Here is a 60,948-nt window from a genome sequence, read left to right on the forward strand (position 1 = left end):
TCAGAACGGGTGAGCCCGTATTTTACTCTCCGGTACAGGTGTGGGTGCTCCGTGCGCCCCTCTTACATAAGAGAAGTTCCCCGCCGGCCGGTGCGAGTTGCGCCGCTGCGGGGGGGTGAGAGGGCGACCGGGCAAGTTCGCGTCGGGGACGGCGGTCGGAACACAAACTTTGACGCCCGGACCGAGCGTCGGGGAGAAAAGAGAGAAAAAAAACCCCGCAGGACTCACCGGTTCCCGGCTTGTTATTCAGGCGGCAGGAACGCTGCGGCTCTCCGCTCCCCCTCCTCCTTTACGCAGTGTCCACACGCGAGGAGAGGAGAGGAGAGGAGAGGAGAGAGGGATGGAGAGAGAGAGAGAGAGAGAGAGAATAAAGACCGGAGAAAGAAAGAAGGAAAGAAGCAGCAGCCTCGCCTCGGGATGCTTCTGTCGCCTAGCAACAACAATCGATCCCGAGATTATCCGTTTTTATTGGATAAGGACGAACTTGGCCGCTCTCACCCCTCCCGATTAAAAGGAGGCGCACGTTCGCGCGGATACGGATCTGGATTCTGGAGCGCAGGAGGGAGGAGGAGGAGGAGGAGGAGGAGGAGGAGGAGGAGATCAAAGTTCCTCGGTTGTTGTGATGGTGGGGACTGTCACACATTCCCAGGTATCTGGACACCTGAGCACGCAGCAGCCCCGCAGGTGCCATGTGGTTCCTGCTCTCAAAGCTCCAGAAAGGTGAGAAGGTGGCAGAGAACAGGCTCAGCGGTGGTGAATTCTGTCTTTTTGGGTCCAACAAGTTCATTTCCCACCTGCCAAAATGCTGATCTGTTGCGTTGTGTCAGCCAGTGCATATATGTTTGATGCCTGTGAAGGTTCTCAGTCATCCAGGTCTCAAAAAAGGTTATTCCAATGGCAACTGGACTCGGAGCGGGCCCTCTGGAATGGAAGGGTGAAACATTGTCAAGGAACCAAAAAACACAGTACAGGCCAAAAGTTTGGACACACCTTCTCATTCAACGTTATTTTTTATTTACGTTGGTAGATTCTCACTGAAGGCATCACAACTATGAATGAACACATGTGGAGTTCTGTACTTAACAAAAAGTGGAGACCTGACCTCCACAGTCACCGGACCTGAACCCAATCCAGATGGTTTGGGGTGAGCTGGACCAACAAGTGCTAAACACCTCTGGGAACTCCTTCAAGACTGTTGGAGAAGCATTTCAGGTGACGACCTCTTGAAGCTCATCGAGAGAATGCCAAGAGTGTGTAAAGCAGTAATCAGAGCAAAGAAACTAGAATATAAAACATGTTTTCACTTATTTCACCTGTTTTTTTTAAGTACAGAACTCCACATGTAGAGTTGAATGGGAAGGTGTGTCCACACTTTTGGCCTGTACTGTATGTGTTTGAATTTACTTATTGACGTAGGATCGTTGAACAAGTAAAATTCAGAGTGAGGAGGACAGCAATGACAAGGAGGATGGGTGGAACAGAAGAGGGGACAACATATATGGAATGGGACATGGGACACAACTGACGATCATTAACTCAGGAATGTGGAAGTAGTGTGCGTGTGTCCTCTGAAACCACTTTAAAAATTCTGTACCAGCGTCACACAACGTCGGCCTCAGGGAATCAATAAAACAATCCCAAAGTGAAGTGTGGAATGACGCGGAGAGCCAGAGCAGAGCCCCACCCCGCCACCAAATGCTGTGATGTCACCCCTCCGTGTCATTAAAATGCATGTATTAAAGTCGTCTGTTCCTGTTGAGTGGCCTGGGATTAAAACGGGCAGCATGCACACGGCCGGGCACGAGAACGCCCTCGTTCTTTAATCCTCGTTCAAGCAGCATACATAAATACATAAGCAAACATGCAACATTTAACTCATTTACCATATCAGCGGTTTATTGCTGTAATAGCCGCTGCAGCTAAAAAGCACAAATATGAAATGTTCGGTGGACACGTAATGCACTAAATGATCATGTCCAAAATATCAAATGGCACAACAACATTAATAAATAAGTAACAATTAAGTTCTCTCCCTATTTGCAGCCCATATATAAGGTGTCATATTTCGGCCTGAATTAAAATTTTATTCACTGATGGGTGTGGCCTGGTTTGTTGGCCCTTTTCAATTGAAACGATTCAAATTCTACTTTGGAAGATTTCAGAATTCGAGAGCGCTTCCAATTCTAGATGACAGGTAAAGTAATGTCCTTGTCAACCTAGAAAATGGTTAATTGACCCACAATATAGGGTGGGCCATTTATATGGATCCACCTTAATAAAATGGGAATGGTTGGTGATATTAACGTCCTGTTTGTGGCACATTAGTATATGTGAGGGGGCAAACTTTTCAAAATGGGTGGTGACCATAGTGGCCATTTTGAAGTCGGTCATCTTGGATCCAACTTTTGTTTTTTCAATAGGAAGAGGGTCATGTGACACATCAAATGTATTGGTAATTTCACAAGAAAAACAATGGTGTGCTTGGTTTTATTCTGTAACTTTATTTACAAGTTTCTGACCACTTATAAAATGTGTTCAATGTCACCAACCATTCCCATTTTATTAAGGTGTATCCATATAAATGGCCCACCGTGTACACATGGAAGCAACCGGTGATGTCAGCTGAATGTTGGATTGCCCCAAATCCGAGCAATTAAAATTCTTTTTTGAATTGGATGGTGTCGGTCCACATCATTTGGCGGCTGGCAGCGGTTAGTATTTACTCTTCACCTGCGCCCCCCCTCGCTCGACCCTGGCCAGAGGACGGCCCAGCAGAGGGCCAGCAGCGTCCAGACGAGTTTCCAGACGATTGTTATTCCGGGAATTGTTATTCTGTAAACCCACTTAGCCGCGTCGAGGTTGCAGCGAGGCTGGGGACGGTCCCGTCCGTTTGTGGGTCCATCACTAGGGCTGCTGCGGCATCACCAGTTCATGTAGCATGAATGGCTTTGGAAGGAACTGTGAAGTGTGAAGTGATTGTCACATGTGATACACAGCAGCACAGCACACAGTGCACACAGTGAAATTTGTCCTCTGCATTTAACCCATCACCCTGAGTGAGCAGTGGGCAGCCATGACAAGTGCCCAGGGAGCAGTGTGTGGGGACGGTGCTTTGCTCAGTGGCACCTCAGTGGCACCTTGGTGGTTCGGGATTCGAACCGGCAACCTTCTGATTACGGGGCCGCTTCCCCCAACCGCTAGGCCAACTGTTCCGTACCGCGGAATGTCAATTTCATTTTTCACTGCGACAAACGCAGAAATAGGCAGAAACACGAGCGTGTTGAGCATTTACATGGCTGCATTTTCCTGGAAAAATGACTGCAGATGGGAGCTGGAAATGGGTGCTCCGACTCAAACAAGCGTCATTTACTGTGTCCAGCGCTGGGCGGAGAGCGTGACAAGCGCCCGGTGGGCCACGTGGAGCTTGGTGCCACTTCCTCCTGCGTCTGAGCAGAGCCTCCGGGTTAATAACCACGAATTCGATCAATAGAGCGAAATAAAAGGCGCCAGCATTTGCCAAATTGATACATACATTTTTGTATATATAACTGTATGTATATTTCAGTACATATATAGATTGATTGTTAATGTTTCTACAGCCTAATTTATTCAAATTTATTTATTGTAACACCACTGATGCGTTTCAAGATTTGCACCTGTGTATTGGTGTGATGTGATGTGACAATATATTGTCATTTGATCTGATTTGATCAGTTTCATACCCATACATGACTTTAACCATTTGCTTGGGTGTCAAAATGAAGGAGTTAATTAAAACTTAGATAAACAGAACAGATTTTGAAATAAAATTAAAATACATTTTTAATGTATTTTTCTTAAAATCACAGTTCATTTGTTGCAAATCTTGTCGAAAGGATTATTGCATAGACTGGCGACTCGCTTAACCCTTCGTGGCTTTGGAAGGACTCATTATTGTGAGAATGAGTGAATGCATGCCGCTCTGCATAAGAGCAGGGCCTGAATGAATGACTATATATTGTTATTTTATTATTGAGGAGTCCCTGTCAATCATCTGTTATTAGCTCCTCCGAGAGCCCCACAGCATAAAAGCCTCTTTGTCCAGTTGTTTGCATGAATGCGGGACAGACCAGCCTTGTTTGGCCAGAGATCCTTCAAGCGGCAGCTTTGTGCTGGATGGAGCTCCGTAGGGTCCAGCTACCCCAGCGGAAGGAGCCCGACGGGGGAAAGATCTCCACCAACAGTCCCTTGGCCTGGAGCTCAGGGCCAGCTGAAAAGGCTGCAGTCAGACCCCTACAGGGAAACCCTGCTGGAGACAGGAGCCCCCTATAGGCTGTGTGTGTGTGTGTGTGTGTGTGAGTACAAACTTCACACTTCCCCTTTGTGGAGGGAGTCCATCTGCTTCTCCCGTTGTCTCTCTCTCTCCGTTCCAGACCGGAGACTCCGTTCCAGACTTTAATGTTCTGCTGAGTGGCCGTGCCTGGGTATTAGTACGATTATTAATGCCTCATTTATCAGATTTTTATTGAGAACCGTGGCCCAAATGATTCTTGACACACAGACACACTTTGACACAGTGAAGCACTGCTGCTGAAAAACTTTACCAACGTGACAATCTTTTTAAAGACAATTGTAAAAATCAGCCTTGATATTGGAAAAAGACAGACATGCCCAAATATGAGAGTACAATTAGACAACAAAGACAGACGTCTACACAAACAGGGACAAAGCCAGTCACAGTTTCTTCCACATTTCCGTCACCCCCAAGAGACTTTCCCTCCTCCAGAAAGACTTGGTCTCATGTATTGGCCGGACTCAAAGAACTCAAGAATGTGGAGAAAACTGGAAACGGCACAAATTTGTGGACCAGCAAACTCTCCACGCCACATTTCTCCACTCCTGCAACCCCAGACCTCAGTCCATCTGAAGGCTCCCACTGATACGCAGGCAGAGCCGCAACGCTGCAGACGAGTTCGACGCCCTGAAGTCTACTGCTGTTGCCATAGATATTCGTTCAGCAGCTTCCGCTCACAGAAGCAACTGTTTGTCTGCAGGAGGGTCGTTTTGCGCTTTTGTCCCCGATGCATTTCTTGTCATTCGTTTCGTATGTATTTCTTCTTCATTTATATATTTATTTGTTAATAAAATACTTGGTAAAATTATCCGTTTCGTCTTAGTAGGTTTACGTTTTTTGTTCTTTTCTTTTGTTATGGGCTGGAGCCCCTAGTTTGGCTCGTAACAGTGTGATTGAAGGAGAAGAGGAAGGGATCTCGCTGAACAAGGCAACTTCGGGCTTTGCTAACAATATAAAGTAACGTCTTAAAATAAAGTCCTTTTGAATCTTCATTCTGCAGGAGCGGCTTTTGTTCAACAACTTCATCCTTACATCCACACTCCCGCCTCACATACTCTCCACGTACTCATGCACAGAGACAATACGTTGGACTACATTACCGCTTTCAGGTAAAGAAGCAGACGCTCGCCTTTGTTTGAAAAGCTGCTATCTTACTTCTCTGATTCTTAATTCTTAAATGTATGAAAATGGATTTATTCTGATTGTCCCTTAGTTGTAGCGCCGTGTTTTGTGCTGTGGTTGTGGGTGGGTTTGTCACCTCGTCACCTCATCCAATCAGGCCAATATGATGAAGCCCTGAGGTGCCCTGGAGGAGTTTGGAGTGTGCAGAATCCACTCGCGTCTGTACTCTTCCTCCTTCAAATTCAAATTCAAATTTTTATTTGTCACATACATAGTCATACACGGTATGATATGCAGTGAAATGCTTTTTTGCAACTGTACAGACCACAGTATTGCAAATATTTCAAGTGTACAATGAAACAATATGCAAATATTGCAAACATAACCAAATATTACACTTTTATGTCTTTAACATAAAATATGTGTAACAGGCACGGTGAAGGTGTGCAAATGAGTGAAAGACAATGCATAAGATAAAAAAATAAAGTAAAAAGAGCTGCTGTTGTGCAAAGAGAAAAAAGCGCAAAGATTGTTTATGCAAAGTGATTTTGTGTAAAGTGATTTGTGCAAAGAGTTCAGAGTGATTGAAGGTGAAAGTTCTGGAGTTCTATGTAGTGTTGTTGTTGAGAGCTTGGACAGCCTGCGGGAAGAAGCTCCTCCTCATTCTCTCTGTGTTGGACTTCAGGGAGCAGAAGCGCTTCCCTGATCGCAGCAGAGAGAAGAGTCCATTGTTGGGGTGGGTGAGGTCCTTCACGATCTTCCTGGCCCTGGTCCAGCACCGTTTGTTGTAGATAGATTGAAGGTCAGGGAGCTTGGTATGGACGATTCGTTCGGCTGATCGAACCGCCCTTGTGGTTTTGTTGTGTGCGGCACTATTTGGGGGCACTGCCTTTACACCTTCAGCTGTTTGTGTCACGCCTCCCCCAACCCCCCGACGGGAAGGTGACATTATCGTTAACTTGGCGTCACGTTGTCCTGCGTCTGTGCCGCTCGTCGTATCGCAGGCGCGGTTTCGTGTCCCCGCAGAGGACAGTGGGGTGCAAGGTGCTGAATAAGCTGCCGTCGGTCTGTGGCCGCCGCCGCAGGGCGGGACTGTGTAATTAGCCCGGTAACACAGGCACGAGCAGCAGGCTGCCGCGTAGGGAACCGCTCATCGGTGAACATCGGTGAACACACACACGCGCCGCCTGCGCACGGCCACGACCTCGCCTCAGAGGCCGTGCCGGAAAAGGTGTGAGCGTTGCCGCTTTTAACGCGCCGCTGAAATGCCATCGCTGTGACAGGCCGAGTCCCCGTTTATCAGAAAATGCGCAAAGCTTAATATGACAAGACGGCATTCAAACGTGCATTCACAACATTTGTCATTTATAACTGTTCCTTGTTGTCATTGTCAGCCAAGCAAGCATTGAAATTTGAGATGCTCCATAACACATACAACATGACTAAATGAATACATTTAGCCGCACTAAATTAATACATTTAACAGCCATAAACATAAAAAACACAGGCTGTAATTAAGATATGGCATTTGACTGAAATACAGTATATATTGCTGATGTGCTGAATTGCAAACAGCAACAGAAGATCCCATCACTGTCCCATCGTGTTTAGGATTTTCCTGTTGCCTGGGTGTTGATGTATTAATCTTCTATAAAACCATTCCTTGGCTCTTTAAAATTTTTTTTACATGTATAAAACTCTAGAAAAAAAAAAATCCGAAATAAAATACTAAGATAAAACACATTTGTGAGCATCATTTCCGCCCAGCCCACTTGCCCGAGGTCAAAGGTGAACTGCCGCAGCAACTAAATTATGCTAAACTCCTGCTGCAATATCTACAATTTTAACATATATAAAAATGTAAAATCCTTAAAAACTGAAATAAAATACTAAAAGAATACTAAAATACATATAAATAAAATGAAATAATAAAAAAATATATGTATATTTTTTGTCACACTTCATTTAGGGCTCACACACATCTGCGTGACATATGGAAGCTGCATTTGATGAGCTTTATTTGTTAAAGATTGTGGTTAGGTTCCTTCCTTCCTTGCTGTGTTATTCAGGCCTCATGGTGACTGTTGAACTGTGAAGTAGGTGGCCCAAGCGCTGCAGAGACAGTAGGCCACGAGAGAAGAGCGATGCTGAACACACGGCGGAATAATCTTCAGTCCTCTGCTCGGCGTGGAGGACTCACCCATCTGAAACAGGCCGGCAGACTGATTCAGGTTAATGGGCTTCTTTCAACTCAAACCTGTCCACTTCCTGAAGGACTGACCCGGTCCTCCCAGTGCTGCTGGTCCCTATTAACAGTCTGTTCTCAATAGACCCACCACGGAGCATCCAGCTCTTGCTCGTCCAAAGGTCACAGCAGGTCAATATAGACGTGACCTTTCCATCCTGATCTGTCCAAGTGTCTCTGGTTGGATGAGGACTATGAAGATGGTACAGATTGCATCACCACCACCACCATCATCATCATCATCCCTACAGCCGATACGTGATGATCTTGGTCAACAGTGTGAGGAGAAGGAACTTCTTTCTTTTGTCACATGATCATACGGAGGCTGAAAGTTCCAAAAGTGCAAAAGAAAACAACTTTTTTGCTTTGTCACACACATACTTGCCATGTGTCACTGACATGCCCGCTCTCTTGTGTGAAGAAGTTCTCTTGCTCCCAGCCCTACTAACTGGCACAGACACAATTCATTTGCGCTTGACCACATATTAAGACACATTAATAAACTAGTTTTGAGACGTTTGTGGCGTCCCTGTTACCTATTCCGTGGGTCGGCCCTGTGTGACGCACTTGAAGCTGATGAAGATGACGATGAAAAAGCCTGCTGTGATGCAATGGCCGGCGTTGGCCTGAGTGGAGTGAGGAGGGTGCAACTTTACAGGGCGGGATTTATGGAAAAAAATCCCGCTCAATTACCAACACCCGCAACGAGACAGGATGAGACAGGATGAGCGGCCAGACCAAAAAGAGGAAAAAAGTTTCAAACCAGGCGTTTTTATTTTGACACTGGGCGCAATTCCTCATGCTGGCGAGGCTGAAAAATTTCCCCCACGGTGGACAGAAGCGTGCACAGGTGGGGTCATTAGCTGCTCCAACCGATGTGTGGAGGAGCCCACGCTGGGCCTGCTTTGCCCAGGGAGGGTGCAGCCAGCAGGGCCCGCCTCACTAGATTTGGTCCTTAGCCTCCCACGGACAGGGCAGCTGCCTGGCCCGCACCGCGCCCGACCGGTGACGTCAACAGCGCTCCAACTCGGTCACAACAATTATTATACATTTTTTTATATTCATTGTCAGAAACAGGCAAATCACTGCCTCCACATTAAAGTTTGCACATTCTCTCAAACTTTTCTTAGTTTTTTGTAATGAGGCTCAGGTGCTATAGTAAAGGAAAAGCACTGAAAATTAAAAAGGAATGAATTCCATTCCAGATGTTAAACAACAATCACAGGAAAATAATCTAGAAGCACGTGACTCCGAAAATGGCACAATAGGTGGTAAAATGTGACCTTTTCTTTTCTTTTTCTGGGAAGATAAGCGCGCGTCAGCCGAGCTGCTGTTTGTACGGCCCCGCGGGTCGATGTGAGGAAACTCATTCCCCAGGTCATGCTCCGTGCCAGCAGGCCTTTGATAGTGTCACTCGCCGCTCGGACCCACAGAAAGGCCTGGTGACGGCCGCAGATCGCTGCAGGAGATACACCGTGGAACGGCCTGTGCCGGTCCCACTGGTAATGGGGAAAATGTCACCCGGGAGAAGCTGAGAAAAGATGCCGGCTTTACCTGCTCCAGCCCAAACAAAAGGTGCATTGACCGCATTGCACCAGAACTAAAAAAAAAATTGTACTGAGCCTCCACCTCACTCAGCCTCTATAGAGAGTCATGCTGTCATTTTTATCATTGTCCATTAGAATAATTGTACGGCAGGTTTGACAGTGAAGCTTCATGAACAACTAAATAAGGCGTCTCTAAAGGAATGTTCCAAAAAGTTTTAAGGCCATATTTCTTAATAGATGGATAAAAAATTCCACTATTGCAAGTCTGTCACTTTAAAAGTTTCATTGGTTTTTAGAAAGCACTGATTACTAGATAGTTAGAATGCAATGTTCTAAGTATAGTAGTTACTAATAGTTACTGAAAACAGTTACACTGGTTAAACAAAGAATTCATCTGGCCTTCTGCACAGTAGTGGTGTATTTGGTGCATCAGCAAATCCTGGCTCAAATACATCATTACTTATTATTATTATTATTAATCAAAGTATGTATTTTTGTAGTGTTATTGGTTAATTTTAAATCGAAATTAGAAATGCGTTATGTCCAACAATGACTGAAATAATAATAATAATAACATAAAAAAAAGACTTTGGAGCTGTTAAGTTTTGTCAGTTTTGTAGAACTCTTCATAGGGGAACACATCTGATGGCGCACCGTATTTCATTATCTTATTGCTTAATATTTAATTTTCTGATCTGATAAAAATCCGATCTAACATTTATGAGGTGATCCATCTCTGAGGACTTCCATTTCAGAGTGAACTTCCACCAAAGTCTCCAAACTGCACAGTAGAGATATTGCAGCTCATAATCGGCCTGTGACAAGATGGTTATTGCATGCGGTGCTAAATTTAGAGCTGGTGTCTGAATGTACACCTGTCAGAATATAACTTATAATACTTATAGGAATATATTTACGTATCTGAAGTGCGGAGTTCCTGGCGACTTTACTCTGCAGTTTGACGCTCTTGATGCGCCCAGAACAGCAACAAAATGTTGAGAACACACACACATGCAGGGAAAAATCTGACCTGCATGTGTGTAAAGGTCATATAGGACCATGTAAGGTCGTGCCCAACACCGGATGTTACACCGGGACAGATATGAGCGTAAGAGAGCAGCAGTTTTCTCTGTGTGAAGCATATGGCAGAATTAATGAGATGGGTCTGGTTGGACAGTTTGTGCTGAGGGGCATTGCTATGCAGGATGGCAGAGTCTGAGTGATGAGGTGTGTGTGTGATTCTGTTGTTTCCTTGTAATCTGACACAAAAAGTCCCTGCATGAATGAGCTAGAGTCCTGACTTTGTGTCCGCCCACTTGAGCTGAAACCAGACCATCTCTTCTATGAGGGACGCAGAGGAACAGGGGACGCTGGCCTCAAACAGTGGGTTAGAGGTCAAATATTTTGTTACTGATCACACATTTTCTAATCTCGCTGTTTTAACCAGCCTCTGAGTTTATTTGTTTTTCCCAGTTTTTCAGATTTCACTCCAAAAAACAGACACCAGGCTGCTGGCCAGTACTGTGCTGGGTTTGTTTTATCAGTGGAGTACGTCTTTACTGACCTACACACACACAAACACACATTGGCACTGCTCTCTGGAGAATGGTGGGTGGGTGAGTGAATCCTTGTCAGATGCATTGTGGGTAATGGCATTTAAGGGTCTTTTATAGTCAGTGTTTGGATATTTTGGTCCATTTGTGTTTGTGTTTCCAAACCAAACTCCATGTCTGTCTACATTTCCATCCCTCTTTTCGCCCTCTGTTAACCCACTCACGATGTAGAGTTAAGTTCATTTCACACACAAACACACATAGCTGATAATAACAGAAGACTTGTCAGATTCAGGTGTGTGTGATGGGTGTGTCCAGATGAGTGGGTGCAAACAGGACAGTGTGTGTGTGTGTGTGCTGTTAAACAGGGCCAATGGAATAATATGGGGACACTGGGAGTGTTTCCTATAATGGAATGGTGTATCTGTTATATGGGGACTGAGGAACACTATGGAGTCAGTGTGTCAATCTTTATTCATTCTTTTTTTTGCACTTTTTACAATGTACATGGTCACATAGCACCTAACAAAAACAGTGCTTTCTGGTGAGCAAGCCAGAGGCAACAGTGGCAAGAAAAAACTCCGTCTAACAGGAAGAAAAACATAAGAGGAACTCAGCAAGGGGAACCTATAGCGGGACTGAGGAAAATTATTTGGACAGTAGGTGTGGGTGTGCGTGTTGGTCTTATACAGGGACGGACAAACATTATGGGGACACTGTGTTATACAGGGACTGATGAACGCTATGGAGACAGTGTGTGTGTGTTATACAGGATCTGAGGAACATTATTTGGACAGTGTGTGTGGGTGTTGTACAGGGACTGAGAAACATTATGGGGACAGTGTGAGCTATATAGGGTCTAAGGAACATTCTCTGGACAGCGCGTGCGGGTGTATTTATTGTAAGGGGGGAAGCTGTGCTTAACTCAGCCATGAAAGAGACAATCAGGAGTTGTGAGTCATGGTCTGGCTGCGCTCATCTTCAAACTGCTTACCTCAGTTGTCACAGGAGCGTCTCACTCCAGAGATTTCAGACAAATACAGCAGGAGTGCATCAGTTCTTGAAATTCACTGGTGACAGCTGCATGCAGCAGAAATATGGAACACGCAGGAAACCTACATAAACAGGCATAAACACAACGTCAATTTCCATTATTTGAATGCTCTTACAACATTCAACTCTTTTATCTGGACTTCTATCTGGACCTAAAGTACAATGGTGCTTTATAAACCAAAAAAAAAAAAGAGTGAGTGCTGCAGGGAGGAAATTCACACATATCTTGAACTGTACAATATGAATTATACAGCCCTAATGTAATTTCACGCACAATTTGGTGCTGTTCTTATTTTACGGTATGTTCTTTGCCACTGCCCACTGCTTTTGTTCCCATGTGGTAGAGTTATCATGCTGACACTAGGTTTCCTCTCAGCTCATCTAATGAACCGGTGGCACGGCTTGCCAATGTTGCTTTCCAGAAAGTTCCTCAAAGTGAGCTAATTTCACACAACATAAAGCAGCACATACCATTGCATAAAACAATATGAAGGTCTGGATAACTTCAGCTCTAGATATGGCACAAAAGTGACAGAAGAGACACATTCACTTTCATAAAATGCTTGAAAGAAAGCACCGATAATGTGCATGTCGGTGTTGGTAGAGGGCATGCTCATGTTTGTGATGTCCACTGACATATCCTGTGTGCAAGGGGTAATTACAATCCTTCTTCAGGGTGTCTCCAAAAGAAGGTCTGGGTGGGTATTTAGTTCAGATAATTTGTCAAAAAATGTATATATTAATGGTTTATTGCACCACAAAAAACTAATCTTTGTAGAATAACTGCATCTGCTTTACTCTTTCAGTTCAGTTCATGTGTTCAGCAGAAACCTGGGAGATAAAGAGTCGAGAGGCCACCTCCAGAAGCCAACCAGACAGACTTCAGTCAGGAGGCGTTCAGGATGATGCTCTGGCAGTAGAGCCAGTGCAGTAGAGCAGACAGCAGCTCTCAGCAGTCAAAGCAGCATGCTGGGCAGAACAGATGCAGCACACATTTATGTATATTATTTGAAATAAACTACTTATTACAGGATAAATCAAAATCAATGTGCATGACTTTATATAATAATATGTATTTATCACCACGATCTTGCATAAAATTTAATGATCTCGAATTTATTCATGTTGCTTATTCATCTTCATAATTTCAGTTGTAGCAATAAACATTGACTTGCTGTCTCATCCGCTCCCCTACATAAGTCCCGTGTGACCTGGAGTCACCAGAGCTGTTCTTCAACACGAACCCCGAGATTTCCCTGTGTCCCGTGTGTCTCCCCCAAGACTGTGAACTTCCACAGTGGACAAGGCGTTGGACTTGGTGGACATTGAACCGCGAGCAGCGGTGGCGGACAGACTGACAACACGAGCAGCTTGAACAGAGAAGAACCCCCCCCTTTGTTTCAGCACATGGCGTGGTGGCTTGGTCCTTCATTTTCCTTTTTTCCTTCACCGTCGGCTTCCATCATTCCTCTCCCACCAACCTCGGGCTTCACGGGGTTGAGTTTTTTATGTATCATCCACATCAGTTCCGTGAACAATTTAATTAATTGAATTTTAATTAATGAACAAAATAAAAATACAATATTGCTACAACTATTGGATCATTCAGAACAGAAACATACAGTGTTCCTGATCTTCTCATCTCATCATGAATCAGTTATAATCACCATTATTTCTTTTACAATGCAGCCTGAGCCCTTCAAACATCACCTACAAGTTGGATAATTGGTACAATTTGTCAAATGGGAAAAAGATATTTACATGTGAAAGGCTTGAGGCTTGCTCTACCCCTCGGGCAAACTATTCCTTACAAGGCTGGGAAAGGTTGGGTGTCTCAGCTGGTCTAGATAGATTACAAGATGGAGCAAGTAGGTGTGCATTTAGCAGTCGACTGCAAGAACATCCCATTTGGATTGCGCCTATTAAATATATGTATACATGGAACGATAAATTATGTAAATTACCAGTCTTCTAGAAATTTCTAACGTGGAACAACTGAAACCTTCTATGTGGCTGTTATTTGATGTCAGTTGTTGCCAGGTTTAGCATTTTTCCTTTTTTTTAAATCCTTGCTTTTCACTGCCTCAGTGACTGCAGCAGGGGAGCAGAACAGCGAGTTTAAGGTTCATATAAAAACACGCACATTCATCTTTGACTTCCTCCCATCCTCTAGCTTTTAAATAAACACACACACACACACACACACACACTTGCAGCTTGCTCTCACACACAGCGAGACTCCGGCTGAGACTTATGGTGCGTGGGCGGTGACAGTGATTAAATGATGAGTTTGAGATAATGATTTTGATTGATTTTAAATAAACGCTCCGTTGCTTTATCAGCCCGGCGAGACGGTTTTCATTTCCTGCCAGAGGTTGGTGATACCACATCTCCCCCGACGCTTAAATTAAGCCTTTCTTTCCTTCCTGTATCTCCATCTAAAAGCAACACAGCCACCAAGCTGCGGGAGGGACTCCCACACAAGGGTCTTTCTAGGCTGTGGGAACTAAAGAGCAGAATAAAACCTGAAGGAACATGGACTGTTCAGTAACTTTTCTTGCTTATTCTCAGGTGTCGCCATTTCAGGTGTAAAAACACTGTATTCAAACCACTCCAATTTGATGTTACCTGGCAGAAAGAGGCATGGCACAATAGAGGTTAAAAATGAACAGTTTCTAATTTATTAACACCGGTAAATAATTATTGAAGTTACATGTGAAATATTTAATGTAAAAAGGTACCAAGGTTACAGAGAAAATGAAAATGAGAAGAAAGAGTAAAGGGGCGAGAGAGAGAAAGAGGCAGAGCCATGGGAAATAATGAGGTGATAGAGCAGGCTCAAAAACCAGAAGATCCAGTTTTGATGGAAAGACAGCTGGGAAAGAAAAGAAAAGAAAAAGAGTCCCTTCCCCACATGTGAGCAGACCTTTATACCCCTGGCCTACAGGAAGTTGTCACTGGCCTACAGGAAGTTGTCACAGACCAATCAGAACCTGTTGTTTCTGATGTCATTCTGCATTCTTTTAGGATCGTTCTGACTCAAAATGCCTGATTTGCAGCAATAAAATGTCACTTGCTGTGAATAAAACCAGGACAGACGTGGGCACATTTAGCATTTTTGCTGATAAATGCAAGGCATCCCGTCTGTGTGAGTGTGTCCAGTGTGCATGGCACCATGTGACTGTGCAGAATTAGTGAGACCATTTAATAAGATTTTTTCTTTTTCATGAATTCATAAGATTTTTGTACATTATGAAAGATACTAACTAACGAAAGCTTATCGGTCAAATTCGTGTAAGTGCTGCGGTCATTTCACAACATTGCAGGGTTGCATTAATTGTTGTTGCTTCTCTGTGGGTGGAAGAGGAGCTTTTCCACACCCTCCTCTGTCCTGCAAAACACTACATACAGACGTAGATGCATCTGGCAGCCCGTTCGGCAGCGTTCGGTAATTCAACGCCGTCTTATCGAGGGTCAACGCAAAGACTGAATTCTGGGGCGGCATTATTACCGTCTCGGGGCCTTTTGTAGGGGGGGGGGGGTCAGCTGAACGGAGCGAAGGTGGGTACGTGGGCGTGGGTTCTTGCAGGAGAGAGAAGAGCAGCGGATGCTGTCCTTAATCATTTTCTAATTACACGCCCTCGGCTGCGCCGCTGTCCCCAACATGTCACCAAACAAGGGAGAGACGGGCGGCGCCTTGGTTCCCCAGGAGGAAAAAGAGAGCGAGAGAACCACACACACACACCAGGCAGCTCTTATGAAAAAAAAAACATCTGAAATACAAAAAGAAATGGAACTGGTTGCTAATAAAAAGTGCTGTTTTCCAAATGCAACACAGTTGACACCGATTAGACGTAACATTTTCTTTTGCATGAACTCAACTAGACCTGCTCTGGCATTTGGTAACAGATCTTCGAAGTTGTGAGGTGGTGTTTCTGTGGATTGGAGGCATTTTTTGTGTTCCTCAAATATCGCGGAGCCATTTTTTTTTATCTGTATGACCCAATGCACTGTCTTCACCAGTTGGCCTTCTTCCCATAGAGCATCCTGGTGCATCCAACATGATTTCATACTACCCGGACACCATCTTCCATTGCTTCAGAGTCCAGTTGTGATGTTCTCCCATGTGACAGTGGCCAAAATATGTTCCCACCCGCTGCCAGGTGCCGCTGCAGCAGGATAATAATGGTACATTATCTGTATGAGGTTATGATGATTCATGAGCTGCGCGATTTCACATCCCATCTGTTCAGCAGTTCCTTATCGAGGGTATACATTACAGGGCGCGAAATGAGCCACGTTCGCGATCATATCTGGACCGCCGCGTATTCATCGTGCCTTTAAGCCGTGCAGAATGACAGCTCCACTGATGCCACCAGGATTCACACATCGCCTGGGGGCGAGCAGCGTTGCATTCTGGGAAATTCAATTCGGGCATGCCTGATGTGTTTGTTAATTCTGCACGTTTGCATTATGTGTGTGTGCATTATGCGGGCCTGCATGGTACAAGCTTCTGATTGGCCGCCGCAGTTCGACATTAACATGTTAATAACATCCCTCTGGCCGGATTTGCACCCTTCTACATGAAGTTTGTGTGCGTGTGTGTGTGTGTGTGTGTGAGGTGGTGCGTTACTAATCAATAACCTATGAAAGCTGAAATCCGTCCTCGTCGTGCGGAGGGATGAATCTTCCGAGTGGAATCTCTTCACTTCCAGAGAGCTTCCCTATTCAAAATGATGTGGAGGCAGCTTGCGCTACAAAAGACTGTGATAAGCAGACGTGTGTGTGTGTGTGTGTGTGTGTGTGTGGAAGACCTTGTCTAACTGCTCTTAAAAGGCCGGGTGGGCGAGTGGTAGCGAGCAGCCCGGAACATGAATAAGGTATAACTCGATATGTGTCACCTCTAGGCTGCAGAAGAAGAAGAAAAGAATCTCTCGCCCCATCTCCACCGCGCTCTGTCGGCCTCCTTACCCACAATGCCTCTCTCCCTCCCATTTACTCTCTCCAGCTAGCAGACTTCACAAGGCGACTCTTTTTTTTTTTTTTTGCCCGGCTCCGCTATTTTTGGAGGGCGGGATGAAGCGGTGTGGGTGGATGGATAGATGCTGCGTGACTCACTGAAGGAGAAGAACGGCGATATTTACTGAAACACAGGGAGGAGGAAGAGGAGCCGCAGACCCCGGTGACTTGATTTCCCGCTCGGAGCCGGCGCAGACGGGGAGGTGCTCCTCGACGACAGAGCCCTTGCCACACTGCGAACAAGCACCGAATTTTCCAGATGTTCCAGACCCACTTGAGCACCTGTAAGATGTGCTTGGCCCACTGAGGTGCCACATCTGACGGCCTGGAACCAGATACCACGGCGTAGAGGTGTGAACCTTCACTGGTCTACGATTATCGACGCACATCATCAGTTTTCTTCTACGTGACATCAAGGCCTTGTCCTCATGGACGTCTGAACCAGCCGTTTTTGTTGCATTTGTTGAGCGTTTTTCGAAGCATTTCATTTACATTTACAGCATTTACCAGACGCCCTTATCCAGAGCGACTTACAGTCAGTAGTTACAGGGACAGTCCCCCCCCTGGAGACACTCAGGGTTAAGTGTCTTGCTCAGGGACACGATGGTAGTAAGCGGGATTTGAACCTGGGTCTTCTGGTTCATAGGCGAGTGTGCTACCCACTAGGCTACCACCACCCTAGTAGATAAATGCTGCATGCAACGTTTTCTTCTTGCGTAAATTTCTGCTAAAATCCTGACAAACCTTAAACAGCGACGAGCGGACGCCAGTGAAACGCCAATCAAACGCAGTGAAAATGAGGTAGTTCGTTTCGACCTTCCGCGGGGAGCGGCACTGTACTCAGATCAGGCTGCCAAAGTCCCTACCGGCACTAGCTAGAAAACCACCAAGCAACGATATGATATCGTCACCATCTGCATCGTGATGCATCGATAAGGAGATTCTTTTCAGACGACGACCCTGTCTGAAGATATAGATGCCAGTGCGTGTCTCAAAACATATTACCAACATGCATTTTTCTATGCATTTGTAAAAGAAAGCCGGCAGCGGCCTAATTTTAAATAAAACGCACCTCAAGGGACCTGGTTGAGGGTCCCAGGTGTCCCACGGTAACGGCACCACACCGGGGAATGTGGTATTAAACATCGAAACCAGGATGTGATAGGGAAGGGGGACCGCAGCGTCGGTTCTAATGATGCAGAACAGGGTTCTCGGTAGAGTATGTGCGTGCGTGCATGCGCGTGTGTATTTATGTAGATGCACGAGAGGAAGGCGCCGTAAATGAGTCGGGTGCAATTTTCACACCATCATTAGGGCGCGGGCTGGACGCATTTCCGCGGCTCTCCTGGCCCTAATGCTGCTTCTATTTCTGCGCCGGCGCCGAACGGGGCCCAAAATTACACCGCAGCCCCGTCATTTCTCAACAGCGCGTCATGCGCCCCCCCCGATATTACGAAGCGAGCGTAATGTCATTTTAAAAATGCCACATAATCAGCACGCCCCGCTATTTCTGTTCCCCATTCGTCCGTGCCTGGGGGGGCCAAACGGCAGCACGTTCCCAGCCGCAGCGCTCCCCGCCGGTGTGTTTCTCCTGGCGCTTTTATTTAAAAGGCTTGTTTAATACAAGAAAGGGCGCACATGCGATATTGTAGGTTTTTTCCGTGGTTACGGGCACGGGCTCAACTAGAACTACAGAGGTATCTACTGTGGCATCTGGTACCAGGCCGGAAGCGTCAAGTCCTGCAAGCTGTGAGGAGCTGTTGTGAGGAGCACCGAGATCTAGCAGGGCACACGGAGCTCTTTACTGTGTTCCTCAGACTACCTTGGCGGACTGGCAGGGTGCATCATCCTGAAAGTGGGAACTCCAATTTCCCACCATGGAGGGCTGCACTTTCGGGTTCTCTAGGTTGGTGCTACGTATCAAAGCAACATCCACGTGCATGCAGGAGCCAAGGTTGTCCAGCAGATCGTCCCCCAAACGTGTCTTCTTTCCATAACATGATTGCCTTAGTGAAGAAGTAATGCTGACCTGAGATCAGTAAACCGCCGTTTGACCATTTCAGCTTATTACCTCTTGTGTGCTCAATGTTGTTTCCTCAAATTCATACATGAATAATACTTTGGTTTTGTTTTTCTTGCACCCTCTTCATCCTGCACGCAGACCCTCCTTTCCACTATCGGCCTCTTCTCTCTCTCTCTCTCTCTTTAATTTCCTGGTGCTGGTCTTGCGCCCCAGTCTGCGGCTAATAAAAGCGGCTTTGCTAAATCAGCGCTCTGGTTTATCACGCCCCGCATGTGGCGGCGTTCTGGCTGGCGGGGCAGAGAGAATTGGAAACGAAGCTTTTTTACGGCTTGCTTTCTCCCCCTCTCTGGGGGTTCGCTGTTGAATTAGGGGGCTTCCCGGTAAGCGCCCAGTTCCTTGCGGCCTCCTGACGTCCATCTGCACCCCACTACACACGTACATCCCGGGAATCATTTCATCCTGTTCCGATTCCAAATCCGTTCTCAAGCCAAGTTGGCCAAAACATGACTTGTGCCATGAAATGCGTTACAATGGGCAGTTTTGTAGATGTACAGTCATGTGTGTGTGGCTGTGTGCACAATATCTCTTTATTTCATTTATCCAGGATGTGTACATTTACAAAATTTCCCACAAAGTACTTGTGAGTAAAATGTAAATTGATGTTAGTAATGTCTGTAATAACGCAACTATTGCAACTCACTATGCACTTAGATAAGTCAATAATGAAAGTACATTAATCATATATTTTTTATGAAAATATATGAAAAAATGAGAAGATGAGACCTGGACACCCGCTAAAGTTTATTTCACCAAGTATCGCACTTTGCCAATTTTGCCTTCAGATGAGAAATGGGCATATCAGAAGTTTGGAGAGATGCATGGTCATAAGTGTCACATCAGACAGGCCAGGCTTGTGGATGGCGAGCTTAGCGCTCTGATTAGCAACCTGATTATCAGGAGGGGTCCAGGGCTCCGTCCCAGTGTCTGCGGCTGCATTAACAATTTACACGCGGCCCAATCATTAATCTGGGGCGCTGCTTATGCAGTCAAATATTTAGTAGGCCTGATGAAGAAATTCATATTTTAAATGTGACTGTTTCTCATTCCTTGACTGCACTTTAAATATTCATATTCTTACATGTGTGAGAGGATATGGCTTAATGTACGTCACAAGAGACTTCTTCAGCCTTAATTAGCCTTAATTAATTGTGTTTTTTCGACGACTTTTTAAAAATTCCCTCTCATCATGACTTATTATTACTGTTATCTGGAATCTGTGTATTGACTTCTTCCTCAGGAATTTGACTACTTTCAATAGATTCCTGAAAAAAAAAGAAGATTTTGGATGCAACCGTTCAGGTTCTGCTCAAATACTTGCAATGCTGCTAGAGGGGAAAAGTAAAAAGACGTCATTTTTATTTTATTGTTTATTCGCTGTCTCTCTCTCTTTTCTTTTGTCTGTGTACAGCACTTTGGTCACTTTGTTTTTTTCAAGTAAATAAATTTTAACTTTCAACAGTTAGAATGCTAGGGGTAATTATTAGTATTTTCTCATAGTGGGTTACCTCAGGGTTCCATTCTAGGACCATAATTTTATTTTTCTTAAAATTGATTAAGGTAGAAGGTGTCACTAAGGTTTCCTAAGCTGGAAACAGAGATGCCATGGCGGGATCTCATCTCATAATTACACTGATACCTAGCAGAGGGAATTAATATAATACATGCAGGGAGAAGGAATATAAAATATTGATTTCTTATGGGTTCAATTGAAATTGAGGAAGTCGATCTTGAGAAAGACCAGTTTGGGGAAATAGAAGGGGTGGATGCTTTAGCTGAAAAAGGACATTGTGGTTGTAGAAGGGCTTCAAGCTTCAAGGAAAATCCTACAAGAAGGGACAATTTACAGTTTATCTGAACTGAGTTTATTCAGGCATGCACGATTCGGAAAGGTTTCAGATGCTGATCATCCAAATTCTTTAGTTCAGACTCAAGGACCTGTGGCTGCATTCGGAGCTAGTGACAGAACAGTTCACTTTGGATGTGAGAGAGAGCTTTTTTCCCAGCGTGTACTATTGGAGAGTCTCCCTGATAAGCCTGATAAGTTTAGCCAAATTTTAGTTCAACTCCCTCAATGGGAGCTGAATGGCCTTCTCACTTCTGTTCTTATTAAACCTGCTGCAATTTTCATTATTAGAGACACATCTGTGTCTATTGAAGAAATGTGGCCGCAAGGGCTGCAGTGCTGAATTGTAAACACATCTAGATGATGGGAAGCATCATTTTCATTTAAAAGGTCCTGGTCCTTTGGCGTGAAAGCATGAAGAGAAATGGGCGTGTTACAAATAAGAGGAACTCACAGAGAACAAAGGACGAGTTCGGACAGTGAGAGGCATTTGGACAATTTGCGTTTGTGTGCTTCTTGAGGGTCTGGGAAGATTTGGGTAAAACGGGGGTCCCAGGAGCATGGGAAAAGACCCCCAGTCTATGGGGCTTTACACAAGAGGCACCTCAACAGCTCCGTACCGGAGCCCACCACGACGCTCCCACCCTCTCTCCCTCGCTTTGGCTCCTAGCCGCCCCTCCAGTGGTTTTTGGGAAAGTGCAACGTTCCCAAAGCCCTCTAACCATCTCTGGTCAACAATGGTCACAATCAGTCAGGACTTTCAATGGCCAGATTAAGGTCTCATCAAAGGCAGAGAGCTTGTGCATTCACCCAACCTACTCCAGAATCTCAGCGGCTGATAGAAAAGTTCAAGCCCGTTTGTAAATGGTCGGCCTGGGAGTGCAGTGACAGGGGCAAGGGGGTGAAGGTTTTCCCAGCAGGGTTGTCTCTGCCGTGTTGGATCATTATGAACGTCCTCATCTGAACGTGTCTGAATGATGCTTCTCTGATCGACGGCGATGTTATTTCTGGTGAATCCCCTTAAATAATGAAGCAGCCCTTGTCGTCCTCGCCTGGTTCTTCAGATCACATCACAGGCTCGTGCTCCTCGGCCGAGGCCCCAAAGTCAATTAGAAGCTTCATCTGTCATTCATTAAAATATTAAAGCTGAGATAAGATCCCCATCCTTTCAATTAAGCGCACTTCAAGCTTCAGAGCGCCGCCCGATCCCACAGCTGCTGGTCACTTTTACACCGAGGAGCATCTAGACCTTCTGATGCCGTTGCAGCGGACAGATTCATTACAAACTCAACGCTGGGGAGGTCCTTCTGACAGGACGTGAATGTCAATCAGTAAATCAGACTTTATTGCGTGTGTTGCAACACAAGGTGCACAATGCAATAAAAGAAGCGTTTGATGAAAGACTAATACGATTTAATGAAAGCAAGTGAAATGAATGTAACGTGCATTCGTGATGGCCGCCGTTGGTGGCGACACGTCACCTGATCAGCGGTTATGCGTGACTGTGCACCGGATCGCCGGGGCCACATGGCGCATTAATATAATGGGAGGGAAATGGTCGGGTCTGACGGATGTCTCTGCACACTTTACTTGAACAGCGGCGTGGTAAACAGGAAATGGATGTGAGGGGTCATCCACAGACGGGTTGCCATGGTGATTGCATTATTTCAGCCCCATTTCATGGCGCTATTTTGGCTCCCGTGTTTTTACCGAATTAAGCAGAATTTGCACACTTATCAAAAATCACCTTTCTTGTGTAGTTATGTTTTTGTAGTTATACGTTTTAATCGGCTGTAAAAGGGGCTTCCAGGTTGATGCCCTGCAGCCCGAAGCTCACGAGGTACGAGGAGTCAAGTCGTGTGCACCAGCAATCGCCCCGATTGCCCTTCCTGTGCGACTTGGCATCCATTAGGCAATATGCAAATGAGTCTGTTTGTTTGAGAAGGTGCAGAATCGCCTTTAATTGCCTGCAGCTTTTGATGCCGTTGACATAATGACTCACAAACACAGGGCCCGACATCGGAGGGGGGCATCAGCACGCTTCCTTCCTTCAGCACTGGGCGTCGGCAGCAGTAACCGGTTAGAGAACCCGTCACTGTTCTCCAGATCCACAACGCCATGCGGTTAGCTGAGCGGAAGCTCGAGGACCCACAACGCCGTCCTGTGGTGACGGAACGTTGTTCTGTCTTTTGGGCAATGACCTCTCGCTGAGCCAATAAAACATGTGCAAAGCGCCATGGGGGGGTCTAAAAATCCCTGCAGTAGCTTCTTCCTCTTTTACTTTGAATTTTTTTTATTATTTCAAGTCAAGCCAAGTAAGAGGCCTGTTTTCAGGAGCGAGGCAGAAGAAAGTAAAAAGTTGAACAAAATATCCCAAAAAATATTTATATATGTACATACAACTAAGGTCAGGAGCTGTCTGTGCATGAATTGTATTGCAGAGTGGATGGGAGAGGTAGATAAATATATGCACTGAATAAAATATATGTATATAAATATATGCAGTCGTCAGTTATTAGAATAAAGCTTCGTTTGCAGGGCTGCTCAGCGTGTGTCTCCACGCTGAATAGTTATGAACCTAATAAACAACACACACCATAGAAATGAATGACTTCTCTCTCTCTCTCTCTCTCTCTCTCCTGTTCTGCCGTATTGTTTTATTTGTTTATCTATTTTTCCTCCCGCTCCGCATTTATTCTCATTCACTTTTCATTTGCTAATTTCCATGGCCCCGCATCAGTCGCGTCTCCCTGAATATTCATGGTCTCTCCAGTGGAGAGGCGGCCCTGGTCGGGCCGAGCCGCTCCATCAGGACGACCCTGGCCTCGCCTCGCGCTCCCGCCCTTTTTCCGAGGGCGCACGTGCAGCTGCGCCGTCATTAGAATGCGATCCCATTGACAGTAATGGGAATCTGTTACCCCCTCTGGCCCACTGTTACATTCAGATGGGAGAAGCACTCGAGGCCGACGCTTTGTCTCGCCCACTGGGAGGACGCTGATGTGATTTAGCCGAGAGCAAAACAGTTCTTTTTTTTCCTCCATCCCATTCGACGACCCTTTTATGTCCGCAATACAAATGCGTGTCTTTGTTATGGCTGCAGGTGTGGTGTTTTCATAGTTCCCACTTATGCGGGAGGAGCCCGAAACACACCTCCAACCTGTCCGTAACAGGGACGTCCAGGTCAGGCACAGAGCTGTGCGACTTGAAAGTGACAGAGAAGTGATTGTCATTGTGAAATCCTGCAGCATAACACACGGTGACACAACGAAACGTGTCCTCTGCTTTTAATCATCACCCTTGGTGAGCAGTGGGCAGCCATGACTCGAACCGGCAACCTTCTGATTACGGGGCCGCTTCCTTAACCGCTAGGCCACCACTGCCCCACTCTGGACACCAGCACTGTGTCACTAAATGGAGATCAGTTTAGGTCAACCCACACCAAAGCAATGTGATGTTTTGACATGGGTGGGACGTGGGGGGTAGTAGCCTGGTGGGTAACACACTTGCCTGTGAACCAGAAGACCCAGGTTCAAACCCCACTTACTACCATCGTGTCTCTGAGCAAGACACTTAACCCTGAGTGTCTCCAGGGGGGGACTGTCCCTGTAACTACTGATTGTAGGTCGCTCTGGATAAGTAAATGTAAATGATTTTACCACCACTGTTGCAATAATTTAATAGGGTATTCAGACATGCACAAAGTAGATTTTTTTTAGTTTAAATATATACCATAACGTATACAAAACTGTCCAAATGATCGGTACCTCAGTAGCATAATATATGAAGTACCTAAATCCTTAAAAGTACCCGTTTTTTGCTGAAATGTCATGTTCCTGTACAAGCTGTCAAAAATGTTTCTCGCTGGTCTACATGAAATTAGAAAGACTTACGCTTTAAGAATGATATTAAGCCATTGTAAATATGTAAATACATCCCGACAACTTAATTGCGTTGCCTCATACAGACAGAAATATAAATATCAGTATCACTGCAGTACCATGCATGTCTGTCTTTTTTTAAGACCCGTTTTGCCGTCTGTTTTTAAGAGGTCAGTGCTACTGGTGTGTTTTTAATAAATTAGATTTTTAAAATTTTGGTCTTTTTTTATGACAGGGGCGATTTTTTCCAGCACTGTAATGCCTGGTGTGGTTGTTGAATGCAAACGCCTCTCTGCAGCCCGGAGGAAGAGGAGGAGGGTGAAGGTGCTGGCTGTGTGTCTGACTACAGACCCCTGATAAGGGCCCGGACACCGGCCCCATCTGTCTTTGCCGGCCCTTTTCTGGCAAATAATCTAAATTGGATCAGCTGTACGATGCGACACCGGAGCTGGCGGCCCTGAATGTTGCCCTAATCGATGAATAATGCCGGCCAATGGCTTCTGGGTGTGAGGTAGAGGGAAGGGAAGATGCTAAATGGGATCTTCAAGTACAAAAGGGGTCACTTCACAGTGTATCCAATGAGAATCCGGGAAGAAAACACCGTCGGGTCCGTTCGGCAGTGCACGCCCATGTGCTTCGGGTTTCAGATGATCAGCTAAGAATATTGCAAGTCTAAAAATATTGCTTGAAAGTGGTAGAGAAGAGGGCGAGCGGTCCGTGCGTCGCCCCGATAAGGAGAAGTTTCTTTCCTTACGCGGTGGCTGGGACAGACGAGCGCAACACATCAAAGGAAGAGTTCAACAAACCCAATTAAGTTCCCATCCACCTCCGTGAAATTTCACGGAGACGCACCGCACTCAAAAGACCGAACAAAGTCTTTTTTTTTTTTTTTTTTTTTTTGGCACCCTTTTCCCACACGCTGGCCATTGTGAGACTTACCAGCCTGTAATTAAAAAAAACACATCTGACATATAATTATTTCTACAAGCAACAAGGACCAGGAGCCAGATGAGCCGGATCCGCGGCAAAAATATTTAGAGCATTTTCACACGGAGCCCTTTTTATAGATGCAGTGTAGAAACTGGACCAGGTCTTCTTGCATTGTGAGTTGTCACTGCTGAAAATGCACATGCAGTTTGTACATGTTTGTGTGTTTTTTTTTCTTGCATTGTGAGTTGTCACTGCTGAAAATGCACATGCAGTTTGTACATGTTTGTGTGTTTTTTTTTTCTTGCATTGTGAGTTGTCACTGCTGAAAATGCACATGCAGTTTGTACATGTTTGTGTGTTTTTTTTCTTGCATTGTGAGTTGTCACTGCTGAAAATGCACATGCAGTTTGTACATGTTTGTGTGTTTTTTTTCTTGCATTGTGAGTTGTCACTGCTGAAAATGCACATGCAGTTTGTACATGTTTGTGTGTTTTTTTTCTTGCATTGTGAGTTGTCACTGCTGAAAATGCACATGCAGTTTGTACATGTTTGTGTGTTTTTTTTCTTGCATTGTGAGTTGTCACTGCTGAAAATGCACATGCAGTTTGTACATGTTTGTGTGTTTTTTTTCTTGCATTGTGAGTTGTCAATGCTGAAAATGCACATGCAGTTTGTACATGTTTGTGTGTTTTTTTTCTTGCATTGTGAGTAGTCACTGCTGAAAATGCACATGCAGTTTGTACATGTTTGTGGTTTTTTTTCTTGCATTGTGAGTTGTCAATGCTGAAAATGCACATGCAGTTTGTACATGTTTGTGTGTTTTTTTTCTTGCATTGTGAGTTGTCACTGCTGAAAATGCACATGCAGTTTGTACATGTTTGTGTGTTTTTTTCTTGCATTGTGAGTTGTCACTGCTGAAAATGCACATGCAGTTTGTACCTGTTTGTGTGTTGTTGTTTTTTTTTTTTCACTACTTTGCACTTTCAAGGAGGCCAAAGTTGAACACAATGTTTTAGATACGGTACTCACTGGCTTCATAAGTTGTGCATTGTATGCAGAAGAAGTCACATTTTGTAGTGTAATTCAATGTATAACACCATATCAGTCTGTGTTCACATATACGTGCAGCACTTGGATGTGACTCCTCAGAGTTGAGGTTGAGGTTGAAGTTTATTGTCATATGTACAAAGTACAGCGTACAGAGCACAATGAAATTCTTACTTGGAAACCTCTCCCACGTAGACAGAACATAGAACATGATACATAGAAGACATAGAAGACACAGGGTGGTAGTAGCCTAGTGGGTAACACACTCGCCTATGAACCAGAAGACCCAGGTTCAAATCCCACTTACTACCATTGTGTCCCTGAGCAAGACACTTAACCCTAAGTTGCTCCAGGGAGACTGTCCCTGTAACTACTGATTGTAAGTCGCTCTGGATAAGGGCGTCTGATAAATGCCATAAATGTAAATGTAAATGTAAGACATAGAAGACAAAGTGCAGCAGCAATAAATAAATAAGTCACAGAAGTCAAGTCAAGTCAAGTCAAGTCAGCTTTATTGTCAATTCTGCCACATGTACAGGACATGCAGAGAATTGAAATTACGTTACTCTCTGACCCATACAAGTAACATTAAATACAAAAACAGTAACAGTAACATTGAATACAAAGTATAAATACAATTAAAAAAAAAACACAATATACAATTTTGAAAACACCATATACAAATAAGGGCACATGGTGGAGAGTGCAACAGAGGTAAGTTTAAAGTGACGAAGTGACTAGTGAGGTAGTTGGCAGACCAGAGCTGCACAGAGTGACCGGTGCATGGTCAGTTTGTGTGTGTAAGGGTTCAGAAAGTTTGTGGAGCTGAAGAGGGGAGTGAGGGGAGTGGGGGCAGAGCCGGGAGGGAGTTGAGTTTCCTGACAGCCTGATGGGTGAAGCTGTCCTTCAGTCTGCTGGTCCTGGCCTGGAGACTCCGCAGTCTCCTCCCTGATGGCAGCAGGCTGAAGAAGGTTTGCATTGGGTGGGTGGGATCAGCTGCTATGCAGAGGGCTTTCTTGGTGAGGCGTGTGCTGTAGATGTCTTGGAGGGAGGGGAGAGGGACACCGATGATTCTCTCAGCTGCTCTGACTAGGCGTTGGAGAGTTTTTTGGCAGGACGCATTGCAGGCTCAAAACCACACAGTGATGCAGCTAGACAGGATGCTCTCGATGGTTCCTCGGTAGAATGTGTACATGATGGATGAACAAGGGTGAATAAGAAAGTGATTGTGCATAATTTAGGTGACAGTGCATGCTATGTGTTGTATAGCGTGATGGCACTGGGGTTAGAAACTGTTCCTGAATCGTGAGGTGCGTGTGTGAATTGTCCTGAGTCTCTTGCCTGATGGCAGGAAAGTAAAGTGTCTTGAAGGGCTGCAAGGCACTACGTGTGAAAAGTACCCCGAGGAGGCAAGTTCACTTCCAGGCCACTGCTGTTGGTGTCATGAGGAAGGAGAGGCCGTTTAAATTCTGGAAATGAGGCAGTTTTTTTTACATGATTCCCACCTGGGGCAGCCGTGGCCTAGCCAGAAGCGGACCTTTAATCGGAAGGTTGCCGTTTGGAAGGTCCCCTTGATGAAGGTACCGTCCCCACACACTGCTCCCCGGACGCCTGTCATGGTGCCCACTGCTCACTCAGGGTGATGGTTAAATGCAGAGGACACATTTCACCGTGTTCACTTTCACTACTGGAAATCCAATCATTTTCTTCAAAGAGACACACTAATAAACTTTATTTTGGTTTAAAGTTAACATTTCAACCTGCCTGTTGTCGGAAATTCTAGTTGTCTTTGACTTTTACTCCTTTAAAACTTCAGAAGAAGCATTTGGACCCCCACGCATTAATAACCATAATTCCCACTCGCCTGGCAGAGACCAGCTAAAAAACAAACAAACCTAAAGCTGCGCCAATTCGCCGAAAAACACCTCCCGAGGCCACCTGCGCGTTCCCTGTCTCGTAATGAGCGATCTGAGGAGATCCGAGGCGCTCGGCCAGCGGCACCTGGGCCCGGAGCCTGGACCCGTACGTCCGCCGGCCAAGGCCAGACCCGAGCCGGGCAATTACTGCCTGCAGCTCCCATTTTAATGAACGCGCACCGTTATCTCGACCCGAGGGCTCCAGGCCCCGGAGGGGATAAAGGCTCGAACCCCACAGACAGGAAGCATTTTTTCGGGAGGAGGGATTTATTTCGTCTGGCACCTTTTAATGTGTTGTGTCACCGAGGGTCTTCAGCTCAGTGACCCCACATTCCGACATTCCGAGTCTGGGTCACGTGATCATTAACTTTAATAAATGAACATTACGGATAGGAATCGGTGCGTATGAAAGAGCAGCAGAAGCTGCTCCTGTTACACGAAGAGACGTTTTTCTTTTTCGTTCTGCACTAAATTTTCACAGCAGCGCCCTCTAGCGTCGCTCGGCGGAAGTGAAGCCAACAGATCATGGGAGGTCATTTGGGTCTAAACCTTCCTGAAAAAGTGTCTACTTTTCTCTCTCTCACGACCTCCTGCCACGACAAAAAAAAAAAAAATTAAGTATAATATTGTCAGAAATATGAGCGGCATTAAAAAAAAAAATTCCGACGTGCTTTATCCTTTTTCCATGAATCCCACAGCCAAGGACCCACGGCGCCTCTTGTTCATTTGCACTTTTTAATTGAATGCTGCAGCCTATGAAATGGAATGAAAGGTTCCTTTGACCGGCGTGCCCGGCACGAGGGCCGCTCTTCCAACTGTGAAGGCCGCCGCGGTCATCTGTGGGCGCGTAGCAACGCTCTTCCGGCGGAAAGTGGACTGGAGAAGGACCTTCACCGACCGGTCCTGCTGAACGAACGCCGGCCGGCTCGGTCAGAAGGGGGCGGTCTTGGTTAATGCGAGGAGGCTTCTCCATGCTGCCGGGCCACAAATCCACCCAGCAGGAGGAAGGGCTCGTCCGTGATCTCGGCTTCCCCTCGTCTCTGGAAAGTTCTTGCAGCCAAAAGTTGACCGGATAAATCTGCCTGGCTGGGGCGGAGCGGGAGGGAAGTGGAGCTCGTCTCAGGAGTCCCCTGGCCGATTCTGATCTTTCAGACGTCTCTGTGATGTAGCATTAGTATTCCAGGCACTGGCTCTTCCTTCTAATGCATCAGCTGCAGAGAGGCAGAGTCGACTTGTTTAAAATGGCTGAATCGTATCGGAGCCTCGCCGGCACCGCGTGTTCCCGGCGGGCGGACCCACCGAAGATAAGAACCCCAGAGACTGATGAGCCCCGGAGATGCTGGGGACCTCCTGTCTCAGAGCCAGGCGACGTGACGAGCAAAGAGATGGGTGTCAGAAGATGTCAGACCTGCTGCCTACATCATAAGGTCACCAAGACCTCAGAATTCATGTAAACAACCTCAGCACCATGTGAGGAGCAACGCTCTCAGCTCTGACTCTGTCTTCAGACGTGATCGAATAATGAAACATGACGTCTTAGCGACGATCCGGACAGAAAAAGCAATTCGGCCAATTTTTTTGTGCAACGAAAAGTTTGAAAGACACGTAGCAGAAACAAACGTCTCCAGGCCGCCATGCTGTAGATGTGAGTGTCGCAGGGCACAGAAGTGGCGCTGAGTTGCCAGCTCTGGTCAGACTTTTTCAGGTTACTCCCTGACACATGCAACTCTTTACTTTACTTTACTTTACTTTACTTAGCAGATGCTTTTATCCAAAGCGACTTACAAGAGGAAGACACCAACTCGAGGTTGGCCGCAATGTATCCTTCGCGATAAATTCGGGGACATTTTTTTCAACTATCAACTTCAGTGAGAGAAAAGGTCTTCAGATCTTTTGCATTTACATCATTTATCAGGCGCCCTTATCCAGAGCGACTTACAATCAGTAGTTACAGGGACAGTCCCCCCCTGGAGACACTCAGGGTTAAGTGTCTTGCTCAGGGACACAATGGTAGTAAGTGGGATTTGAACCTGGGTCTTCTGGTTCATAAGCGAGTGTCTTACCCGCTTGGCTACCACCACTCCAAATAATCCAAAACGTGAAACATGTGTATTTTACACTTTGGTTTAAATAAGCATTTGCCATATTAGGTTAAATTCATTATATCAGTGTCATTTAAAAAAAAAAAAAAAAAAAAAAAAAGTGAAGTGATTGTCATTGTTATACACAGCAACACAGCACACGGTGACACAACGAAATGTGTCCTCTGTAATTAACACCCAGCCTAGGTGAGCAGTGGGCAGCCATGACAGGCGCCCGTGGAGCAGTGTGTGGGGACGGTGCTTTGCTCAGTGGGACCTCAGCGGCACCTTGGCGGATCGGCATTCAAACCTGCAACCTTCTGATTACAGGGCCGCTTCCTTAACCTCTAGGATACCACTGCCCCAAATATTAAAACATTTGAAATATTTTAAGTGACTAATTCAATGCATGAAATATATAGTTATATAGTTATAGTTTGGGCCTGTCAGTATGACAGACCATTTACTATTGTGCTGGTATTATGTTTTTGGCACCCTGAGAGTACCCGTTAAAGCTAGTGACCCGAGACCTACGATCTGACATATTGGATGTGTCACTACAGGGGTCAGGAAAACCAGGAAAATGAGGAAAAAAGCAAAAATCCCCTGTCTTGCATTCGTGGCTGCCACACAAAGACCTTGAAACGCACAAAATGAAATGTTTGTTGCTTCGTTGGGGACTACGGGACGCCCACAATTCGGGACTTAACTTAAAAAAGTGTGAAAAAAAGGGTTCTTAGAATTTGCGATGACTCGGTTGAGCACACACACACCTTTCATGTCAGGTCATGCTGATTTTCATTCCGCATGGTTTAACACATGACTTGTCTCAGTGGGATTTTACGGTCTGCGTGCAATTCCCTAAAAAGCGTTTTTGGAACACGTTTATTGTTCTAGTCCAAAATTGGACTTTTTTGGACTTTGTATCCAGATAGTTTAACATACAAATAATTTTTGATGATCTCGCCAAGACCGACGATTTGACATATGGCTTGACTCTGTCCGGCTTACCGATCACGCACAATTTTGGAAAAACAAAAAAGTGTCAATGGGTGGAAAAGTTTTTCAGCAGCTTCATTAGGATGCCTGCTCAATCAGCCACTTTATTAAGACCCCCGGTCATTCGGCCACTTTAATAGGGACGCCCTGTCCTTCGGCCAGATTTTTAGGAATGCCCAGACCTTCTTTATGAAGTCCACTTTATTAGGAAGGCCCGGTCCTTCGGCCACTTTATTAGGAATGCCTAGCATTTCAGAAACTTTATTAGGAACGCCTAGTCCTATTACACTTAAGCTAACATGTTAATTTTTCAACATGCTCCAAACCTCACCGAATTTCACTTGACACATCTTGGCCAAACCCTGTTAGCATTTTTGATGTTAGCATGCTAGTATGCTAACATAAAATTTTTCAACATGCTCCAAACCTCACCGAATTTTAATATTTTTTTATGTTATCATGCTAGTGCTAAATTTGCTAAAATGCAAAATATTCTACATGCTCTAAACGTCACCAAATTTAATGAGATGCGTCCAGTGTTGGGGAGTAACGGAATACATGTACCGGCGTTATGTATTTAGAATACATTTACATTTAGAGCATTTACCAGATGCCCTTATCCAGAGCGACTTACAGTCAGGGACAGTCCCCCCCTGGTTCATAGGTGAGTGTGTTACCACTAGGCTACTACCACCCTAATAATACAAACAGAATACAAAATATGTGTAACTGTATTTCAATATGTTCAATTTTCTCCAAGTACAGTATAAGTGCGAGGAATAATTAATTTACAATGAATATCTTGGTATTGTTCACTGATAAGACTTGTAACCTCATTATTTTGTAAACTTATTGTTTGTTTTTTTGCAAGCATTAGAAAAGCAGCACCTCATATCTTTATGGAGATTATTAGCCAATTATTGGATTTTTGGGGGATTTAAGTTCAGCACTGACCCCTTAGATGGTTCATGGTAAATGGCCATGAAGTAATGTTGCTGGGTTGCATTAAAACATATATTGTCTTGTGTTCAAAATTATATCTGGTGGCAAGGTTTAAAGTGCATTTTGTCTGATATCTGATTTGTATTGAAGGATCTTTAATGTTTTTAAATTATTTGTGGAAGAATAATATTGACAGTAAATGCCAAAAAAAAGTATATTTTTAATTTTTGAGAATTGTTTTATATAATTTTTTGTCCTAATCAGGAAGGTCATTGAAAATGCTATTTTTTATAAATAAAAATATGGTTATGGAATCTGTGATTGATACATTCATGTAGTACAATATATTCAGAATATATTCAAAGTATTCAGAATACGTTACTCACATTGAGTAATTTAACAGAATACGTTACAAACTACATTTTGGCGCATGTATTCTGTAATCTGTAGTGGAATACATTTTAAAAGTAACCTTCCCAACACTGGATATGTCTTGGCCATGCCCTGTTAGCATTTTTGATGTTAGCATGCTAGTATGCTAGACTTTAGCATGGTAACATGAGAATTTTTTATCATTTTCCAAACATCACCTAAAGTCATGGGACCGCCTGTTCCATCGGCTACTGTAGTTATACGGCCTGCTCTTACAGCTGACACCAGCTCCAGAGGCCACACCCACTACTGTTATCAACGCCCGGACAGGCCCATCAAAATTCCCAGCTGCAAGCCTTCATACGCTGTCCATGTGTCCCTTACTACGTGCCAGAGCACGTCAGACCATTCGAGGGCGCTACAACGTCAGGGACGCTATAATAAGATTAATAACCTGCCAGTCAAGTAGCAAACACACTAAGCCAACACGTGTTCTGTTGGCATTGCACTTTATTACCTAATAAAAGAAACACGGTCATGTCAGTTCTCAAGAATGTACACATGCTTCATTAGGTCCCCTGTTCCACTCTGGATTCTATCCTTAAATCAAAACCATCAGGCAGTTTTGGTAAACAGGATGAGAAATATTTACTCCAAGTGCAGAGCGCAGAGCGCAGAGTGCAGGGCGTGTCAGACGTCCGTGTAGTTGTGCCACTGACAGGAGGTCGTGACTTTGGGTAGATCCTGAGTGCCCAGTCGCCACATACCACATAGCAGCCCCATGCCGAGATGCCGTTGGCTGAAGGCTTTTTCTCTTGTTTTTTTTTAAGTCTGTGGTGGCAGTGGAAGGGTTAACTCGCGTGACATGAACTTGCCGAAGCCTGCAGGGCTCGGGGGCGAATCTTCAGTCGAACAGCCAGGGTGCTGGTGTGAGCTCCTGAGAACGTCTCCAGAGGACTCTGAGGACCGAGAGCCGCTGCCGAGGGTGAGTGTGAGTGTGTCTGAACCACACACTCGGGCTTTATAACCTCTGTTCCGGCATCTTCTGCATGTTTCTTCCTGTACGGCCGGGCTCTGGGTGCGACATCGCGTTACACTTGCACAACACCACGCCCTGCAGTGAAGTGTCTTATGATGTGGACTGTTCGGGTGTCTCATGGACACCCACGGGGTAACTTCCTTGGCGGTGGTCGAAAAAAATTTAAAACAGGATGTTATGTAGCCGGCGAGAGGAGATAAGAGCGCGAAGCGCTTCCAAAGCCGCACGCCCAGCCCCGGAATGCTCCGGAAACACCGCAATCAGCTGAACCCATTCCACGCCAGTGACCTTTTGGTTATTCTGCTGCTCGGCACCCCTTTCTGTTCCGTCTCGAAAAGCAGAGTACGCGACATGGAAGTGTTCAGAGCTGAAATTACGCAGGAAGCTCAAGTGTCATGAGGCCGCGCTGCGTTTCAACTTCCTCCTCCTCTTTTCAGCCACACTAAAGCACTGAGACCAGGCGTCAGGCTTCAAGCGGCCCTCAGACAAACATTCCAGACAAGGGTAAAAAAAAAAAAACTTCTCATCCGACGTCGGCGCTGTCAGAAGCCGGCGGCGTAACCTGCGCTTTTTCCCTCCCTGACCTCAGGCGAGAGACACCTGTCCGAAGATGAGGCGGAGGGACACGCCCCTGATCAAACAACAGTCTACGCCTGTCGGCGGGAGAGGTGAGCTCACGCCATGTCCTAAATAAGTCCCCCTTAACACATAACGCCAGTCAAAATGAAGATATTTCACACGGTGCCACCGGAAACTACCTCGCAGCACCATTTCAACATTTACTAGACAGACATCTCACGCTGAGACATCCAAAAAGATAAATAAGACACCTTTTACATGTGTTTGATTGTCTGAGATATTATCTGACTGGTCAAAATGCCATTTAAGGTATCTGCAGTCAGACTTTTGACTGGTCACGGTGTAGTTAAAAATGTCGGAAATCCACGGAGTTGTAGACATCGTAAAGTAGTTTTCCCCCTCAGGTCAACCAGACATTCTGCCTGTAGTCAAAATGTAGATTTCTCTAATCCACATTTAACCTACATTTAGACTCAAAAGGTGTAGGGGGACAAAAATACATCAAACTTATCTGAAACAGCGACCTATGTTGGTACGGCAACAACCGCTGGAGTCGCCACGGTGATTTTGAAGTTCCCACAAAAACGGCTTTATGCGTAGGGAACGCCGTTAAAATCCGTCCGTTGGTAAAGAAACCTCCGAAGCTGCAGAGTGCGAATGAAAGGCCCGGAAAATGTGTGTGTGTGTGTGTGTGTGAAATTGCCGTCACGGTTAGTTGTGCAGAGAGAGAGAAAAGAGGTGGGTCAGGGGTGATATGTGTGTGTATATATGAGACAGGGAGATAGCGAGAAAGAGAGAGGGAACGGCGGGGGGAGGAAAAGTCCGGAAAAAAAACAAAAAAAACAAGGCGGGGCCCGTTTTCAAATAAATGTAATAAAGGCTGCGAGAGGGCGCCGGGAGAGAAAGCGGGGAAGTGCCCAGGTAGAGAAGACGGACGGCGGCCATCCGAGCCGGAAAAAGGAAGCAGGTAAGGCGCCACGCCCGGACGGCCTACCACACGCCCGAGGAACGCCGGTTGACAGTTGGCCCCCGCCGCCAGGTTTATTTTAAGCCCCGCCTGTATTACTCAGCCAAGGTCGCGGCGAGGAGGTCGGTATGTGGCATGTGTGTAGCCTTCAGCGTGGAGGGACCGGCGGTGCTCGGATGGCGAAACCGGCCCGGCTGCTTTGCTAACTCCCGGGTATTTGTTTAGACTCTGCTGCTCACGGCCTAGTTTAAAACGGGCGGAGCTGGATTAGGCTGAATTAGGACGTGAACATGATTAAGTGCTGAAAAACGCAGGGTGGGAGCCATCTTTGTTCTGTGGGGGGGCGTCTGTATAAGAAATGTACGCAACACCTGTTTGGACAGTGGAGAGGTGAGACGTCCCCGTCCGCCGGATGGACGGTAGGGGTTGTCATAGCCGGTTTCGAACGGCAGCTTTCGACAGCCAGTTGTGACACGGCCCATGGATTAGCGCAGCCTTCTGACGTGACGCTGTCAGGCCCTTAAAATAGACGCCGACAAGGAAACTCAAGGAAGCCGGCGTCGCGCTCACAGTCGGCAGAGAGCTGGTAGATGACAGACCTGAACTGAGCTCAGAGCTGGTCCGGTAGAGGCATGGCAGCCATCACTTCGGAAGGTAAGCCTCGCAGTGCACATTCGGCCAAGCCTTCGAAGAGGTCAGCCAGGGGAATTGAGAAGATAAGAACGTCCTGAACTGGAGTTCTTACAGGAAGACGGACGACGTTGGGATCGGTACAGGGTAGATTTAGCTTTTCCACTGGGCGACGGGAAGAGGGCTGGCAGGAGCATGCCTTCCTAGAAGGGTTACGATGGGAAAAGCTGTTGACACGGCCGGGTCAGGTCAGGTGGCATCAACAGGGTTGGGAGTCAATAAAGAAACATCCGAGAACTCCGCTTGCAATCCGACCCGTCCACACTGACCCAGCTACTTTGGGAGCCCTGAGGAACATGGAACATGTGCCAAGAGACCAACTCTCATGGCCCTCGCGGTATTAATATCTCAGCTGACATGGACAATAAAACAAACCGTCGAGCCGGTAGGTTCTGCCTCTCCATCAATGACGAAAGAATGAGGTCAGGCTAAAAAAAAAAATAATTTTTAGACCGGCTTACGCTGAAATATGTCCCTGGCAACGCATTCAGCCCCCACAAATACCCCGTTTATCCCAGTCCCGTGCCGCCTCGTGCCGTAGAGTCACCGAGGACAACACCACTTCCATGCCGAGATACAAACATCATGCGGCCGGTGTTGGTTTAAATGCAATGAACTGCACTCCCGAGATTCTTCTTCTGCTGCAGCGATCGCAATGTTGCAGTGCAAGTCGCTACCTGCCGCTTTAAAGGAATTCCGTGCCTACATTTATATTTAACATTTACATTTACGGCATTTGGCAGACGCCCTTATCCAGAGCGACTTACAACGTGCTTTCAAGTTACCATCGATGAAGAGATCAATTCTGGTTCACTAGGACCCCAACTATGAATACAATCTTTTTATTCACTCTGTTGTAGATTTCTGTACACAAGTTAATATTCTCTAAAGAGGAAGGTCTTGAGCTGCCATTTTCTTTTCTGGCTTTCTGTAATTCGAGGCCGTATTTAATGCAGCAATTTAGTCCCGGCATCCATTTTAACCTTTAATTTAATAAACGTTTGTACACCACAGTGGCATTTGGTGTGACACTCACCTGCAGTGGTACGTTCCTACATGATTATTCCTTATGATACTGTATGACTGAATTCCGTAGTGTTTAGTGAGGGCAGGGGTCGATTCATTTCCATTCATTCCTTCGTAATTTTGTGGCGTGTTTGTGATTTAAAGACAAGTTCTCACCTCTCCACCCCCCTCCCCACACACACCAGACATGCCGCGCCAGTTCCCCAAAATGTCGCTGAGCGATGTGGACAAGAACGTGCGCCTGATGGCAGAGAAGGTGTACGCCTCGGCGCTGAAGGAGCAGAAGAATGAAAGCGCCATGTCCATGTTCTCGGTGCCCGAGGACTGTCCCATCGGCATCCACCAAGCCAAAGAGCGGGAGCTGCTGAAGGAGCTGGCGGAGCAGCAGTCTGAACACAGCACCAAGAAGTGAGGCGTCCTCAAAAACGGCACGACTGCGGTCACCCATTTAAAAGATAAATCACCTTGCAAAAGGAACAATTATTATTATAGTTTTTGTATTTTCAAATTGTCACATGGTAGTTTATAACGCATGGAACAACAGATCAAACCGCTATGAAAGATAATTAAGCATGTCTGTGCTTTAATCCCAACAGGAAAAAGAGTTTTAAGATGATGCGCTCCCAGTCCATTTCCCTGCAGCTGCCCCAGACCCCAGATTGGGCAAAGAGTGTAATCGGCCCTCTTCTCTCCACCCCCATATCGGCTGTACCCGCACCCTCCAACGTCCCAGAATTCCAGAGGGTGACCATTAGTGGAGATTACTGTGCTGGGGTAGGTGTCCTACCCCACGCTAATTTGCCCCGTAGTCCGGATCCCGTGCGATGTGCTCATGCTGCGTCACGCTGCCTCAACAGATCACCGTCGACGACTATGAGCAAGCGGCCAAAAGCCTGCTCAGAGCTCTCCTCATCCGCGAGAAATATTCCAAACTGGCGTACCACCGCTTCCCCCGCACCGCCGCCAAGTTCCTGTGCATCGCCAGCCATGAGACGTGGACGGAGGAGGAGGAGGTTCTGCCAGGTGAGTGTCTGTGCCGCTAGTGTGCTTCCATGCCAGCTGACTATCAACACTACAAATAAAAACCTCTTCTGCTCCAACAAAGACCTGTGCCCCTGCCCCAGTGACTCGGAGGACCCGTACTCCTTGGAGGACATCCCCAACAATCTCAACTACGAGCTGAAGATGAAGGACGGCATCATTTATGTCTACGACACGGCTGAGGCCATGAAGCAGGAGCAACCACACTTACTGCCTTATCCCGACCTGGAGACCTTCGCCATCGACATGAGCCACGTCCTCGCCATGATTGCTGATGGGCCCACGTGAGTGGCATCCACTTTCATTTAACTAAAACAAGAAGAACAATAAGTAAAACCTTCTCCAGGATGGCCATGTCTTCTCTGGCCTCGTACCAGTGGACAAAATAAAGTTAAAGTGAAGTGATTTTCACTTGTGATACACAGCAGCACAGCACACCGTGCACACATGGAAATTTGTCCTCTGCATCTAACCATCAGTGGGCAGCCATGACAGGCACCCGGGGAGCAGTGTGTGGGGACGGTGCTTTGCTCAGTGGCACGTCAGTGGCACCATGGCAGGTCGGGATTCGAACCGGCAACCTTCTGATTACGGGGCCACTTCCTTAACCGCTAGGCCACCACTGACCCAATCTAGGCCACCACTGCCCTGCTAGGCCACCACTTGGCTCTCTTGGCATACATTAGGTCAAACTTGTGGTCCTGTCGAGCCCAGGCTTCAGCAATGGCTGTGGTGTTGCTCAGCATGCACACTGCTCTCTGCACCTTGGCCAGGTCTCCAACAGGCGCAGAACTGTGAGCTTGGTTTTAATGGTGGCAATGGCAGAGCTGACATCTTTGGGCACCACGTCGCCACGGTACAGCAGGCAGCAGGCCATGCACTTACCGTGACGTGGGTCACACTTCACCATCTGATTGGCTGGCTCAAAGCAAGCATTGGTGATGTCAGCTACTGACTGCTGCTCACGGTAGGCCTTCTCATAAGAGATAACCGGGGCGTAAGTGGCCAGGGGGAAGTGGATCTGGGGGTACGGCACCAGGTTGGTCTGAAACACTGTAAGGTCCACTTTCAGGGCACCATCAAAGCGCAGGGAGGCAGTGATGGAGGACAGAATCTGGCCAATGAGCCTGTTGAGGTTGGTGTAAGCGGGACACTCAATGTCTAGGTTTCTGCGACAGATTCATTGTCGACCATGAAAGCACAGTCGGAGTGCTCCAGGGTGGTGTGGGTGGTCAGGATGGAGTTGCTAGGCTGAAACACAGCAGTAGACACCTGAGGAGCTGGGTAGACTGCAAACTCCAGTTTAGACTTCTTTCCACAGTCAACAGAGAGACAATAAGGAGGTGAAACCAGAGCCAGTTCCTCCACCAAAACTGTGTAAGATCAGGAAGCCCTGGAGGCCAGTACACTGGTCAGCCAGCTTGTGGACACGGTCAAGATTGTGTAGTGGCCATGAGCAGAATTGTTTGCAGCGTCCTCTTTCCCCGATATGAGCTGCTAGTGGTTGGAAAAGTTGCCTCATCAATGACTGTTGGCTCCAGGTCCACAAAGACAGCACGTGGGATGTGTTTACCAGCACCAGTCTCGCTAAAAAAGGAGTCGTCTCAACCTCCAATGGTCTTATCACTGGGCATCTGACCATCAGGCTTCCATGCTCCAGACAGTACAGCTCCCAGCATGCATGGCCAATCTGAGCTCCGGCTTGGCCGACATGGCCAAAGAATCGTCGATTCTTTGTTCCTTCAGCCTGACAGTGCAGACTCCGACGGTGCTGGAGCTAACCAGTTAACTCAAAATGTTCTGGCTCGAGACACATTTCAAATGTGTGTTTTATTATTATTTTTAAAATCAGGCCTCGTGGCCCCATGGGCCCCGTTGTTTAATTGAGAGCAGATGACCCAATGTGAGCAGGTGTGCAATAAAACTGGAACTTTTACACACAGGAAGACCTACTGCCACAGACGCTTAAATTTCCTGGCCTCCAAGTTCAACCTCCATGAGATGCTAAACGAGATGGCGGAGCTGAAAGAGCTGAAGTGCGTTCCACACCGAGATTTCTACAACGTCCGAAAAGTATGGATGAGCTGCACTCACCTCCAACCATCTTTTTCACTCAAATATAGAAAATATATACAAGAAGAGAGATACACATCCACTTTCACGTCTGCGGCACATGTAGCAAACATGGCTATTAAGAAATACACAGTATGTAAATTTTTCTTAAAGAAGGTACCATGCGCTCTGCTCTGCTCCACCCAGGTAGACACTCACATCCATGCCGCGGCCTGCATGAATCAGAAACACCTGCTGCAGTTCATCCAGACCACGTGCCAGACGGAGGCCGAGCGCGTGGTCCTGGAGAAGAATGGGCAGAAGGTGACGCTGAGGCAGGTGTTCGAGAAGCTGGAAATGGATCCGTACGACCTGACGGTCGACTCTCTGGACGTCCACGCGGTGAGAACATGTGCTCCCTGGCGCTTTTGGTTCTGTTAAATGACATCACTTGTATTTGCTTCATTTATCTGCTCTTGTGGTGTTCTAGGGAAGACAAACTTTCCATCGATTTGATAAGTTCAACTCAAAGTACAACCCAGTTGGCGCAAACGAACTCCGAGAGATCTACCTGAAAACCGACAACTACATTAATGGGGAATATTTTGCACGAATCATTAAGGTGAGCCTTTCTGCTTCATCACTGCGACAATCACAGGCCAATCACCATCCGGCTCTGAATTAATAAGCCTGTGCAGGGAAAGGCCGGAAGTGTGAACTGAAGAAAGTGGCTTCAGGATCGCCAGCGTGTAATACCACCGTCGTCTACTAATTCACTGTTAACTATGCAGACCAAATATCGCAGTGCTGTCATGATGTTAAAAAGTTAAACAGGCCAACCGCTGATCAGCAGATTGAGGTTCTTTCTTTTACAGGAGGTCGCTCGTGACCTGGAGGAGAGTAAGTACCAGCATGCAGAGCCACGTCTGTCCATCTACGGACGCTCACAGGAAGAGTGGCCGAGCCTGGCCAAGTGGTTCATTCAGCACAAAATCCACTCCCCCAACATGAGATGGATCATTCAGGTCCCCCGGATCTAGTAAGTGGACTTCCTCACACCCTGTCTTTAGAAAATGTTTTACGGGCATTAAAAGACATATCTCGTTTTATCTTTCTCCCAGTGACATTTTCAGAGTGAAGAAGTTGATTCCTAACTTTGCAAAGATGTTAGAGAACATTTTCCTGCCACTGTTTGAGGCCACAGTCAATCCACAGAAGCACACGGAGCTGCATGTGTTCCTCAAATACGTATGTCCATCGTACACATCAACACGGGGGTCATGAGGTCAACTTTGTTGACTACATTAGAAACCGGAGCTGCGGTATTAACAGCCGCTATGCCAAGAGAGTGAACTGCTGTAAGGCACTAAATGGAGTCCAGTGCTGATGTAACCAAAACTAGATATCATGACATGTTGCAAAGCAGATCAGTGTGCTGCTCTGAAGTAGCCTTCGCGGGGAGACGTTAAAAACCCTGCCGGCCCACTGGGTCGTTTTCTGCAGGTGACCGGCTTCGACAGCGTAGACGATGAGTCCAAGCACAGCGACCACATGTTCTCTTACAAAAGCCCCAAGCCAGAGGAGTGGACTGCGGAGGAGAACCCTCCATACAGCTACTACTTGTTCCACATGTACGCAAACATCATGGTGCTCAACAACCTGCGCAAGTAAGTCATGGCCATGCCATGTGCGTTCCAGTGTTCCACACGCATGTTGCACAAATCTCACGAAACTCAAATTTCACGCTCGCGAGAAGTTATCTGTGTTTGTGCGTGCATTCACGTCCTGCAGAGAGCGCGGCCTCAGCACTTTCCAGTTTAGGCCACACTGTGGTGAGGCAGGCTCCATCACTCACCTGGTCTCGGCCTTTCTCACCGCCGACAACATTTCCCACGGCCTCAACCTCAAGAAGGTTTGTCCTTCTTACATTCCAATGAGGTCACTGTCCTTCTGTCCTGGATTACAACCACATACTGTGTTTCATTACCATAGCCAATTATTATCCTAATATGTTTTAAATCCAGACAATCATGGTCAGCTAGTTCCTAAGCTAAATTAAAAAATGACCCACCTGCGATACTGACGAAAATAAAGTCAGGCCGTCTCTTCAGAGAAGTCAAGTGCTGTTGTCATGGAGACAAAATAAAATCCAGTAGACTGTGGTTTAGAGCACATACCAAATTTTAATTGCATTAACTCCATCCTGTAACGCGACGATGTGATAAAAAAATTGTCAAAAACGACCCAAAACCTTATTTCAGCATATACATCATTGAACTGTTCAGTGTTGTCATTGTAATTGTACATTACTGGATTCTAGTTGGTCAATTCAAAGAAGTCTGGTTTAATATTGGATGCATAACTTTAACAGAATAATTAAAAACGTGATTGCCTAATTTATTGGGCCAGTGGGTCATAAATGTAAAAGTGTTTCTGCATGAATATCAGAAAGTTTTCTTTTTTGTGAGGCAACGTGTGTGTCAAATGTGGCCTTACAAACAAGATAAGTCAAAACATTTGTGAAGTTCAGTATGCAACTATTATGAGGACGTGCATATGGGCTTCCTCTTGACCAGGGGTGTCAAACTCAAATACACAGCGGACCAACATTAAAACACATATGGTTATTACGGTTATAAAGAACTGTACACTATATATGTGTACAGTCCAGGCCAAAAGTTTGTACACCTTCTCATTTAATGTCCATTTACGTTGGTAGATTCTCACTGAAGGCATCAAAACTTTGAATGAACACATGTGGAGTTATGGACTTAACAAAAAAAGGTGAAATAAGTGAAAACATGTTTTATATTCTAGTTTCTTTGCTCTGATTACTGCTTTGCACACTCTTGGCATTCTTTCGATGAGCTTCAAGAGGTCATCACCTGAAATGCTTCTCCAACAGTCTTGAAGGAGTTCCCAGAGGTGTTTAGCACTTGCTGGTCCAGCTCACCCCAAACCATCTGGACTGGGTTCAGGTCCGGTGACTGTGGAGGCCAGGTCTCCACTTTTTGTTAAGTACAGAACTCCACATGTGTTCATTCATAGTTTTGATAAATGGTCATGAACATAAAGAAAACATTGAATGAAAAGGTGTGTCCAAACGTTTGGCCTCTACTGTATATGTGCAGGCCTTGGGTAACTACAGAAGGTCTTAATACAGACTGTAATGCCGTTCCTCGGTTCCCAGAGCCCTGTGCTGCAGTACCTGTATTACCTGGCACAGGTGCCCATCGCCATGTCACCACTAAGCAACAACAGCCTGTTCCTGGAGTATTCAAAGAACCCACTGAGAGAGTTTCTGCACAAAGGCCTTTGTGTGTCACTGTCCACTGATGACCCTATGCAGTTTCACTACACAAAGGTGACGTCTTTCTCTCAAACTCTCTCTCACACAAACACACAATTCTGGCACTTTGTTTTTCTATAACTTATTATTTTGCCTATGATAATTTCTGATGCATTATCAGTCACTCGCATTCTAAAACAAGGTCTGCCCATGCTCGTTCCGCAGGAGGCTCTGATGGAAGAGTATGCCATTGCAGCACAGTTATGGAAGCTGAGCACCTGTGATGTGTGCGAGATCGCCAGAAACAGTGTGCTGCAGAGCGGCCTGTCCCACAAGGTAATGGTGTGTCTAAATGTCTGGCTCTTGGCCTTTTGTTATTATAATGAAAATGCATACGTTCCAAGGTTGTGAGTTCGAATCCCAGCTCAGACCTTGTATGAGTTTGCATGCCCTCCCCATTACATTTACAATTACAACATTTATCAGACAACCAGTAGTCACAGGGACAGTCCCCCCTGAAGACACTCAGGGTTAAGTGTCTCTGGTTCATAAGTGAGTGTGTTGTGCACTAGGTTACTACCACCCTCCCCATGTTGGCACAGATCCAGTTTCCTACTGGTTGATGACTGTGAATTGACTGTAGGTGTGAGTGAATGGTGTGTGTGCACCTCGTCCAGGGAAAGAGACGGGCTGTACCACTAAGATGTTCACATTAAGTATGTTATACCAGGGACAGAGGCCTCTGATAAACTATAAATATGTAATGATCCCTTGCTTTGAATCGAACACAATGGACATTTGGCTCTCAAATCTTGTAGTAAATTCGTCAAATTAACATTAGTATGACAGTGCTGGTTCACTGATCTACAGTTAATGACTTGTAGGTAGTCTACGGAGCACCATGTCATACAATGGAAGTATTGCTGCTCTTGCACATAGTCACGGAATTCTATCCAGCAGGACTGAAAGATAACAGAAGGACAACACACACTTAGGTCACATTGTTGACTTCATCCAGGAACAAATACAAGGTCCAGGAAAATGTATGTCTATACATGGATGTTCACAAAGTGCGGAGAAAATTACCTTAAAGCAAACAAAGAAGAAGTTGGATTCTGAGGGGTGAGCGTACAGGCTGAGACTTCACAGGAGACCGTACCTCTGAGAGGAACCTCATTATATTTGGCACATTGGTTCATATGACAAGTTAAAACCATTTTCCATTTCCATTTCATGCATGTACTATGTGTGCATACACAATGTTCTTTGTAAGATTGAGTTTTTCCAGTTTGACAACTATGGTGCTTTCACTCCAGATGCTGGGTGAATGTAGACGTTGTCCCAGCTGTCTCTGTCAAGGTGGTTCCACAAAATCGGCCCACCCGAAGCCCCCCTCCCGTGCCCATGATACCGCCCTGTGCAGACGGGCAATGTTACCCACATCAAAATCTGCCACTGCATACGGCAGAATGTTTCTTTGTCTGGGACTGACTGCGACGCGCCGGCAGTGTACGTTTTGGCATCTGATGTCACGTAGAGGCATCTGACCGGTTGCATTTGATTTTAGGCATGTAATAAATAATGAAGCTGTTCTGTGAGGATGCGCTGTTTTCTCCATTTTTCCCCTCATCCCGTCCCATTCCCATGTCCGAGACCACAAAAAAAAAATGCCATTGACACTGTCCCCACTGCTCTGTTCCAGGAGAAGAGGCACTTTTTGGGTGAGAACTACCTAGAGGAAGGCCCAGAAGGAAACGACATCCGACGCACCAATGTGGCACAGATCCGCATGGCCTACAGACACGAGACGCTCTGCAACGAGCTCAGCTTCCTTGTGGATGCGGTCAATTCCGAGACGCTGGCCAAACAGGGAGAGTGACCGCGAGGAAGCGGCCTGTGAGATGCGGTGTCCACACTGACTGGACAAATTCCAACATTCGCTCCTGCCATCTCAGCAGGTCCAGGAACCTTTTGGACCAAATGTCCACAGTTTGTTAGTGTTTCTCCGGTCAGTGTGGAAGAGGGAATGCCTGTATGGCCTGGTTATGTTCAGTTCAGTTCATATTTTTCATGGTTCATGCTAATATTTTTTTTACATGGATACACACTTTTAAAAAAATACATATCACTTTTTTGTTATCTTTATCATTTTTATGATGTAATCTTTATTGGATGTGGTGGGGTTTTTTTTATCTGTTGTTTATCAGGGATGGGAAAACCAGACTCCGTGAATGCCATCACGGGTGGAGGTTATTTGGGGAAGAAACACAAAGGCTTCAGACTGAGAGGTTATCCTAAAATCAAACCATAGCCCATGTTTGCACACGGATAAAGGGAATTTTGATAATGAGCGTCAGGGAGAACAGGCCGGACTTAACCCCTACCTGGATAAACCCGTTTGTTCAGGAAATGCTGATGCAGGGGGGTCAACGTTTACTGCTCTATTCTCCACTTACCAGCCCACTTGCTTTCTCAGCGTAATCTTTAGCCCACAGTGGGAATGTGATCCAGGGCAGAGAATAGTGTTCCTCTGGTCTTTAAAATGCCGCTCTAAACAGGGCGGAGGTTCCGTAGTTTTATTACCTTCACTGTCCTTATTAGGAGTCGGAATTGTTCGTAACCTCCAAACCTGAACGCTTTTGCTGGGCTGTGCTTCCTGTCCCCTCCCTGAATGGAGCTCCTTCTATCGGACTGTTTTTTTCCATTCTTTTCTAAATAAAAATGGGAAACTTCCTGGTGGTCTGAGTTTGCATGAGAGTCACGCTGGCACTGCGGAGGAATCTAAATTAGAGGAACAAACCCAGGCAGATGCAGAAGATTACTAAAACCCAGAGAGAGTAGCTTTATTTAGTATGTTCAGCAGTGACACCTGCTGAAAGTTAGTGGAAAACAATGTGGGAGCACAATCTGGCAGAGTCAGAACAGTAAAGATTAAAGTCCCCCTCCAATCACGCTCTTACTGAATTTTTTTTTAACTCAGGAACAAATATTGTGGAAGCTGTATTTTTATTTTTAATCAAATGTTCTTAATGTTGAAATGTGCATGAGAGTACATCACAATTAACTTGCAAATCTCATGAGGTGGGACTTCCAAAAAAAAAAAAAAAATAATAATAATAATAATAATTATTATATACATCCAGCATCAATCTGCTCATCTCCCTCGAAGCAGAACCGTTTCACACCGAAACAGACCGCCGTGAATCCAAAACCTTGAACAATAATAAATATTCTGTGTGGTCACTTTAACAAGCGTACATAAGGTGCCTCTGGATGAACAGAATGCAGCATTTCACAGTAAGACAGACATGTAAAGGTATCACCTGAATAAATTACCATTTCAGTTAAAGAGAATAACAAACACGGCAAGTTCCAAAGACATAAACTACATAACTTACTTCAGCAGTTGAGTAAAGGTCATACAGAGTCTAAGGAACCAAAATCTCTTAATTTGTGCAAATGATTGAAATCAAGGTAATTTGTGCAGCGTGGTACTTTTGTTAATACTGACCCTTTAAATGTATTATTTATTATGTTTCAACTGCAAAATGTGTATTTGCTTGAGTTAATCAAGAGGTGCGTACTTGGTAGAGGCAGGTGCTTTTTGGGTAACATGTATAGCCCATTTTTGGCAAACTGATACAGGTATATCAGCATTGTACATTTTTGAAAAAAAAAAAAGCCAAAAGTTATGTCTTCAAAATAAGTCAAAAAAGGCATTTATGCACTTAAATGAAGTGTAAATCAGAAGTCACTTAAAGGATGTAGGAGACAAGTGACAGACATCTTAGTCAGCATTTTTATAGCATTGGAATTTTTTTTGATCACCACAATACAAAAAATATGTTGTCTGCCTTCATTATGGAGTCCTATTTCCCTTGGTACCTAGCCATCACTATAGTGAGCGATGAACCACCAACCAAACCTAAGGTGCTATATACAACAACTACACAACAATCCACAGGAGGACAACACACCATGAAAGTAGAGACTATACAGTTACACAACTAACCACACTAGTCACTCTAACACACAACAAAGGCTTCTCTCCAACTCTGCAACACTGAGCCTCAACAACAGTAAGCCTCGACTGGTCCTTATGTGCTCCCGTCCTGTGCGTTGATTGGCTGGCAGTTGACGAGGGAGCCGGTGGGCGGAACCATAATCTTAATCTCCGCCCAGCACAGCCTAAAAGGGAAACATGCACAAATACAGAGCACTCCAAACCATTCTACGGCCCAAAGGACATAAGAACTGCCACGGATACTAAGTATTCATGTCACGTGATCACTAGGTAAGCAAGCAGCAAATGACAGTAGCCGAACAGAGAACCGGCACTAACTACAGCATGTGTATGCGCTGTTTAAAACATCATCATCAGTGGATGAAGGTTTCCCACTGAAACTGACCATGTATGGCGTGTTTGTTCTGGTGCGCGGAGTGCCAGAAACACTCGAACCCCAGAGCGGGTAGAATGACGGCGAAGTCATGGCATGTGGCCCTCGTGCACCCTTCATTTACATTTATCCAGAGCGACTTACAATCAGTAGTTACAGGGACCCCCCCCCCTGGAGACACTCAGGGTTAAGTGTCTTGTTCAGGGACACAATGGTAGTAAGTGGGGTTCGAACACGGGTCTTCTGGTGAGTGTGTTACGCGCTAGGCTACTACCACCCTTCCTTGCACACAACCACGTACGCTCGGGTCATGTGTAAAGGCAGCGCCTTTGGGGCAGTGGTGGCCAAGCGGGTAAGAGGGCAGACTTCAAATCCCAAACCCTCATGTTTCCACTGAGGTCCCCTTGATCAAGGAACCGTCCAAACAGACTGCTCCACCGGCGCCTTTCACGGCTGCCCGCTGCTCATTAAGTGCCGAGGACACATTTCAATAAAAACCGCTTCACTTTCCCCAATCTCCACCCAGCAATGATTTTGTGCCAAAGACACGTTTTTCAGACGCATTTACAATGTACAGCTGAACTTTATTATGAACAAGTGACTGAAGGTATAAATCATAACCTAAACCAGTCCGGTGAAAGAGCCTGTATTTGTGGGGACGCTGGAAGGACGCCACATTCCCCTCAGCAGCGGGGTTTCTCGGTGTCGGTCGTGGGCTTGGTGTTGAAGAGCCTCTTGATGAAGAAGAGCTGCAGGTAACCGGCCAGGAGGATGACGAGGCTCTGAACGGCGGACCAGCGGCTGACGTAGTTGGAGTTGGACACCATCATGTAGTAGTCGGCCCCTCTCTGCATGCGGCCGAAGTTGTAGTGGCGCCACATGTGGAAGACGAGGCCCTGCAGCCGGTGGGAGCTGTCCTGGGAGCAGGAGGGTCGCGGGCGTGTTAGTGGTCTCAACGGGACCGGGAATCTTCACAGGGAGAGGGATTCTTCTCACCTGGATGGTGGACAACGTGCTGTTCAGTTCCTCCTTCTTCTCCTGGGGCCCTTCATCCTTGTCTTCTGACCCCTCATAGTACACACCAAAGTTCATGAAGATCTGCATGCTCCCAAAACGATTGTGGAAGTTGCTGAAGCACATCTGATAGAATCCTGAGAGATGGAAAGAGATTCATATTTCATAATGTGGGACTTTTTTTTATTGTTATTTCTGTAATTCTTCATGTTTCTCTGTGCTACCGGTCTCTTTGGTCGAAAAGCTGATCTGATGAGACGCATCGTCTGCCTGTCCAACCAGATAGCCACTCGGCGAGTTCACAGTGACTGACAGGTGTCTGTCATTAGCGAGTCCAGTCACCCACTGGACCTGAGAGCAGAACACAGAACACTGGGGAGGGGGAGGAGCTGAGGATTGGGGGCGTGGTTATGTTCAAACAGTCACATTCACCTCTCCTTAGTGGAGATTAAAATTATTTCAATCTGACAGAGACACACCAAACTTTTGGATCAGCACCAGCCTTGGACAATTTAAAACAGATGGACGTTTTCAGTCCATTCAATATTAAAAACTGAAACATTTACACCATTTTAACAATCATAGATGCATAGTTACATCATTTAGAGTAAAGGCAATTCTTGAAACAGCATTTCAAACAAGTTAACATTGTTGATATTCCTTAATGCAGAGTTATCATCCTTAACATGGTGGTAGTAGCCAAGTGGGTAACACACTTGCCTATGAACCAGAAGACCCAGGTTAAAACCCCACTTACTACCCCTGTCCCCTGGGGACATTCAGGGATAAGTGTCTTGCTCAGGGACTCAGTGGTAGTAAGTGGGGTTTGAACCTGGGTCTTCTGGTTCATAGGCGGGGACTGTCCCTGTGACTACTGATTGTAAGGGCGTCTGATAAATGCTGTAAATGTAAATGTAACACATGGTAGAGAAGAAGCCGGCATGATGGATGTTCATTATAGAGATTTCTATGGTTTATGGAAACTGGATGGAAGTCAAATTCAAGGTGCGATATTACGATATTGGAGGCAATTCACTGACCATGTAGTTGAGGTAGAACTGCTCCCCGACGTGAGCGAAATGCCAGAAGCAGCGCAGCTCCGCAGCCTGCAGAACGATGGCGAAGTCGTACTGGTCCGAACCCCAAATCTGCTCCTGGTCCGTCTCTTCAGCGCGACCCACCAGCAGCAGCAGCAGGAGGATCAGGCAGAAGCCCCGAGCCGTCATGGCGGTCCCCTGGCCAGAGAGCGTGTGGTGGGGACGCGTGGGAGAACTGGGGCTGGGTGCAGGTGGCCTCCAACGGGTGAGAAAATGTGCCACCGCGAGCTGCTGTTCGCTCCTCTGCACACCCTGCAGACGCCGACTTGGTCTACGCTCCACGCGTACAGTACGGTCTCGTTTGTCACCTGTAAATAAAATCCTGACTGTACATGGCATGTACTGACCTCTACTGTATATTACATTGTGCCGTGTTGCTTCATGTGCTCACATACTTGGCCAATAAACACAATTCTGGTTACGATCCAAAGACCGAGCCGTTGTAGGAAACACATTTTAATGGCAAAAGAACATTATCGGGGTGAAAAAAACTCCATCTGCATGAGGTAAAGTTGGCCTGTCTAAAACAATACAGTTTATATCATGAATATATTCACTAATCTACATTCGTTCATCGTAGGAGAGTCCGATTTCAATACTTGGATGAGATACATGCAGTAAAGTAAAGGGACTGTAAGCATGGTAGAAACCATGTGAGAAACCGCTCAGATATTTATGCCTTACTGTGTTCGAAGCCCAAATAATCTTAAAAACAATGAATTTTTAAAATTCAATATCTTATATATTAAATCATCTGTAAATATCTTATGAGCAAATACTAATCACCTGACTAAACCCCACCCTCCCCGGAGTCCAGAAGAGGTAATGGATACGTGTGGAGGTCGTACGGGCGTTTCCAGTTCTCCAGCAATACTGGGCCTTCCAGTAATAAAATGCAGATACATATTATTAATACATACGCACAGATTATGATTGAAAGTAAAAGATTGATGCACGAGTTGATGTGCCGACCTGAGCAGACCCCCCCCCAACAACCAAACCACAAACAGGGACTCCGTGAACCGGTTTGTACTGCACATCGGGGTCGTCTTCCTGTTTAATATATAATTCACCATAAATGTTCGATAATGAGCTCAACCAGGTAGACGGACCAAGCGAGCGTCCAGTCTCGAGCTTCCACCCCCCGAACACGCTCTTCATCCCCTCCCACGTCGGCTTCTCGTTCTTCAGCCGCTCGACCTCCTGTCAGTAAAAAGCAAATAATTTAAAATAATCCCTTAGAATCACCTTTTTTTTTTAGAGAAATAGTTATTAAAAACAGAATTATCTACCTCGCAAAGACAATTTCCTGTTGTCCTATATTATCTTATTTGTTTATATGTCTGTAAATAGCATGTATGGCATAAAGAACCTGGAAAAACAACAACAACAACAACATTTATTTCTTATATAGCCCAAAATCACATACAGTATGTCTCAATGGGCTTTGACAGGCCCTACAGTTGACACCCCCCACACTTGACCCTTCTGCACACAAGGAAAAACTCCACACAGAAAAAACTCTAGGAGAGAGAAAAAAAGAGAGGAAGAAACGTTGGGAAGGAGTGATACTGAGAGGGACCCCCTTCCAGGGTAGAGTGAGCCTGCAAATGGTGTCAGTGCAGGGTTGGGGATGATATAATGATAAGTCCTACGGTTGTAGGGTTGGAGAAGTCCAGGATGTATTCAGTGTCATGGTCTAGATTACGTGTCCATAATGATGCTACTGGTCCATTTGAAGATCCCTGAATCTTTAGTTGTTACGGTGGTGGTGGCTGTGGTGACCCTCTGGTTTGTTTCATGGTATGTCCTTGTTTAGCAGTTGTCAGGAACCAGGATTTATTTGCTGGTCTCTTCACTGGGGTCTGCCAGTAGTCTGGGTGCTTGATTCCGTGTCTCGGAGAAAAACAAACAGAAGCAGCGGGAGACGGATGCACTGTACGACCGATACTGAAATATGTGGTAATAGTGGTATATTGGTGCTACAGTGGCCCGGTACCCTAACTAGGACAGCCTAACTAGGGTGAATTTAACTCTGTCTGTGTCTAACAGGGGGACTCTGTGATAAACTGGAGTTTATAATTGACACTGTGTCAAAATCAAGTGAAATGAGGGTCTAGGACTTTAGCAAAAAGCCAGAGAAAACAGATAGGTTTTGAGATTGGATTTAAACACTGAGACTGTGTCTGAATCCCGGACACTGACAGGCAAGCTGTTCCACAACTGCGGAGCTCAATAGGAGAAGGATCTGCTCCCAGCTGTGACCTTCTGCACCTTTGGTACCAGTAGTGACCCAGCACCCATTGATCGAAGGGGGCGTGGCGGGTCGTAAAGATCCAAAAGTTCACTCAGGTACTGTGGGGCGAGACCATATAGAGCTTTATAGATTAAAAGTAGGATTTTGTAGTCAATCCTAAATTTGATGGGTAACCAGTGCAGTGATTGTAAGACTGGGGTGATGTGGTCAAATTTCCTGGTTCTGGTTAGAACTCTGGCTGCAGCATTATGTACTAGCTGGAGTTTACTCATGCACCTACTAGAGCATCCAGACAATAATGCATTGCAGTAATCTAACCTTGATGTATTAAATGCATGGACCAACTTTTCTGCATCATGCATTGAAATGATATTTCTTATTTTCGCAATATTTCTAAGGTGAAAGAATGCTATTCTAGTGACATTATCTACGTGCGAACTGAATGAGAGACCTGCATCAATGATGACACCTAGATCCTTCACTTCAATACTCGGTGAGATAGAAAGGCTATCCAGGGATATTGTGTAGTCAGCCAGTTTATGCCTGGCTGCTTGAGGCCCAAGTACAAGCGCTTCTGTCTTGTCAGGGTTTAACAGGAGAAAGTTGGTGTCTAATGTCCTTTAGACAATTCTCTATTTTGTTCAGCTGCTGCCTCTGATCTGGCATTGCTGACAGATACAGCTGTGTGTCGTCAGCGTAGCAATGAAAAGTAACACATTTTATTATATATAAAAAAGAGAATTTTAAATACAAACCATGAAATCCAACTAGGTTCAACTTGCTTCATCCACAAAGAGATTTTACCTAAAGTGATAGACCTAAGGGTCTGGACACAGGATGTTCTCTTCACACTCCACAGTTCTGGTGATTTAGGAGGATGGCGGCCTGGCTAAATTACTCCGCCCGTCTCATATCTCTTTACTTCTCCCACATTTCACCACCTCTCTGCAATTTCCACCTTATATTGTCCTGGCAAAAGAAGAGGCTGTGCGCCGGATCACCCGGAACAATGAAATATCTTCTTACCCTGGAAAATGTCGTGTTTGCCGATGAACGAATCAGACGTTCATCAGTGCTGCATTCACTGAAGGCCTGAGTTTTAACTTTAACTCAGATTTTTGAAGAATGAGAATGAACAGGCACGCATAGAGGCTGTTTCTGCTGTAGCACCCACATTTGGAGCCTAGGAGCGCCACACAAGATCTTATCTGCTTGAAATATTTAGAGCAATTGCATACAAACATGCACAACTATCTGATAATTTTTCAGCGGTCAATTAAAGAATGTGACATGCAGGCTTCAAAATGTCGTCCTCATCACCGTGTCCCCAATGTGTTTCAACCAACCAGTGGAGCAGCTGGCGGGGAAGAGGGGGCCTTGCAGCTGGAGACAAGTTCAGCCAGGCCTAATATTTTGGTGGCTGAGGGTGACACCTTCAGGTCACGACTTGTAATCAAACCCTCCCTGTGAATGAATAAGGTCCACGTTATGCATTTGCTGCGCTTTCATCGGTTGCCAGAATAAATCGAGGCTGGCCGGCATTCTGTCTGAAACGGGTACGGTGATTCGGTTAACCTTGGTGCACCTGCCGGTGGGTAATTTCCCATGTGAAGTGCTTTTGTTGGGATAATTGCCTCCGCAACGGGCCACGTTTTTGCTCCAGCGCATTAATGTGTAAATGTTTTATGTGCAACAAACGCTTCATCCAACTCAGCAGGTAATTCGATGCTGAACAGTTTTATTTCTTTCTCACAAAGAAAATCCAAAGTGGGTCTTAATTGGTTCTTGGGCATCATGGTGCCATCGGAATATTACTCAGATGTTCTTGTAACAATCCTTTCATATGATTTACAACCAGTGTGACCGGGAAAACAGTTTTTGCAATATGCCGTCCAGTTTGTTATGCCTTTTCATTTGACATCAAAAATCAGCATCTAATCACTGACACATGAGGTCCCCAAATGCAATTGTCATGCTGTATAAGAATGAGAGAATGCAGTTTCAAGCGAGAATGATAATTTAATATTTAGAAAACAAAGGCAGAATTCTTATATCTCGACATAACAGAAAGCAGATGTAAACGCAGACATGACCAAGCAAGGATTTAAAGAACAGCGGCCTCTAGTGGCCGAGACCCACCAGTGATGTGATGCCATGTTAGACATTGTGTAAAGGTGAAGTGACTGTTCTTGTGATACACTGCAGCACAGCACGCGGTGACACAACAAAATGAGTCCTCTGCTTTTAACCATCACCCTTGGTGAGCAGTGGGCAGCCATGACAGGCGCCCAGGAGCAGCGTGTGGGGACGGTGCTTTGCTCAGTGGCACCTAGAAGGTTCGGGATTCGAACCGGCAACCTTATGATTACAGGGCCACTTAATTAACCACTAGGCCGCTGTATTAAGTGACCAGGAGAAGTGAGTGGGTGACAGCGTTTAGGTAGTACTGGTCACTGTATTATCAATCATTTTCAATTGATGATTGATGTTTTGTAGATGGAGCATGGTGGAGCCAAACCTTTCAGCAACCTTTCAGCAAACCTATCCTCACTTATTGTTCATTTTCTTGTACTTCGGCGTTCTGGATGAGGGTCTGTGGGCCCATTAGATCAGATGTTGATACGAAAGGCTGAGACGTCTCGTTTTAACAGGAACACGCTGACCCTTTAATTGCATTGAAATCCCTGTTTTGGATTACGTGCTGGATGACTTCCATGTGTGTGCGGATAATTGGGATGGTGCGCAGCTGGTGGGCGGCTGCCATGTGGCTTTACTGTCAGAGAACTTCTGCCTGGTAGGCCCTCTGGCTAACGCTAGTCACTTTGCACACACACACACACACACACACACACACACACTCACACGTTGAGCTGATTGTGTTTGTAAATGTCTGGCGTCATCTGTTATTTAAAGGAGAAACAGGCGGAGCATTGGTAGATGTCAGGACGTGCTGGCGTTCCCCCCCAGTGGCGTTGAAGAGTGAATGTGATTGGTGGAGGTTAACCAGCAGCACAATTTATTTGGCTGAAGTTCATCACACACACACACACACACACACACACACTCACACTCTAACTCACTCACTCACTCTCTCTTTCTCTCTCTCTTATCAAGATCTTCTGTATTCTGGGTCAGTCTTGGGGCATCCACACAAAGTACAAACCCACAACCTGTGTGCTCCGTACTGAGAAAAAATGACATTGAATAATCTCATTAAAATCTCAACTATAAACAATAATCTCATCAAGATGATATTTGCATTTTTTTTTCAGAGCACAGCATAGCAGATACAAAGAGACAACATCACACAAGACAAACACTTGAAATCTCTTTTTTTTTTTACCTAGTTTTGGGGTAAAAGGGGAACATTATTGGGATGATAAAACTGTATTTTGCAGCAACAACAACATGAACCAAAATTACAATCAGAGCCTTAGGCCCTCTGTAAAAAACCTCCCCAAAGCTGATCCAGAGAGGGACCCGCTTTCACGCTGCATGACTTGGAGGGGGTAAATTTCCGAGTGGAAATGGGTTTATTAAATAAACAGAAAGAAAAAAGGGGGACAAGTTCCCAAACAAAGCTGGACACTAGACTGTTGGCACAAGCAGGATGAGTCTTGCACAGGCTAAACACATTTTGGAGCTGCATATAGCGGGGAATGTTTGCACCGTACGGTTTACATACAGTGCCTTGAAAAAGTATTAACACCCTTCCTTTTCACGAGACAACCACAAATTGTACTATATTGGGATTTAAAGTGACGGACCAAAAATGCCTTTTGCTGCAAGTACTTTGTGGGTTTTTGTAGTGAATTCAACTTTTGCACATTCTTCCTTCCAAAATGGTACCAATTTCGTCCGATTTTCCTTGTTTGTGTTGACATACTGCACTTGACCCAAAAAAAGTCTGGTTCTGCCTCCCCACCAAGCAGCCCAGCTGAACTTCTCTGCTGTGGTGAGCTATCTGACATTAGCATGATAATATTGCAAGCTAGATGATGTAAACACGCTAAAGTTGGCTTTTGAATACAGTGTGTATGTGTGTGTGTATAAAGCAGAAGAGCCAGGTTCAAATCTCACTTACTACCATCGTGTCCCTGAACAGGACACTTAACCCTGAGTGTCTCCAGGGGGGGACTGTCCCTGTAACTACTGGTTGTAAGTCGCTCTGGATAAGGGTGTCTGGTAAATGCTGTAAATGTAAATGTAAAGTGTGTGTGTGGATAAATTTATGTGTGAATGGCTGACTTCCCATCTTGAAATATGAAACATACGCATACTTGCTCAGTTGGCCCTTGATCTTGGTTTCAATGGGAGTGGTGTTTACATGAGTGTGTGTGTGTGTGTGTGTGTCCCTCCTGGCTGATGGAAATATGGAACATGCTTCATTATACAGTCCCAGTGGGTGGCAGGTGTGTGTGCCTTTCTGTCTGCGATGTTTGTACAAAAACGTGTACAGGAGATACAGGGAGGATATGAAGTCATGAGAGTTCCTGTAAAATCAATAATCAGGAATTGTTTTCCTTTTACACACACTTGTTCTCCTTGGTTTAGGGACCTTGATGAAAGATGAATTAAACATCAACTTCACGTGGGTTTATATTCATGTCTGTGTGTAGCTTTGTCTTCTTTCAGAAAGACTACTGTCATGCTGCATTGTAATATTTACAGGGTAAAGCAGATGTGCTCGCTTCGTGCATATTTCATAATCCTTCCTAATCGCTGGCAGATTTACTCTTTTCATGACTAACGTGATTGATTTCTGCGACCAGAAGGACGCACTAACCCGACCGGGGAGAGTTTCAGGTGGGGCAACATTCGAACTCAGGCTGGGCGGAAAATCCGGTACTGTAATGGCATCAGTTTATATAGGGCTGCGGGCAATTATGTTAACATGGAAAAAAAAAAAAACATCGATAAGATGTCGACTGTTTGTTGCATTTTCATGAAGCTGCGACATGATGTGTGTAGAGACAGAGACTCTGAGCAGCTGTACAATTTTGTTCTCCATCTGTAGACTTTTACCAGAACATCTCTACACATCAACATCTACACGAATTAAGCAGGATTATTAGTGTATTTTACTCGCCCCTTCCTGAACAGTTTCAGAGTAACTGTTGGAAAGCTACTGAAAAGTACATTGATACTCTGGTCTGTAGCAGTCGCTAAAGCATTTCACTGCATATCATACCGTGTATGAATATGTATGTGACAAATAAACACACAACACATAACTTTTACGTTCCAGAGTGCAAGATGGTGCAAGATGGTTCCAAGTTCTGCAAGATGGTCTTTGCATACAACAGCCCTGAAAGCCCAATGGCTGTTCCCTTCATCCCACATTTAAAGTTCTGCATCTTCAACTCTGGTTCTGTTCAACATCCCATAATCAAACAGTCGCTGCGCCGTGGCTTTCACCGCGGAGCGTTGGGGCTCTCGAGAGACGCCGCTCTGATGAAGCGACGCCACGTTCAGATGCGGGGAGGGAAGAGACCCTTGTAAAAATAAAGTCCGGAATTACTGCCCAATTAGTGCATCTAAAGACCTTGGCGGTAATTGGCGGATGCCCCTGCGTAACCCCGGCAACGTGGGTCACCCTTCAAAAGCGACAGTCCTAACAGGATTAACCACGCTCGGGCCCCTTGACAGGGGACGGCACCACCGGGGCCAGGAGTTTAGGGAACCCAAAATAATCGAATTGTCTTTTTAGCGTCGGCCTCCCTCTTCTCCCTGGTTTTGGGGGCGCTGCCAACTGGCTCACAGGACGGAACCGAATAGATTTCAGACTCCGTAAACCTCTTTAAAAGAAACGCATGTTTCGGCTGTGGCGATGCTGACTATCGTGCCGCTCCGAACTGTTCACACGCCCTCGTCTCGCAAAATCCCCGAGGGCAGGGAGGGTTTATTTATATATCAGACGCATTTTCAGAAATGTGAAGAATGGTCCAAAACTGTTGTATCACCGTCGTTCTTTCTATCCTTTTCACACTAATTAATGCATTCTTGGGTTCTGCTGCAAAATGTTTGAAGTAATGTAGATGCAAGTTGTTTTAAAACCCGTAAAACTGTTCAGTCTGACCACTTGCTGATAAAACTGCAATGTATGAAGCAGATATTAAGTAGAATCAACGCACACCTACAGTCAATTCTCGTCCTAGTCTGATCTGTGGGGGAAACGGGGGAAACGAAATCGTAATTTAAATTGATTTAGCGCGAGGACTGACAACCCCGCAGCACGATACGTTTTCACTTCCCCACCTTTCATCTTTAAGATAATCCATCCTAATGGTGATCGGCTAACATGCCGGGCGTCTCTGACCTTTCGTTCCCTCCCAAGCGGCCTGTCACGGGGAAAATAAACGGGCGGAGAGCGCGAGCGCAGGACCCGGCGGTGACCCCCGGGGAAGCCGCGCGGGGAACAGATGCCTAATGGCCCGCAGCTTCCTAACCGACCAGGAATCATTTTCTTAATCATTTTCACCGCTCCACTCTGACCTGCCGATACGTGACACGCCGTGATCCCCAGTCATTACGCGGTGAACCTCGGTGCCATTGGGCTTCATTTTGGGGAAGAACTGCAGGTCTGGGGCTATTAACATGTATGTGTGTGTGTGTGTGAGAGTGTGTCTTGAGGCGATACAGGTGCATTTACGTTAAACAGACACACACGTACAGTATATTAAGAAGCATGCAATGCAGTTTATGTAATCATATACAGTATTTAGTTCCAAGCAAAATTCACTTTGTAATGAGCCGTAAAACTGAAATGATTCCCGAAAGATTCAGATAACCTCATGCAAACAGTAAATATTCGCATATTAGTATATAATCATCTTTCTTGTGTCATTACAAGGTCGTTTGTCCAAAACAAACACACCCGAGCTGTGAGTCCTAATTACTGCCCCCATCTGGCACTAATTAACAATTTCAGCCCAACAAGGGGGCGTGGCGGGTCGGGGCGGGGCACAGAGACAGGCCAGCCGGCAAAATCGGCTCCTGTTCACTATTATTGACCCGGGCCAGTCCTGCCGGACTAATAATTACTCCATCCATGTGACCAGTGGCCTTTCTCCCACGCCACTGACCATTAGCGTGCGGCCACCGCCGTAATGAGGCAGGATACGGCTGCTGTCTGGGACCTAGAATACCTGGTAGCGTTCACGAGAAAAGCGTCCCCTGCATTCGCCCCCATTCCTCACGCACGAGGGACAGCAGACGACGTCCTCCAGCATTGGAACTGGGACCCATTACAAGGTGGCACGATGCAGTAATATAAATGTAATATGGGGCGGTAGTAGCCTAGTGGGTAACACACTCGCCTATGAACCAGAAAACCCAGGTTCAAACCCCACTTACTACCATTGTGTCCCTGAGCAAGACACTTAAACCTGAGTGTCTCCAGGGGGGGACTGTCCCTGTAACTACTGATTGTAAGTCGCTCTGGATAAGGGCGTCTGGTAAATGCCGTAAATGTAAATAGTGTATTACAGGTTCCGGGTGTGTGTGTGGTGCCGGACAGGGAGGGACATTTTTCTACCTGGCCTGGAGCCGTAATGAGGCTCCCTGCAGGTCAGTGAAACGCACCTCCAACCTCCACCCAACCTCCTGCAGCGCTGCCACAAATCCCAGGACCACTGTGCGTGTGTCAGTCCTCGTATTTCCTCGCCACCGCGTGTTCGGCCACCACACAGAGGCCGTATTCTTCCCTAATTGAGGAAGGGGAAGTTCTTTAGGAGCCCAAATCAGTCTGCACTCGCGCGACGGCAGCAGCTCCTCCAGTAAAGACCCCGTAATTGCCTTCCGAGAGACCCGGTGCCAGAATGGCCCCTAATTGTGCTTCTATTGCGGTCTCGATTTCAAATGACACGGCGCCGCTGAGCTCGGCAGCTCAGTCGTCAACGAGTGATTAACAGGCGCGAAGGGCCCGCCGCGGCGCGATGAAGAACAAGCGCGGGCCTGTTAAACCCGCGCCTCGTTACCCCGTAAAGACACTTTCACGGCTGCCTAACAGGCGCCCATTGTTGCCGGTCCCTGCCGATTTTCACCACCTTCCTTTCCCGCTCCAGGGAAGAGTAATGCGGCTCGGGCTTTAATTTGCCGTTTGTGGGGTAAACAGCGGCCTTGTTTCCACACTTTGGGATTCTTTGACCTCCAGGTTTAAATGATTTATTTGTTTTGCCCACAGAACCTGGAATGCAGCGTACCTGGGTGGCGATGAAATGTTCAATTAAAATAATCAGGATAAAACCGGTTCTGTTCTCTGGATGGTGCGTCCAAACCTTCAGGTTACCTGAATCCAAAAAGTGTGATTTAATTTGATCAGAACGCAGAAACGTCGGTCTGTGAAGGGTGTGACTGACAGATTAAGGCCATCTCTGATCTGACAGACACACACACACATTCATAGGCAGGAATAGCTCCAAGCTACACAACAGCATTAACAGAAAGGCCCTGGCTGCCAGCGGGAACAGGAGAGGTCGTCTCCATGGCGATCCCCGTCTGAACCGGCCCGCTTTATCTGCTCTGTGCCGTTTCCC

The 60,948-nt window shown here is 45.9% G+C and overlaps 3 protein-coding genes and 1 pseudogene across 6 annotated transcripts in view; 1 reads left to right on the forward strand and 3 right to left on the reverse strand.

The window, feature by feature from the left end:
• The window catches only part of grm3 (glutamate receptor, metabotropic 3), a 40,290-nt gene extending 39,508 nt beyond the window's left edge, over positions 1-782 (reverse strand). Inside the window, exon 1 of the mRNA XM_028958571.1 lies at positions 229-782. The gene's annotated coding sequence lies outside the window, so the exon portion shown is untranslated. The remainder of the gene's footprint in view (positions 1-228) is intronic.
• A 32,893-nt stretch (positions 783-33,675) lies between these two features.
• LOC114766627 (AMP deaminase 3-like) lies at positions 33,676-46,379 on the forward strand. Of its 4 annotated transcripts, XM_028957620.1 has the most exons (17): positions 33,676-33,948; positions 34,440-34,506; positions 34,592-34,670; positions 37,450-37,672; positions 37,861-38,038; positions 38,122-38,287; positions 38,370-38,589; positions 40,249-40,378; positions 40,565-40,759; positions 40,848-40,979; positions 41,233-41,396; positions 41,479-41,605; positions 41,861-42,024; positions 42,149-42,269; positions 43,548-43,721; positions 43,872-43,982; positions 45,349-46,379. In XM_028957620.1, exons 3-17 carry the CDS (start codon positions 34,613-34,615, stop codon positions 45,523-45,525), a joined length of 2,340 nt encoding a protein of 779 aa, XP_028813453.1. In that variant the 5' UTR covers positions 33,676-33,948; positions 34,440-34,506; positions 34,592-34,612; the 3' UTR covers positions 45,526-46,379. The 4 variants fall into 4 exon arrangements, with proteins under 4 accessions (XP_028813453.1, XP_028813451.1, XP_028813454.1 ...); XM_028957618.1 differs by lacking the exons at positions 33,676-33,948; positions 34,440-34,506; positions 34,592-34,670 and adding an exon at positions 35,456-35,548; XM_028957621.1 differs by lacking the exons at positions 33,676-33,948; positions 34,440-34,506; positions 34,592-34,670 and adding an exon at positions 35,667-36,202.
• LOC114767172 (tubulin alpha-1D chain pseudogene) lies at positions 38,611-40,172 on the reverse strand (annotated as a pseudogene).
• A 2,227-nt stretch (positions 46,380-48,606) lies between the features above and the next one.
• Positions 48,607-51,202, reverse strand: LOC114767248 (transmembrane emp24 domain-containing protein 6-like). Its single transcript, XM_028958844.1, has 4 exons — positions 50,098-51,202; positions 49,282-49,408; positions 49,040-49,194; positions 48,607-48,960 (listed from the first exon to the last, which is right to left on the reverse strand). The coding sequence occupies exons 1-4, from the start codon at positions 50,491-50,493 to the stop codon at positions 48,727-48,729; spliced, it is 912 nt and encodes a 303-aa protein (XP_028814677.1). The 5' UTR covers positions 50,494-51,202; the 3' UTR covers positions 48,607-48,726.
• Between the last annotated feature and the right edge of the window lie 9,746 nt (positions 51,203-60,948).

This window comes from Denticeps clupeoides, chromosome 17 (genome assembly GCF_900700375.1).
Source record: "Denticeps clupeoides chromosome 17, fDenClu1.1, whole genome shotgun sequence".
Lineage (NCBI taxonomy): Eukaryota > Metazoa > Chordata > Actinopteri > Clupeiformes > Denticipitidae > Denticeps > Denticeps clupeoides.

Coding starts and splice junctions, on each gene's coding strand:
- LOC114766627 (XM_028957619.1), top strand. CDS start 36,542: ATGTGCCAAGAGACCAACTCTCATGGCCCTCGCGGTATTAATATCTCA. Junction 38,039..38,121: donor GTGGAGATTACTGTGCTGGG/GTAGGTGTCCTA, acceptor CTGCCTCAACAG/ATCACCGTCGACGACTATGA. Junction 41,606..41,860: donor TGCATGTGTTCCTCAAATAC/GTATGTCCATCG, acceptor CGTTTTCTGCAG/GTGACCGGCTTCGACAGCGT.
- LOC114767248 (XM_028958844.1), bottom strand. CDS start 50,493: ATGCCATGTACAGTCAGGATTTTATTTACAGGTGACAAACGAGACCGT. Junction 49,409..50,097: donor AGTTCTACCTCAACTACATG/GTCAGTGAATTG, acceptor TTCTGCTCTCAG/GTCCAGTGGGTGACTGGACT. Junction 48,961..49,039: donor GCACGTTGTCCACCATCCAG/GTGAGAAGAATC, acceptor TCCTGCTCCCAG/GACAGCTCCCACCGGCTGCA.